Raw genomic sequence first — 72,089 nt, forward strand, 5'->3', positions numbered from 1 at the left:
GTTAAAGGTAACCCATGATGCGTACAATAGTTTAATAGAGCTTTCACTATACTAAGTGCTGTACCGTCTGGTAATCGATATGCCTGCGCATATTTAGTAAAAGAGTCTATTATTGTCAAGTATTTAGTATTTTCAACGGTCAAAGTGTCAGCATGTATGATTTCGAAAGGTTTACTTGCAGGCGGCACTACCTGGAATTGTGGATGAGTTGGATTACGTTCGTATTTTGCTTGTCCGCAAACAATACACTCATTTATGTACATGGAAATGCTGTCGCGCATTTTTGGCCAGAAATATTTATGTGACAATGCTAAGTATGATTCATTTATACCACGGTGGTTTGTTTTGCCTTCGTGGTAATTCCGAATTTTTTCTTGTTGTCTTTCGTAACCGTTGATGTTTTCTATTTCTGATTTTACTAATATTAATTTCATGGATGAATTTTGAAAAGTTTTTTGAATTATAGGAACTATAGAATACATTTTTTCTATAGGTTGAACTAATATTGCGGTGCGGTATTTAGGATTAACATGCTTAGTAATTAAGTTGACTAATTCCTGTTCCAAATTTCCTTCGTAGACCTCAATATATGTTCTTAAATGTGTCTCGAATGGTTTTGTTACAGTATCAGATATACGTGATTTACGATCGAGAATGCGGATAACTATTTGCCTAGTAAACTTATTTAGTGGCTCATCGGAAATTGGAATTTCTAAGATGGGACTCTCGTCACTAGTGTGGTTTGTTTCGGTCGGTCCGCTCTCTAATTCGTGGATATTAGGTATTTCGGGTGAATTTGCTATTATGGAGCTAACTTCGTTATGTATTTCTATACGTGATAAGGAGTCCGCGTTTGTATTTGATTTGCCTTTTTTGTATATTACTGTGAAATCATACTCTGAGAGTTGCAGACTCCATCGGGTTATTCTTGCATTTGGTTCTTTGAGATTCATCATCCATTGCAAAGGTTTGTGGTCTGTTACTATTTTGAACTTACGGCCAAATAAATAAGGGCGAAAATAGCGGGTTGCATATACGATTGCTAACAATTCCCGTTCGATTGTGCTGTAGTTTTGTTCGCTACTGTTTAGTGTGCGTGATGCATATGAAATAGGTTTATCCGAACCTAAAGGTCCTTGGGACAGTACGGCGCCAATAGCAACGTTAGAAGCGTCACTTCTAAGAATAAATTCCTTTGAAAAATCAGGATATATCAAAATAGGGTCATTCATGAGCAAAGTTTTACATTTTTCAAAGCATTCTACGTATTCTTGATTAATAGTTATACCTACACCTTTCTTCAAGCACTGCGTCAAGGGTTTCGTTATGCGAGCGAAATCTGGTATACATTTCCTATAATAGCCAAGCAAGCCTAGAAACTGTTTAATTTGTTTCGTTGTTTGTGGTAAGGGGTATTTTTCAATTGCTGAGATTTTATCAGGGTTAGGTTTAACGCCGTTGGGGGTAATTATGTGTCCTAGATAAGGGGTTTCCTGTTTCATGAACTCAGACTTATCCATTTGAATTTTGAAATTAGATTCGCGTAATCTTTGAAATATTTTTTCTAGGTTGTTAATATGTTCTTGAAGGGAAGTGGAAAAGACTAAAATGTCGTCTAAGTAAACTAGACATATGGAATTTTGTAGGCCTTGTAGTACGTTATCCATTACCCGCTGGAATGTCGACGGGGCATTTTTTGTTCCCATTGGCATTCGAAGAAATTCGAAGTGCCCGTTTTCTACATTAAACCCGGTTTTGTGAATGTCTGATGGATGCATCTCTACTTGGTAAAAACCGCTGGCCAAATCTAAAGTTGTAAAGTATTGGCATTTGCCCAATTTGTCCAATATATCATTAATGTTAGGAATAGGATACTTGTCGTCTATAGTTTTGGCATTTAGTTTCCGAAAATCTACAACTAATCTCCATTTAACTTTTCCAGAAGCGTCCGCTTTTTTCGGAACGACCCAGATGGGTGCACTCCAGGCTGATGTTGAAGGTCGAATTATTCCCTGTTCTAACATTTTTGTAATTTGAGATTTAACTTCCTCCCTATGAATTTGTGGGTATCTATACGTCTTCGAATAAATAGGTATTTCATCTGTCGTCTTTATGCGGTGCTTTATTTGATTAGTAAACGTGAGTGGTTCATCTTCAACATAAAATACGTCGGCATATTTAGTACAAAGTTGTTTTAAATTAGCTGTCTCTTCTGTGTTCAAATGATTTGTGCGCAATCGAGACAATACGTGATCGACACGTGAGAATTGTTGTGAGTCACCGCTATGGTAACACTCGGTCTCCGAATTAAATAACTCAACGCTAATCGGCTGAGTTAGCGTGAATATCATGTCGCGTGAGAAATTATTGCAAATTTCGACAGTGCTTTTGTTATTGTTTGCAGCACTTATGCAATTACTTACAATGCAATTGCAAAGTACCTGTTGTTCCACGAATATATCGCCACTTGGTATGTTTACTGGTACTTCAATTAATTGTGACGAATTTGCCGGTATTATTGTTTCGAGTAAGTTGACATTTCCGGAGGTATACATATATATGGGGTTGATAGACAATGGAGTTATCAACTGTCGGGTTCTGTAACTTATATCAGCTTGCCATAAATCAAGCAAATCGGACCCAATAAGGCCATCAAAATAATTGTGGAATTTGTACACGAATAACTTCAATGGTTCGCCATTGTTAAGTTCCGGGAAAGAAGGTATTGTTACCGAGTATTTGTTGATAGTTGAAGCATGTACGTTTGTAACAATAAATGGGTCGTATTGTAATGAGTATTGAGCGTAAAATTGCTTTACAGCTTTGGGGCTAAGAAAACTTTTATTTGCACCAGTGTCGATTAGTATTTTAAGAGGTGGGTTCCGTATTTGTATATAAGGTAATTGTTGCTGATTTTGAATGTTAATCTCTATCTTGGTGAGTTTTTCACAAGATCCTGGCAAAAAATCGAATCATTTATATTATCAGTATCGTAGTCAATTTGTTGTGGCTGTTCCGTAGTGTCAAAATTATCTACCGGTGGTAAAAATTGTTCTGGGGATTGGCACTCGTAGCTATTGTCATAATAATTGTTATAGTCATAGTCGCCGTCATAGTAAGATTGTGATTCGTGCATGTTCGCTTCGACTGTATTATTAGTATCATTACGTGAGGGCTGATTCCAGTTGTTTCTAGTTGGGGCTAGAGTACGGGCAACGGGGTGGCTTACACCGCTCATTGGTTGAGGATTATTTTGCTGCTGCTGGTGAGCTTGAGTTCTCTGCGGAATCCTAAATCCTGTGGACATATTCGAGCGAGGTAGCGCTCGGAGCATTTGCTGGGTCCTAGACGGGCCAGCTTGCTGCGGGTTATTATAGGGTCTAAATTGATAGGCGTTATTATTAGGTTGATGCTGCGGATTTTGCTGCTGCGGCTGGTGGTAGTTAATTGGGTAAGTATTAGAATTCGGTGAAAAGTTCTGCTTTTTGTTAGAAAAGTAAGGTTTCTGCGCAATTTCGTAGTTTTTATTTTTATTTTGCAAATACATGACGTTAAGTTCTTTTTGTGCGAATTCAAGGGCTTGTTCCATCGAGTCGGGTTTCATACATCTCATACGAGATCCAAGGGGTTCAGAAAGACCTCTCAAGTACGTTTCTAAAGCAAGTTTTTTATACAACTCTCTTTTTGCTGTGATAGTGGTCTCTACAGTTTCGTGCAATTGAACATAAGTTACTATCGTACAAAGCATGTGCTGACATTTCTCATAAAACACCTGTGGTGTGTCCCTACCTTGCGTCATCATAGATAAATCTGTGTATAGTGCCGTTTCATCTCTACGATCGGAAAAGTTATTTATTAGAGAATCTCTAATCCCTGCCCAGGTACTAGGAATTCCGTTATTTGTAAGGGTTCGCGCTGCGGAACCCGTAATTTTATTTAAGAGTCCATTTAAGACCGACAAATTATTTAATTCGTTCCCAGCCTCTGGTCTCACATATCTGGCAATTATTTGATCACATATATTTATAAATCTAACTAAAACATTAGGATTTCCATCGAATTCTGGAACAATCTTAAGGGCTTTAAAAATATCATTAAAATCATTGTTTGCCATTTCGTCTTCTTCGTCTACTTCAATAATATTATCTAAATTTCTAAGTAAATCAATGCGCTCGATGCGCCGAAACCTCCTATCCCTATCTCTAGACTGGGCGGAAAGTGGGTGAAAAATTTTTGGAAAAGGGGGAAATACACAGGAATGCAACCAAACCCTATGTGTACTCACCACCACATTTCACGTTTTCTTCTCTCTGTTCAAGCGCCAAGTAGATCTACTCGTCTGTGCTGCTCGGGTTCTTTGTAGAGTCGATACACACGTAGATTCGTGCTCAGGACGGGATATCGATGCTAGATTTCGCGTACCGAATCGACTCGACTCACGACTGCGCCAATTATATAGGGAGGCAGCAGTGGAGGAGATAAATTACAAGTGCGTACTTAGAATGCAAGAGATTTAATTAAAAGATTACATTTATATCTTAATCTAACGAGTTGTCCTAAGACCCGATGTTAGGTGTCAAAAAGGCCCGGAGTGAGCTTGCACTTCCGTTTTATTAACACGGTTGGGACGATTGCCCAATATCGATGATCCGCGGCGCGGCCGCGGGGTGGCTACAACGTAACGTGCTGACGTGGGCGCATACGCAGGCGTGATGCAGTGCAGGTGACGCGATGCTGTGACGTATATCGATGACGTAGCCGTGCCGTGGTGCAGTGTGCGAGGTGCGTGCGTAACAAACCCCATACAAACTTTCATCCCCTTTTTAACCCCCTTAACGGTAAAATTTCTCAAATTTTTATAGCCTATAACCTGGCCGTGGATTTTTTCGACAGATTAGTAAAGTTTGCATCAAAATCCGTTCAGCCGTTTTCATTAGTTGCGCGGTCAAATAAACAGACAAACAGATAAACAGATAAACAGACAAACAGATAAACAGATAAACAGACAAAAATTCTAAAAACTGTTGGAATATATTCTGTTATCGATTCTTAGTATCCCCAGCCAATTTTTTTTCGAATATCTTCCATGTACAGACTTTCGACCCTCTTCCGCTTTATTATATGTATAGATATGGCCATATACAAAGTTTTGTCCCGCATTTGTGAAAATTTTTGATCTCCATACAAACTTTCAACCCTTTTTCACCACCTTAGGGGATGAATTTTCAAAAACGCTGAAATAAGTTTTCTTGTTTTTTAATAATACATATATCTTTTACCCAAGGTTCGAATTCATAGCTTAAAATAAAACTTGAACCTCATACAAGCTTTGGTTTGGACCATCATTTCATCTCCTTAGGGGATGAATTTTGAAAAACCCCTTCTTAGTGGATACTAATGTTATAAAAACTACCTATTGTGAAAAATTCAGCTCTCTAGGTCCAACGGTTTGGGCTGGGCGTTGATTTAAGTGTCAGTCAGTCAGGACTTTCACGTTTATAATATAGATTCATGAATCATGAGTATAAAATTGGATTAGGCATTCGTGGGGGGATCTGTCACCAATCACCCAAACGTGAATACAAGCGTCACAAATTGGTTTTTTGCGATCGCACCTCCATTTTATCAGTAATGTAGGTCATAATCGGTGATCGAAATAGGCGAGCCAAATTGCATCCACACAAGTCCAGACAGGACAATTTCACGCACAATCTAGTTTGTCAAGGGACTGTCTCATTTCGGGCGTAGACGGAGAAAGTCATACTGTCTTTGTCTTGCACTGGTGCTGGCGCCCAGAATCAGGGGATTAGTGTAGTTTTTTTTGTTCTTACTTACTGACAATATTTGCTTGACCAACTTTACATTACTAATTTAATTGTGTGGTCTGGACTCTCCTATATATTATACTACTCTTTGGTCTGGACGCAAAAATGAAATTCAAGGACATTGGCTTGCCGATCTCTTGACGCTAGATGGCTATCAAACTGCCAATTTAATTTCTAATCTAATTGACAATTTGATCGTCCCATCTGGACCTTGTAAATAAAACATGACAATGACAACACTCTACGTCTCACGTTCTCACGTCACTGTGTATGGAGTGTCAAATCAAATTAAAGCCATTTCAACATTTCATAGGAGAATCATCTTTAAAAATAAACTATTTAAACTAAAATTGGGAAAAATATGTAAAACACAGTATAAATGCTTTTTATGAAGTACAATAATACTGGCATTTCTCGAATAAAATGAAAATAGTATTTAAAGGGTAACCTTATAGCTGAGAGTGGTGTTCTACTGCGTGTCCTCATGAAATGCAACGTCCATGAGCTCGCTCACTTGAGCGACCAGCCTTGTGTTATTGAGGGGAGACTGAACTACAAAAAAGTCTCAAATGGGGGTTATCGCAATCAAGCCGGTAAAGATGCTACTTATTTTAATAATATCTTCTCCTAGTACGCGAGGACAAAGTTCCGTTGTCAATCTTATAAAGTTATTTTGAAAGACTTAATCAACTTGCAATATGGATTTGCAAGCACAATCTCTTATTAACCATTTCTACGTGACATCGTAAATCAATTGTATTTGTTTGCATCTTCAAAATTATTATTATTATTTTTTATTATTAGAGCTTTTCATTATTCTACAGAGAATTATTATATGAATTTGATACATATATTTTAAGATTTTATTTTATTTTTCTGCTGTAGACCCCTTCTGGGTAAAAGCCTCCTCCAGCTGTTTCCATTTGGCTTTATCTAGTGCTACACTTTGCCATTTCTGGCCTCCAGTGGCAACAATTTCGTCCTGCCACCTGGCTAGTGGATGTCCTCTCTTTCTAGAGCCCAGGGGGCCCTTCCATTTGGTCACCTTTCCTGTCCACCTCCCGTCGTTAAGCCTTGCCACATGACCAGCCCATCTCCATTTCATGCTCTGAGCAAACTGTAAGGCATCAGTTACTTGTGTCCTTTTTATAATGTCGGAGCATCTTATTCTATCTTTTAGTTTTATGCCTAAACAGCTTCTTTCCATTGCTCTTATCTTATTATCTTCTCTAATCTTCAAAATATTAACCCAAAAATAATTTACAAAAAATATCCTTTTAGTAGTTAATAATATTATATTAGTAAGTATATATATATATAGTTTATATAGTTTTAGTAATTAGGCTCATTAATCAACCTTTCAGTGTTCAAGGAGAGGTGGTTTCGGCTCATCAACAATTACTTGTTCTACTTCAAAATAAGTGAGATGGGCAAGTTTGATACAAAGAATCCGGCTGGTGTCTTTGTTATGGAGAACTCGTCTATTCAGATGGAGCATGGGCCAAATATATCATTTTCTTTTTCTATATCTTTTATGTAAGTAAATTTAAATATTTAGCAATGTACAGTCAAGGGCATAAATATATATACATTCCCAAAGTTTCAAAAATATGTGTATGCTCTTACACCTTAGACAATAAAGTTGTGGTCACATATTTTTGAGCCATTTCTCTGTATCGATATTTTTGCCTTTGACTGTACAATAATTTTTCATATACATTGTTTTTAGGGTTCCATATCCGAAGGGTAAAAACGGGACCCTATTACTAAGACTCCACTGTCCGTCCGTCTGTCTGTCACCAGGCTGTATCTCATGAACCGTGATAGCTAGACAGTTGAAATTTTCACAGATGATGTATGTCTGTAGCCGCTATAACAACAAATACTAAAAAGTATGGAAGCCTCGGTGGGTGAGTCCGACTCGCACTTGTCTGGTGTTTTATTTATACATGTTGCTTATACACAAGAGATAGTATTTATCTTGAAGTTTCTTTAGTGTTATTAATTCTAGACCATTTTTTTGTATCTGTATGTTTGAATCTGTGGAAGAACTCTTTACATGCACATTATTTTTAGGGTTCCGTACCCAAAGGGTAAAAACGGGACTAAGACTCCGCTGTCCGTCTGTCTGTCCGTCTGTTACCAGGCTGTATCTCATGAACCGTGATAGCTAGACAGTTGAAATTTTCACAGATGGTGTATTTCTGTTGCCGCTATAACAACAAATACTAAAAAACTTGTGTATTTCCACTTGGAAAACATTATTTCTTTCATCAGATCATTGGAAGGTAGTCATGAAATTTTAAACTTTGTAGAAATTTAACCTATGCCAGGCACTCCACATTAAGTCTGATTATGTTGAATTAGAGATGGGCGGAATATTCTGTAAGCATTCAGTATTCTGCAAGTTTTTCATTGTTCATATTTGGCCAAATTATTCAGTTAAAGTGCTAAATATACAGTAAATATTTTTTATTGTTTTTCCTGTTGCAATACTGTATAATGTAATCTCCTCCAAAACTTTACAAGTACCATAGAGTAACTTATACTAGAGCGGTACTGTCATAGTAAATTTTGTAACCCTAGTAAATTCACTGCCATCTGTCGACACACTTTAAAACTAAAAATAAATATTTATAAAAATACGATAAAATGTATTTAAATATGGATAAATGATTTTTTTATTTGCATTAATTATTTTTATATGATTTTGACCCATGTTCTTTCACTGGTATGCGTTGAAATTATAAATAACAAACGAAACAGTCAACGCCCTCTATACGAGTGTAGGCCAAAACTAGTGGCGCCATCTGATCGAGAATCAAATTTTCGTGATTTTCGAGGCACGTTTTTTCCTTAGACTGTATCCATCTATTACGGAGTTATATCAATCTTTGCAAGTACTCTCTTCCATCCCAGCACATACATTTACCACGTTGTCATTAAAACACAATATGATGCGACATTCTTGAAAATTGAAATTTTTTATGCGAGTCCCTTACCTATTGAACAGTTTGTGTCTAGGGAATTGCCTAGGAAGCAATTCATCTTTGGCTGCTAATGTAATTGAAGCGTTTTCAAATGTTTATTACAATGATGTAGAATTGTAGATGAACCGAATAATTTGGCCGAATATTCGGTTCGGTAATACTTAACTAATATCTGAACCGAATATTCATATTCGGCAAACTTCATATTCGACCCATCTCTATGCTGAATCATTTGTTAATGTACTTACATTTCTTATTAGTATAAAATTATTGTATTGCAATATGGAGAGTAATATTCAAGGCAATAGCGATATTTTGTTCAACCAGAGATTGACATAGTTTGTGAACCACATTTGGCTCTTTGGAGATACAATAATTGCAGCTCTTCAAGCCTACCAAAAAATGAACAAGAGCTCTTTTACCACTAAACAAATTTGTGGCTCATTTTGATTTACAGAACCAATTTCTGACTGCTCTTCTCAAAAGTCTCGACCCCTGTGCTGTACAGTCACATATAGTCTGACAAAACCAATTTGACAGTAAATAAGAAGAAAATAACTATACTCATCCCTTTTTTGGGTGCTAGTACTAGCGTAAGACAAAGTTAGTATGATTCTCTCTATCTATGTATGAAATGGGACAGTCTCTGCCTAAACTCTGTAAAACCACTTTAAAACAAATTCTGTCCCAATTGAATTTGCAGCGACGAGCCAGAGAAGCGACACGTGTTTGCGGCGCGCGCTGAGGACAACGTCGTGCAGTGGGTCATCAAGCTGCGCGAGTGCTCCTACGAGTACCTGCGCGAGCGCCTGCACACGCTGCAATCCAAAATATACTCTATTACTGGCAAGGTTAGACTTTAAGATTAACCTCAAAATTCTTTAATAATCCTAAGCTTAAAAATCATTCAACACTTTAATTTCGGCAAGTCACTAAATTTTCGGTAAAAAATATGTGAATGAGTTTCATCTTTCATCACACTTAGCAGCGGTAGCGCGGCATCTATACATATAATAAAGCGGAAGAGGGTCGAAAGTCTGTACTTGGAAGATATTCGAAAAAAATTGGCTAGGGATACTTAGAATCGATAACAGAACACGTTCCAACAGTTTTTAGAACTTTTGTCTGTGTCTGTTTATCTGTTTGTCTGTTTATTTGACCGCGCATCACGTGAAAACGGCTAAACGGATTTTGATGCAAACTTTACTAATCTGTCGAAAAAATCCACGGCCAGGTTATAGGCTATGAAAATTTGAGAAATTTCACCCCTAACGGGGTTAAAAAGGGGATGAAAGTTTGTATGGGGTTCAAGATTTATTTTCAGCTAGCAATTTGAAACTTCGTAAAAACATACATTATTGAAATACAAGAAAACAAATTTCAGCGTTTTTGAAAATTCATCCCCTAAGGTGGTGAAAAAAAGGTTGAAAGTGAAAGTTTGTACGGAGATCAATTTTTTTTCGAGTGTGTTACTTGAAACTTAGTATATGGGCATATTATTATAATTCAGGAAAAGTAATTTCCCTAACGGGGTTAAAAGGGGGTTGAAATTTTGAATCCATTACAAATGCTTTGAAACTTCTTAGAAAAAGGCATAATAGATGATTACAAAAAAAAGTAACTTCAACGTTTTTGGAAATTTAACCCCTCTGGGGGTTGAAAAGGGGATGAAAGTTTGTCTTGAGGTGCACATTTCATTTTAAGCTAGGAACTTAAAACTTTGCGAAAAGGTATTATATTAAAAAGCAAGAAAACTACTTTCAGCGCTTTTGAAAATTGATCCCTGGTGGTAAAAAAAGGGGTTAAAAGTTTGTATGGAGGTCAAACATTTTTTGAGTGCGAAACTTGAATCTTTATATAAAGGCACCACGCCGACTGGTCACCACAAAAGTACCCAATACCCTACTCAGAAGCCGAAGGGCTTCTCGCTGCAGAGAAAATACTGGGGCCGCCTCAACAAAATCCGCACAGGTCATGGCAGGTGCAATTATATGCGACACAAATGGGGATGGAAAGAGAGCCCGTTGTGACTGCGGTCTTGAAGACCAAACTACCCAGCACATTGTTGAACGATGCCAAAATAGACGATTCCAAGGCAGCCCGGAGGACCTCTATACTTACCAATCTGACACCTGACAAAAAAATATAATACTCACTAGGAGAAGAACGATAACTCAAAAAAAATGACCCTTTCAAAAGTTATTTTGAGGGGGAGTTTGGTATCGGTTTCGTATAAATCAGGGATGCCGAATTCATTTATGATATCAAAATGATACCATTCCGAAGTAAAAACCCAAAAATATGAAAAAAATACTTTTTTTTAATTCCTCTTCAAGCTTAAACCGCTGAACTAATTTGATTTTGAATAAGGTCGAAAAAAAACTGTTGATTTTGGAGTGTAGTTTTATTTAGCGGTACCTAATTGTAAAATATTTTATCTGGACTACTTACAGTCCTCTAGCGTATCCATCTGTCAACTTTATTCAAGTTCCACCTCCAGGGAAAAGGGAGAGAAATTAGGGGTGAATTAGCCGCTTACTGGCACAGACCGAATTCTACGCGGGCGGAGCCGCGGGCACAGCTAGTATGTAATAATTGGGCAAGCTGGATTCATTTGGCTTGCTATTTTTTTAAGATCAGCTGGTGGAAATCAAGTTCTATGGAGTCTAAATTAAAAACTTGTTAAATTTGCTTCTTTGTTTTATGAAATCGGGTTTAGACAACCTGCGTTTGCATCAAATAAAGGTTTCCCAAATATTTTAGGACCCTCTACTACTAGTGCCGCGCAACGAGGGCGCGTGTCTCTGGGCGCCGGCCGTGCCCTTCTCCACGGCCCCCGCCTGCACCGTCAACAGCGGCTCCTTCAGCTGCCACCTGCACACCAGCAGCGCGTTCACGCTCGAGCGGAGCAAGTCCGACGCGAACGCGCATAGACATTTACGCACGAACAATTCGACTTTTTACACCGAACAAACTAGTGACGAACACAAAAGTGATACGAAAATTTTCTCCCTGGAAAGGAGCAAAACGTCCGCGATGTTTAAAAGTCACATCGAGTCTCTGGAGGGGTCGATATTCGACAGCGGTAAGTCGAGCGCGAGTTGCGCGCCTCGTCCTCCGGTGCGGAACCGGCTGTGCCCGTCGGGGTCGGGAGCCCCGCGGCGCGAGGTCGGCGCCGACGTGCAGGCGCTGGCGGCCAGCGGGCGGCGGCGGGGCACGGCGGGCATCCTCGGCGACGCGCCCGTGCCGCCGCGCCGCAAGGCCGAGCCCAAGCCACACCCACAGCCACATCTTACCAGCGACAGTAGGCGACCGCAGGAATCCGAAGATCTTATTCAATTTTAGTCTATTTGTAATACTAACGTCCCAAGTACCCCACCTAGTTAAGTTACGGCACGCAGGCTTTTGTTGGTGTAGAGATTATAGATAGGGTTTTTAATATAATACTAAGAAATTGTATTTTGCCAGATTTGTGATATTTGTATAGTAGAAGATTGTATGATAGAGCTTTGTTCGTATTCATCTAAAAAATGATTATTGGTATTTTTATATAAAATTTGTATCGTATTTTTGTAACATATAATATAGCAATATTACTGAGGGCCCATATAATCTTACATGTATTACCGAGAAACTTGTTAGGAACGTTTAGTTCAGCAAGGAAAGAGGAAAGTAGAAATGTTCAGTATTCTAGTCAATGTACCCAGAACACATTTGTCTATAACGTGCTGCCTGCTCTATTAATCAACATTAATTAATTGTAGAAAGTATTAAACACGAGGCATTTATCGAACACTTGTTATTCATACAAGTTGTATGTCAATTTTGTCGTAACCTAGCTTTATTTTGTTTCTACCTCTGTTATAACAATTTATCCTTATTCGTCATTAGATTACAATATTAATGTGTAAAGCTTAGAGCACATTTGCTTGTAAAAATACACGACTATATCACAGTTTACTTTAAGTTTTAGTTTGTATTGACTACTCAGTGCTCCTTAATTTATGATAAAACCACAATGCTTGTCAAGTTTAGTAAATAATCACTAATTGTGAAACCCTCATTCAAATAATCTGAAGTTGAAAACGATTCGTTACATTGTGCTGTAAAATCAAAATCACCATTATTATCTTATCATCATTCTGTCCATAATTCGCACTAATAATGTCATAATAGTTTGTCTGCAATTTAGACAATCTAAGACTTGCTTAGTTTGTTATTTAACTATACAAATCAACTTATCTTCCTTACAGTTTTTTTCCAAGTTACTTTTTCCTTGTATGTATTTTTGATATAACTCTGTCGAATCATGCCAGTTGAGGAAAATATATAGGTAACCAAAGCGCGTTTTTAGTAACTAGTAGCCATGGCCTAATCAGATACATTAAGAGGAAAGTGGACGACCGCCTCTCCATAAAAACGTAGGCCCCGTTTTCCTTTCTCGATATTTAATTTATGGTAAATATTTTTACACAATTTGATAACAATTTTAATGTATTGACTTGTAAAAGAGCCATTGAGGCCTACTGAATACATTTATGAATTTGAATTTGTTTAAATTTTAATATTATATTAACCATTTTTGATTATTACAAGAATTAGGAGCGAAAAATAAATTCCATGCAATTTTTTAAAGCTCTTCTCTTTAATAATTAGAAAAATGGGGACGTTAGTACGGAGAAGCAAGCGGTCGCGCGCGGTCGTTCATATTCGTCTTAATGGGAATTATGAGAGTTGAGTTTGCTTGCTTTGCGCCTACCAGGTAAAATGTTCAATCTAAATGAATGTCAACTAAATTTCATATTGTATTTATATCTGAAATCAATTAATGTTTATTTGATTACCAACGTTATTGCGTTCATATAACGTTTTTATAATAAGTAGGTAATTAATCATTGTGACGTGTGACGAGGAAACTGTAACTTTATTGGAAAAAATTACCTTATCTCGATGTTTCAAGGTTAAAAGATTGCCTATTTTGGTAGGCACCAGTTTAATATTGATTTACATGCAACAAACAATGTTATGTGTAGGTATTATTGTTCCGGCCAAATTTCGATTATAATATAAGCCTAGTATTAGCACAATGTCAAAACTTCAGCGTAGGAAGATGTTAATTAAAAATTGGAATTCTCTCAACTGACTCCACAAGACAGGCCTAGACTAGTGTGGAGATCATAGGTTAATAAAACAATGTATAATTTTTTTGGTAAATAAACTATTTTTTTTATTTTTTTAATATAAATCAAATTAAATTCTTCAATTATATCTGATTTTGTAATATTTATATTTTTTAAAGTGATTTTACCTTTGTAACGGAATAAGAATATATATTTATCAGATACCAAGTTTGTTTTATAATCATACTTTTATTAAGGTCTTATAACGTGTAAACAATCCAAACCACACTATTATAAGGTGTTAGACTAAATACCTATATCATAACTCCAATAATTGTGTGATGTGTAAAGACAAATTACTGCCTGTAATTTGGCAGGTGAAATATCTATATACAGGCAATTAATAGACATAGTATATACAGGCGCTCTCCGTGCATTATATACTATGTCTATGGTGCATTATTATCCGCGAACTGTCAAATCGTATGGGTTACCATGGCAACACACTAATTATAGGCCAGGATTACACTTGTAAGTTTTACTTACGTAAGTAGGGACAAAGCTATTTGCTAGAATGAGAACGATATTCATATCTCATTCTGTAGTATAGCTGTGGCCCTACTTACGTAAGTAAAACTTACAAGTGTAATCCTGGCCTTAGACTAATGGGCCCCAGGGGCCTATTTCTCGTAACTATTAGTAAAGGTACTAGTGTAAAAATTACAAGTATTAATATTTTCTGTTTCTCAAATAATTTTACTAGACTAGTCACTAATAGTAGCGGACTAATAATATTATTAGTGTTATTTGGGGGTCTCTATTGTTTGACATAATTATTCAGTCATAATGTACCTAATGATTGACATATTATCATTAGTCATAATTTGGTTTTTCTCAGAAACGCGTAACTTTTCAGCATTGCCATAAAACAAACCTAACCTAACCTAACCTATCTATAGGATAACCCGAGGAAAATCCTGAAAAGTTAACGGTTTCAGAATTATGACTAATGATAATATGACAATCATTACATTATGACTTTCAATAATTATGTCAAACAAAGGGACCCCGTTATTTGGCTTAGTGCACCACCACCCTTGCCATTTGTTTAATTAAAAAAAAAAACTTCCCGCGTATTGTTGCTGTGGTATTAGGTTCCAGTGTCCATCCAATTTGGCGAAACTCTTTGACTTGGACCACAAAACTTGATTTCTCTCTCTTAAGTCGTTCTAAACCACGCGCGATGGCTAAAACAAGCGGAACCTTTCTTTCAATTCAGGGGCCCCTTGAACTATCCCAGGTAGCAAAATGACGTCAAATGACGTCAGCGACGTCGTAATGACGTAATAATGCCATCATTATGACGTCGCTGACGTCATTTTACGTCATTTTGCTACCTGGGATGTAATTCGTAGTTATTTCTCGGAAGGAGAACTCTTCGGTGACGAATAATTATTAATTCATCGTCCAAACTCTCAGAATCTGAGTACATTTTCGCAAAGGCCATGCCAGGATAAGCTAAGTGAATCTGCCACCAGCGAGTTTTGGCTTATAATTATTTTAATGATGTGGCTTTCTATTAGTAACAAGTATGCAAAATTTCAGACCCCAAAGCTGTAGTTTTTTGTAAAAAAAAACGAAATCGAAACGAAAGGAATCTTTCTTCGTAATTTTTTTTTTCTAGCCAACCGATTTTGACGTGCGTCACGTATGTTGTGCTTATAGTAATGACAATTATATGACATGAATTATTGGATATATTGCTATACAAAAAAAAGTACTTTCAGGTCAGAGAGCGCTCCAAGTTTATCACCAAAGCTAGCCTCTTTAATGAGCTACAAAATGAATGTATTTACTTAATTTTATCTGTGGGAGAACAAGGTGTTTTTAGGGTTCCGTACCCAAAGGGTAAAAACGGGACCCTATTACTAAGACTCTTCTGTCCGTCTGTCACCAGGCTGTATCTCATGAACCGTGATAGCTAGACAGTTGAAATTTTCACAGATGATGTATTTCTGTTGCCGCTGTAACAACAAATACTAAAAACAGAATAATATAAATATTTAAATGGGGCTCCCATACAACAAACGTGATTTTTTTGCTGTTTTTTTCCGTAATGGTACGGAACCCTTCGTGCGCGAGTCCGACCTTTTTTTTTCAATTGAATACATCGCTGTCATAGACATTCATACTAATATTATAAATGCCAAAGTCTGTCTGTCTGTGTGTTACCTCTTCACGCTGATCCGATTTGGATGAAATTTGGCATAGAGATAGTTTGAGTCCCGGAGAAGGATATAGGATAGTTTTTATCCCGAAAATCATCCCTTATTAAGTGAAAAGCGGGATGGAATTGAGATAATTTATGAAGTGCCTACTAATTTGTGTGCATAATATTCTCAAATTAAATGATTGCCATGAGAATTTTTCCAGGCGCTATACTTTAACTGATTTTACTAAGTCCGCGCAGACGAAGTCGCGGGCAAAAGCTAGTAGTATATACAAGTAGCAAAGAGGATATAATATTATAGAGCGGTACTGTCATAGTAAATTTTGTAACCACAGTAAATTCACTGCCATCTATCGACAGTATCGACAGAGAAAAAATCCTATGCTGCCAAAATGTTATAAGAATATTCTTTCTCCGGTCGCTCGGTGGCGCGTCTATAACTACTTGCGATAGATGGATACAGTCTAAGGAAAAAACGTGCCTCGAAAATCACGAAAGTTTGACTCTCGATCAGATGGCGACAGTACCTTTGGCCTACTCTCGTATAGAGGGCGTTGATGGTTTCGTTTGTTATTTAACAATTTTAACGCATATGAGTGAAAGAACATGAGTCAAAATCATAAAAAAAACATTTATCCATATTTAAATACATTTTATCGTATTTTTATGAATCTTCATTTTTAGTTTTAAAGTGTATCGATAGATGGCAGTGAATTTTCTGTGGTTACAAAATTTACTATGACAGTACCGCTCTATCTTATTATATCCCTCTTTGTTTGAACGTTTGAATATACTTAACACATTCACCGCTGAGCTACGGTCGTTTACTACGTCGTAGCCGATAGCATGAGTTACCCGGTATGTAGCGAAAATGCTTCGTAGAGGCGAAACGACAACGTGTCGTGATTAGCGCTGAATAGGTTAGCTGATTGCACAGTCTCGACTGCCCATAAAAAGTTCAGTAGGTAAATCTACTTACAACCTTGTCGCTTTGAAATAAAAGCTCGTCAATGATACAAAGACGGCGCCATCAAAAACGTCAAAATTAATGTGGTAATGTTGCTGTCATACTTTGTCACTGATAAAGATTAAGATTAGTATTAGATTTAAGATTAGTTTTATTTAATTTTAGTTTTAGTTTTTAAGTTTTATAAGTTAGTTATTTCAGACCTAGATATACCTCATGTCATTTAAGTATTTTTATTAAGTTAATTAAATGTTCTTTGTCACTGCGAAGTCGGTAAAGTTAGCTTAGACAGGGTCTAGCTAGGTACTTATTGTGATAATTGCTTTAAATTAGAAGTCACTACTGGACGAAATTGTTTGCACAAATTTCAAAGGTAGGAAGGAATCATATCGTAACAAAAAAAAAAGGACATCCAGTTAAGTGTAACATATATATTTTTATTTTTTTGTAAATTACTTATTACAAGCATATCTCTGATTAGCAAGTCTAATGTAAACTCACTAGCGTCACAGTTAACATAACTGCGGCACATTTATCGAGGCACGGTTCTAGCATACCTACTACTATAGCTACACAATTACACATATAACAATTAATGCACGTATATATCACATACAAGATTGTAAAACTACTGCTAGCTCTGATACCTACATAAATATGGTTAACAGCGTTCAAAAATATGGACTAGTAGGCATATATAAAACAAGTACCTACTTCAAATTTGTATACAAAAATAACTTCATTAAAATTTGTAATTTTTTATTAAGTATTTGTATAACCATAAAGTTGTAAATTCTAGTAAAGTTGTAGGTTGTAGCTACCATATAACTACAATTATAGCCAATCAATCTAATGTAATGAAATGAGACTGTAACAGTCAATCTGACATTGCAAATCAAATCTCTAGTGTTCAGGTTAATAAAGTAGGTAACGATAACATTCTATACCTACTTTGAGAGTACTGGCAACTGGGGTAATTGGGGACCGAGAGGTTATTACCTCTCTATCAAACAGAAATATTTTACTATGAACTAATGTAGATAGTTGAAAGATTGACCATAATAGTAAATTACGATACAAGTGCGAAAAATAGGAAATTCGCAACGAGTGGCGATAAATTAAAACACGACCGTAGGGAGTGTTCTAAATCGACACGAGTTGCGAATTACCTATTTATCGTACAACGTTTTGCAGTACATATGCTACTTTAATTTTTTTGACATAGTTACTTATCGTTTTGCCCCTTTGTTACCCCTATTTGACTATACCTAAACCCTTACTTAGCTAAAGGGTAACATACTAAATAAATAAAATAATATAATTTATAGAATATACCGGTTAATTGCGCTAACTAAGCGTTTTCCTTCTAAGGAAGGTCAATTACAAACAAATTAATCTTACATAAAATGAGAATTCTAAAACATCTTACAATTATGTTGTTAAGATTACAACTGATAGCCTAAGGCACTTGAATGTTCATAATATGATTTCCACTTATCGTTTTAACCTTCGACCCGCTCATATAATCCGTCATCAGTCATCACCGAGCGGACAAAACACCCTGTAAGTACCTGAGGCGACTAATAATAATACAACGGTATAAAAAAATACTTGTGTGCAACTAGGAACTCTAGTGCATCCCGCGTCTCGCGTGCATGGCACCGCTGGTATCTACCAACCGCCGCGGTACTATATAGCTGCCGTTCGACGTTGTAAATTAATGTTCTTTCGCACTTGTACATGATAATCCAAGAGTGAAAGATGACATTATATCCGCGGTCGTCCGTTGGTACCGCAGCAACTATAGGCGAAGCTCGTGAGTTGCAGCGCTAGCTGTCAGTGCGGACGGTGGGCAGCTTGGGGCCCGGTGCTAGTTGCCGCCGTAGTCGCGCAGCTCGCGGTTGCCCAGCGGCAGCGTCGGCCTGAAGTTGTGGAGTAACTCCATGGATTCTTCTCCGCAAGAGGCCTCGCCGCACCGTAATTTCCGCATCAGAGCCAACTGAAACCAAAAATTTTTTTAATAATTCCGTCTAACGCAAAAGAAATAAGTTTTTGGTAGTTTTAGCTTTGATCTTTAGGAAGAGATAAATAGGTACAGTCGACATGAGATATATCGGAGCGACGGAGGTCCTCAAAAATATCTGAACACGCACTCTAACCCCTTGACCACAGAGATATTTGTGAGCACCTTAGCCGCTCGATATATCTGTTTAAGGCGACTTCCTGAATAAAATAAAAAAATAAAATAAAATTCGTTTAATTCAGACTTCATAATGGTCCATACATGCTAGTACTTAATACTATCTTAAGGAACTAGACATAAATTATTATTACTATTAGTGTATTTCTATTTTGGCAGGAGCCAGGGTACACTCATTTGTAAATGCAAAAATCTTAAAAGTTATCATACCTATGGCCCTATGCCTATTGAATGTTGACATTGAGTTGATCGAGCGTGCTGTCAAAACAGATTTGTCGGAAGGTCGGAAGGCTTGGAAGAGTTTAAAGCGTCACATTTACGTGTTATGTGATAAGAGGCTACGCCACGCTTATCTTAACGATTTTGAAAGTGAAGAATGTAGGCCGTGAACATCGGTAGGTAAACAGGTAAACAAACACACGGGGACCGGTAGTTGCCGCAAGCGGCGCGACTGCTGACTGAATTTATCCAAGGAACTGGTTTGACTAAACTAAACACTACCGTTTAATGTAAAAGTTGATTTTCCAACTGGAGCATTTATAGCATCTAATAAAGTGCGCAATGTAATGCGTAATTGCGTTGCGTGTAGTCACTGTGCTTTTTAGGGTTCCGTACACAAAGGGTAAAAACGGGACCCTATTACTAAGACTCCGCTGCCTGTCCGTCTGTCGCCAGGCTGTATCTTATGAAATTTTCAAAAATTCTATCACTGGATAGAAAATTCTATCACAGTTGAAATTTTCACAGATGATGTAGGTATTTCTGTTGCCGCTATTACAACAAATAAGTACTAAAAACAATAAAATAAATATTTAAGTGGGGCTCCCATACAACAAACCTGATTTTCTTGCCGTTTTTTGCGTAATGGTACGGAACCCTTCGTGCGCGAGTCCGACTCGCACTTGGCCGGTTTTTTCATTCGAAGACAATGTTACTTATTCCAGAAACTAACTTAAGTAGTAGTTTTTTTTAAATTAACAAATAGATCATTTAATAAATAAATAATTAAAGGTACTTCTCCTCTACTTAAAGAAAATGTACGACGGATTAAGATGTTCCTACTTATAGTTTGTCAAAGGATCTCATTTCAAACATAGACGGAGAGAATCATACTATCTTTGTCTTACACTAGTACTAGCACCCAAAAGAAAAGGATGTATAGTTTTTTTTGTTCTTATTTACTGCCAATTTAGTTTGACCAACTATATATACAGTTATTCATAGGAAATATCTATATTTATGCCTAGAGGTACACCTACACCGCATAAAGGATGACTCACGCCACTCACGGTCCGGGCCGAAGCTTCCGGCGCTTACTTTTCTATGACATGACAGGTGATCACGTGATGCTTTCCATAGAAAACGAAGCTCCGACCCGGACACGGCCCGGTCTAACGTAAGTCATCCTTAACTCAATTATTTATAATGACTGTACCTACGTGATCTCGATAGCTTAATATTAATACTAAGTACCTGTTTCTGTCATAGCTATAATTCTAAAATAAACGGCCAAGTGCGACTCGGACTCGCGCACGAAGGGTTCCGTACCATTACGCAAAAAACGGCAAAGCAAATCACGTTTGTTGTATGGGAGCCCCACTTAAGTATTTATTTTATTCTGTTTTTAGTATTTGTTGTTTAGCGACAACAGAAATAAATCATCTGTGAAAATTTCAACTGTCTAGCTATTACGGTTTATGAGATACAGCCTGGTGACAGACGGACAGACAGACAGCGGAGTCTTAGTAATAGGGTCCCGTTTTTACCCTTCGGGGAAGGACCCTAATTATACGTTTAAAGTCACATTACTTCATGTAACTTTTGAGATTTGTACGGTAGTTTTTTTAGGATTTATATATCGCCTTAGATATCGGACGAAAAACGGGAGAAAGCACGCAAATTGCTTATTTACCGTTTAATCTGTTTGTTTTGACGTCCAGACCCACCATCCAGGCGGTTAAATGCGCTAAGCAGGCTACAAGGTTTTATAACTACTTCGAATGTTGTCAACAATACAGCAGGAGAAAATAAATGGGTTTACCTGTTCAGCTGAGACCTCAACAGGCTCCTTAAACAGGATCCACGTGACGCACTCAGTGCACGGAGGCGTGGTGAGCGAGCCGGGGTACGTCCAGTAGGCGGCGCGCGGCGGCAGCAGCTGCGCCGGGTCCAGCGGGTCCGACATCGTCACCTTGTCCCCCTTGTGTCGGATGAAGGGTAGGAGGCGCACCACCTTGTCTAGTTCGGGGTGCTTTCTGCCGACCTGCAAAGGATTAATAGGTACGTGTTACATTAGGTAAAAGTGTAATTTATTGATAAGAGTAGGTATCTATGGATCTTTTAAGCTGACTTGCTACGCACAAGCTGACGTTTTTGACCTATTTGACCAAGTTTGTACACAGAGATTTAGTGTTTGTCCATAAACTTGTTTTTTGTGCATCGAGCCGTAGCATTAGGATAATCAACAATTTCCAATTCGAAGCTCTTAAGATTATGAAAGTGCTCGGCTTACCTAATAGTGCAAATAGTATGAATATCAAGGAGGAACGTCGGAGTTTCGAGTTGATTTTCTTAAGCAAGGCTTAACTGCTATTTTATTTGGAGAGTCAGTCAGTTGAGCCGGGTTTGGTGAAGTCGTCTACTAACACGAGAAAGTGCCAGAAAATGGTGAAGATAAATCTCTATTGGTGCAACAGGTTTTTTTTTATATTTGATTGGTCCTTAAATAAATTAAAATGAATCGAATTACAGTTGCATGTCCGACCAATTGTATTTAAGTAAGTAGGTACTTTCATTTACATACGCCTTGTCTTCACAATTTTTACCTTGTACCTTACTAAGATCGTGCTATAAATAGAAAATGGATAAATCCAGTATTGTGACTCCATCCATCATGATCATGACGTGTATTTCAAAGAACATTCGGTTAACGTATAAACTCACATCGGTTATACGATTACTTACCCACACTACACGTGATATCTATCAAAATACCTTGTTTGAGGCTTTTTTCGTAAAGCGTCGGCTAAATGCGAAGTAACAATATGAAATATAAAAAAGTCGGCAAAACGATAACTAAAAGAATTAAAAAAAATTAAATAGTCGGCAAAGAGCGAAAGTTGGCGAATAGCGATCATATCTTGTGTTCATCTTTTCATATTTATTTAAGGGCACTTATTCATACACACGTATGTACGTATTGTGATGCAAATCTTATTCAGATATGTAATTCCTTTGTATTCAGATTTCGACCTAGAGCCGCCGGAGTTTGTTATTCATTATTGGGTATTATAACGTAAAGGAGAGTATTTACATGACACCGACGCAGCAATCCCAAGTGATAAGAAACAGTTTCTTAGATATGTGGGACTTTAGATCTTGATCTTGTATTCTAGCAGGTAACTGCACAGAACGAATAATGCTCAGTGTAGGGTTCCGTAGTTGCCCGTTTTTTACAAAACGACAAGTGACGATTGCCATCGGAAACTGGTGGTATCGGAGGCCTTTCGTTTTTATTTCTTAGGTTGTAAGTAAATAAATCTTCAGTGTAAACATGCCCTTCTAACTTACGACCAAATCGATATCATGTGATTCAGCTCTAAGTTCGAATTCTGCTCTAGGCTCTAGGCAATACTATTCATTTAAACTGGGTACCTACTTAACTAGACATGCCAATTATAAAAGGCCAGACGACCTAATTCTATGCGTTATTCACTCTCAGCAAAGTCACGAAAATTTCATTCTCGATCAGATGGCGCCACTACCTTTGGCCTACTCTCGTATAGAGGGCGTTGACGGTTTCGTTTGTTATTTAACAATTTTAACGCATATCAGTGAAAGGACATGGGTCAAATCATATAAAAATAATTAATGCAAATAAAAAAATCATTTATCAATATTTAAATACATTTTATCGTATTTTTATAAATCTTCATTTTTAGTTTTAAAGTGTATCGATAGATGGCAGTGAATTTTCTGTGGTTACAAAATTTACTATGACAGTACCGCTCTATGTTATTATATCCCTCTTTGCTCTCAGGCAGTAAATAATGAAGTTGCGTGTCACCAAAGAGAATAGATATTATAGATGGTTATTGTCATTGAAAACAAAAAATGAAAATGTGTATGTGTGTATGTATACTGCATATATACATTTATATAATTTTTTTGATATATATATATATATATATCAAAAATATCCCTACCTATATATATATATATATATATATATATATATATATATATATATATATATATATATATATATATATATATATATAGGTATATATATATATATATATATATAGGTAGGGATATTTTTTAAGAACGCCATATGACTGACCCATGTTATTTTATTGATATGTGTCAACGCCATGTACCCGAGTATTGGCCAAAGGTGTGGCGCCATCTATTCGAGTATAACTTTTTCTTGATATTCCGAGGCACTTATACGGAATTACATAAGTATATATCTTTGGTGTCACTATAAAACACAGACCACTTTTCTGTGCTATGCTATAAAAGGATTGCCTGAAAGGCTTCAGTGCCGTATCTAATCTATTTACGTTTTTCTGTTCATTTGCACAACGCTAAAGGCTTAGTTCTCGAGTAGATGGAAGCCTGTTGTATAACAAGATCAATGTAACATAATAATGCGTATGAAGATTTTCTAACATAGTATAAAGTGAATAAGTAGGTAGATAGGGCACAACGGAACGTTATTTAGCTCATGTCGTCATGACTATAATAATAAATGGATCAGCCTAACTGATGGGAGAGTAGGTATCTGGTAATTCTGGTAACTACCGAAGCTCTACAGAAGACCAATGCAGAACCATATTAATCATAGGGTGGGGCGGTGCGCTGATGCAAGCGCCTAGGAGAAGGTTGCTATCATTGGACCACTTAATTTCGCTGCCTTATAATTTAAACAATTCATGTATGAAATTAAATCAAGTTTGATAATTTTGAACTATTGAAATATATGTATTCGTTACCTTACAGACAAATGAATACAGTTAAATAATCTAGGAGAAAAAACGTGAAAAGGATTTTTCATTTCTCATGCTCTGAAAAAGGATCATATTTGTTCTAAAAGGTGCGCAGAAAATGATACGTGTCTGCACTAGAGCATTTTACGTTCGAAGTACGATTTTTAATTTTTTTTTACGATAAGCAATTGAAATTTGAGTTCAAATGGATTTGTTATACAATTTTCATTTTGATATTTGACTCTCTATTCCATAAATTACGACACTTTAGGCTAAATTGTTAACTGAAAATACACTTAAAAAGTACTATGAAAGTTTATACTTGGTCATGTTTAAAAAAAATGCATTTTACTTTCCTCGTATTCGAAATGAAAAGTAGAGTGTTTAACTCGGGTGAAACGCATCATTTCAGCCTCGGACTATTGGCGCTCTCACTGCGTTCGAGCGCCAAAATACCTCGGCAGGAATGAGTGCCTTTCATCCCTTGGTTAACAATCTACTATTTCGCACTGTTGCCTTGTTTGGACCAGGGTCACCTTGATTGGACCACGGAGTCACCATCAATGGACTTAGGATTTTTTTTGCTGATGGTCCAATCAAGGAGACTTATAGAAATTGACATTTTTATTTCTTTTAATATATTTTTTCTTTGTTATTTGCGTGGAAACAATTATAAGTAAATAAAAATAAATATATAAATGGAAGTTAAGTACATGACGTATGGCAGCCTTCTTAAGATGACATTTTAAAAACTGAAAAAAAAAGTTGCCATGATTGGACCGGTCCGATGATAGGACATAATGCGGTCCATTGATAGCAACTAGGTATCAAATAACAAAAATATAAAAATAACTGGCCAGAAACTATTATTATAAATTTAGTGATTAATAGATTTCTAACCATCATCCGTCAATACACTCAAACAAATGCAAATATAATGACACTTATTTGCGTTTCTCTTTCGCGTAATTATTAACATCGCCATCGCTCGAAACACACGTCACTCGTCGCCGAGAAGCGCGGCGCGAGTCAGCGCAACTGAGGAAGCGGTGGGGATGGGGCTGCTTGGATCGCTCAAGGACACTTTGTACCTTGTCTATCTCTTAAGTCTTAACTAACTTAGCGGTTACACTCACGTGTTTTTAGTCACTCGCTAAGTTAGTTAAGTTAATATGTCTCACGATAGTTTAAATTCGATTCTTGTCTATCTCTGTCTAGCATGCGTAGGTTTTAAAATATGTGGTATTTTCTATAAAAAGGGACCTTATTGTCGATGGCGCTTACGCCATTATTTTTTATTATTTTTTATTTTTATTTTTTTTTAATTTATTGAGAAACAAACAGTCTTAAAGTAAACATAAGCAACTTAGCTAATAGCTACAAATTGATTTTTTATAGACCTATAGTTTCCTAATTCACATATCGAGGTACAATTAAAAAGTAATGATAAATAGTGCAAACTTGTAGTACCTAGTAGTTGTACATAATCAAAACAATACTATACCAACTAATACAATAGCATATAAATGTATAAACAAGAGAAAAGACTTATACTTACACTTTTCACTTACTTAGACTTAAATTACTAAGATTAAAAGTACTTACTATCGAGTTGCTTGCAACATTTCACCCTTATTTTTATAAAGAATATACAGTTCTTTTAAACAAGCCTAATGATTATAAACGATGTTCCGATATAAATACAATGCCGCGCGACGCTGTGCGGCGTAAGCGCCATCGACAATAAGATCCCTTTTTATAGAAAATGCCCCATATTTAGATGGTAGCAACCTTCCCCTAAATTGTATGATCGGATACCATACATTATTAGTTCGTAATTAGTTTAAAAATAAGTATACTGCTACGCATTTTTGCAATAGAGCACAGTATAGTCCAACGACGCGACGCGAACTGGTGAAAGTTTTGAACGGAAGCGGCGCGCCATTCTCCGAGTTGTTAGTTGCTCACTTCTCTTTCTAAACTGTACTCATTATTTAAAAAGTACGAGTAAGGTATTAAAAATGCGTACAGATAATTCTGAAGAATGAGTAATTTTAATGTAAACAATACGATAACGCGTCTTATGGTAGTTACTTAATATTAAAACGGAGAGTGCGCGAATGATCAAGTGTCAGTAGATACCACTCGCTGTGGTTATAGCTGAATAAATTATACAATTTAATTTATTATATAGTATAAGTAGAATACTTTTTTTTCAGCAAACAGCTAAAATGAAATCGACAGAACTAACCGCTGCACTTTTTACGGGATATAAGTGTAAATGTGTAGAATTGTAGATATAGGTAACGGAAATTTCAATCAACGCAGCGTTCGGTTCACGTAATGTGGCCAATCAACGACTTAGCGTAATAGGTGTAGGTGGAAAAAAATATTTACAACTCGTGGGTCTGTGAGCTGTAGACGTTAGGTAAGCTTAGAAAATGTTAAACAAAGATACTTAGGTCGTTGATCCGTTATCACCGTGAACTCACAATAGTCTTAAGCGCCATAGAAAACTGGATTGACAAAAAAAAACTATTTAATTATAAAATATTGTCACAAAATTTCACGAGAATCGGTTAAGAATTGCGACCTGTAGAAGAGAACATTCGGACATACGAAAGCAAAATGCCCGAGTTAATAAACGGAGACCTTCGCTAACGCTTCGGTCAATAAATATGTTAGGACATATTTTGTAACAAATATCCAACTCTTCAAATACAAAAACTGGTAATTCGATATGCACGCCAAATCGCTCAAATCATATTACTGGACAAATAAAAACGCCGCCGAAAATTATAATCCGTGTCGTTGCGGATCGTGATTTTTGTGGCCTCGGGCGATATTTCATAGGTAGGTATATCTCGTCCTCATCATAGCCTTTTCCGGTTGCATCCTAAAGAAGCCCAAGAGATCTAATAAGTATTAGGTACTTAGGTAAAGATCCATCCCGATAGTATAAATTAATATTCAAATAACATACAGTAAAGCCGGGAGAAGCTCATACCTACATATTTATAAACTTAATTCTTGAAAATGTGATTAGGTATAGTGGTATAGTATAGGTTTTTAAATATAACAACTTGAAAGAAATCCATCAACATTTCTCTATTCACTTCACGATTTCTATTGACCCCGTTTTACGGCAGCATTCTGGTAGTTGCATGCAGCAGACCAACTTTGGTTGCTTCAATACAAAATTAAGTACACCTTTGATTACTTACATATATCGCGCTCTACAGTTAACTGTGTGGTAAATTTTGCCAGGCAAATTTTCCATTCAAGAAAGAAATCCAATATGTACCATCAAGAGCACGCCAAGCACAGCGAGCCCGTCAGCCTGCCCAGCGGCCTCGGTGAAGCTGTTGTATTTGGTGGTGTTCCAGTGCACGAGGTGCAGCTCGCCGGAGAAGGAGCGGCCGTCCACCGTGTGCTCCGAGCCCACGCCGTTCTTGGCGCCCCAGTGGCAGTGCCACTGCTCCAACTTGTAAACGTCGTAGCCGAGCGGGCCGCCGCGGAGTTCTGGAATAATGCATGATAGCCATAATCAGAATCTGCCGTGGATCGTTACAATAAGTAATTTGTTTTCGACATCATCTGACGAACATACTGTTACATCGGCGACATTCAGTAGACCTTAGACAATGTTATCTTATAAACTAATAAAATGTGGTATTTTCTATAAAAAGGGACCTTCTTGTCGATGGCGCTTACGCTATTATTAATGATGCTCCGATATAAATACAATGCCGCGCGACGCTGTGCGGCGTAAGCGCCATCGACAATAAGGTCCCTTTTGATAGGAAATGCCCCAAATAGATGTAATTAATTGTACCATTCGAACAGCTTAAGGAAGTTGGAATACCTACCAAACTAATTATTAATTGTAACCGACAATAATCCAAAGAAGGCATCAGTTTCTCTTTGTTGCAATGATTATTATGTAAAGTAACATTATTTGTACAAATGTTAAAGCGACTATCCAGCAAGTAGCTACGAGCTACGTAGATAGGTGAGTCACCATTCCTGCGACTTTGGGGAAATGGAAAATGCGATGAAACTGCAAATTACCTGCGTTTAATGCACCTGACTTATTTACAATTCAAAGTACAACAGTACGAAACCATTATGATAAGTTTTAGTTATGCACAGGTGATAATCATTTGTATAAGTACTTGGCTTTGAAGATCAAGATTCACCATAACGTCCATAACAAACGCAAGTAACTAATTTACCTACTTTACGATCGAATTGAGCAAGTAAGTAGTAAAAACTACCTAAATATTTACAAACATTTAAAAATACCACCTTTTAATAGTTTGTATTTGTAGGTATCTTACGCGCGTGCGTAAGATCTTTGTGAGTAAATATAGATGTTGGTAAAAAAAAGATTCTTAGAATTTCATTAGTAACTGGGTAAACTAAGCTTGAAAATGTGATAAATGATAATGTCGACTAAGTGAGGACTCGAAGCAAGATTTCTCAGAGCTATGGATATATATATTTTTTTTAAATAATATTTTTCTTCATTTATTTTTTATGGATATTATTGTTATTGAAATAACTGTACATCACCATGCAAGTATATGCATACCTAGCTACTACATACCTACTACCATTGCAACCTATTGGTATGCCGAGATAATTTATATTGGGAAAACTTAACCACAGATACTTACTTGGTCCGTCCTAATGGAAAGCAAGAAAGTAAACTATGCAATCTGACGTTCTCTACGAAATAGGTTTTCATGGATTCTATAGAGATGGGTAGGGATGAGTAAATACTGAGTACTTACTCGGTATTTACTCAAGGCACCCAGTAAATACTCGTATTTACTCATTTCGGCGAGTAAAAACTATTATTTATAAAATGGTGAGATTTAGGAACTAAATTTTTATTGGATACTTATTAGATAAGGATACAAGAAATTACAACTCAAACATTACATTAAATTAAATCATGAAACCACATTAAACATTATCTTATTTAATAACTAATAAAATAAACTAACTAAAACTAAAAAAACCTAACTTAAAAATAAATACTAAAAACTTATCACTAAACCGGGACCCTTGGGCAGGGTTCCCAACACGCAGGCAGCATTCCCGCGCTGTATTGCAATGGCAATCCTTTGTGCGAGAAAGCTGCCCGCGCTTATCTTATTGTCTTATTAGATTATAATTATTAATCTTGTGAAGAAATGTCAGTAAGTATAACAATAAAAACAATTCAGACTAAACTTAAGCCTAGTCAAAAAGTTCCCCCCGAGTTGTCACTGGCGCAAAGGTCCCCATCACACTAGCCGCGTACCCACGTTGAATTGCGATGGACAACCTTTGCACCAGGTACGAACCCGCGCGGGCGTCAGACCCCTTCTCCCTAATGCGACGTGCCTCTGACCCCCAGCATACAGCAGTCTCAAACGCGAGGGGTAAAAAATAATAATTACCTGCCAGGCTAGCGTACTTATCCGGATGGCAAGGGGGGCGCCAAAATGGCAAGTGAGAAAAAAAAGTTTTAAAAGACTCGAGTGTGACGCGGGCCCAAAATACGGTTCGTTTTGCTTTTGGGTAAGAAGCTTCAACGAAGGGCGCCAAAACCCAATTTGGCTCTACCCTGATCAAGGACTCGGGCCGGCACTGGCTCCAGGACACAGGGGATATTGGCGGATATTAAGGCCCTCCTTACGATGTCATTGAGAGCGTGGTGATGCGGAAACCTCCCCGAACAAGGACAACAACTCAAAGCGTGATGGCCATTCGCCTCCACCATGGAGCCGCAGATGCATTTATGAGGTACACAAACATCGCAGCCCAGGCGGAGAGTTACTGCCACCCGCAATGAGTCATTCTAGGAGTGTTCCCAGATTAGGAGCAGGCAAAGCTTGCAACCACGCTCCGGCCTTGACTCTTGACACCGACTTCAACCTAGCCAAATTCACCCCCGTGAACCCAGAACTAAATTCGTTTTTATTTAATAGTGTTAACGTGTATTAATGATGTTTATGTTATAAGAAGATTATTACGCTTAATTTGGAATTAAGCTGATATAGACGTGATAAATCATAGTAAACAATTTTTTTTAAATAAGGGAATTTACTTTTAAAATATGGAACTTAATTTGTCTCTACGCTCTAGATAAGTGCATGTTGCAAGCTGATTCACATATATACAGTTGTTATAATAAACAAGTTGTTTAAGAAAATAAAACTGTCACAAAAATACTTTACAATATAATATTATAGCTCTTATCAGATAGCGCGGCGATTGTTATATAGGTATTATAGTTGTTCTTACAGCTAACTCTTTGTCTATTGTAAATAAAACCGCACGTGCTACTACCTACCTGCAAAATAGGTTCGGTCATTAGCATATTTTATTCTAATTGGCTTATCAATATTCGGGCGTCTAAAATATTAATCAGGAACTTTCATTGGGCATATAATAATATAATTTGGCTGTGTATTAATATTTTAGCGCCAATAAATTTATACCTCAGATATACATATAGCCGTTTTCTTTTTAAAATGTGGTCTCCAACATAATAATTCAGTTGCCAAATAAATACTTGGTACCTGCCTAAAAATAATCAAATGCTATAACGGCATAAAAATACAACTCATATTGATTAATTTTAAGGCTTCATTTCTTTTTTTTTTTAACTTTTCTATTTGTTTAAATACGTGCCAATTACAATAGAAGTCCGTTAATAACGTCCCACGTTTAGAGGGAGGGAACTGGTCAAACTTTTTGTCACTTTAACTTCACTTGTAGCCGAAAACTGTTTTGTTTTTTTTTTTTGGATTCGAGATACAACTAAATAGGCTAGTTTTTGAAACGATATATCGTATCGATTAGGAATAAAATTTCTAATATTTAAAAAATTTAATATAGTCTTCGGTTACCGCGATAGTTACTCATGAAATAAAACTATGAAAACGGATTATATCGCGTATATTGAATTTATAATACATCCCGACGTTACGCGTCAATATACGCCATATAATCCGTTTTCATAGTTTTATTTTAAAATATTATTTTATTTAAATAATAATTATCCACGTAGTTAGCCGCGTTAGCGTAATTTTATTTCAGTCGATTTGCTAATTTCGTTGAAAATTAAAATTGCCAAATATGTGACGTCACACCAGGGGGAGGGGGTTGCCAAATGTGATCAAGTGTGACAAGGAGGGGGGAGGAATCAAAAAATTACGAAATTCGTGCTGTTGAGGATGGAGCCTGCGGTGGTTGTTGAAAAGAAACGTCCGGACCTTGGTTATAAAAATGTTTATTGTCCGTATTATAAAGTTAGATAAGTTACAAAATGTTCGAATGTTAAATAATGTTCTTAAAAATAGTTAATGTTAATCGGTTTGAATGTACTCGGTAGCACCGATTCCGTAACGTACACTGACTCGGACAGACGGCCGCATCGCCAAATTAAACTGAGTCGCGGGCGCCTGTCAAGCGTTCACGTGTTCGGTGCATGTGCACGAACACGTGTGATGTAATTCATGGATGACCCCTAGGTCAACGCTCAAAAACCAGTGTAAGTGCGCTCTCCAATATACAGGGTGTCCATAGCCATTGGACACAGCCGAAATGTACATATGCATTAGGGTATTTAGAACCAGTATACAAAGTATCATAACAACCGGTGTAGCGGTTACGAAGAAATTGACAAATTACGATTTTTTTACTTTGGAGCAGCCTGTATGTGTTAGTAGCTCCTGAGGTAATAAATAGCATGAAACCTTCTTCGGCCTTTTTGTTTACCTTTCAATCATTCAAGCAATCTTTAAGTAGTATGGCTCCATCGATACTGTCGATGATTTCGCCAACGTCAAAGTGGGATCCACGTGGGATCGAATTAATATTTCTTGATTTTCTTCAGCCAGTGTACGGTAAATAAAATTATGGGCCTCTAGGGCTCTAGCCAGATACGGTTAGAGGTAGAAATACCAAATGCTCTTAGAGCACGACGTTGTTCGGTAGTTATTGTTGTTATTGTCTCGCAAAACCGATAGCTGGATTTTACGAGAAGCACGTGGACTACCGGCCGTTGACTCCAAAATGGTGGTTAAACACGCTTTGAGATTAATTCTCCATTCACTGCACACTACCAAATTATATTACTGTATAATAAAGCTATCGATATTACACTTTAAACAATTTTAATGAGCAACAAACAAAGGAATTAATCACGAGGCTACTATCAAGATGGCGTTCGAACCGGAAGTCTTGTTTACCTTTTTTTATGTCACTAATAAGATTCTGACTTTTGACAAATGTCATCTTTGCCGCACATTTTCGAACAAATTGTCAAAACACTGCCAATGATTAATACAGTATGTTTCTTTTGGTTGTCTATTATTGGAAATAACTTTTGTTTGAAAATTAGTTTTTTTGTCTTTTGTTCTAATTAAAAAAAATATTAACGTTAGAGCATTCCTGAGAAGTAACCCTACGTGGGATTTCAGGGTTTATCCAATGGCTAAGGTCACCCTGTATATACATTTTATATCGGATAACGCGCCTTTGTTACGCGTCTCGTTGACACATTTTAGACTGGTTCTGTAGCGTTCGACTCGCCGAAACTCAGTAACCGTAGAGGGACCACACACAGTCTCGCAAGATTTTTTCCATTAGTTCATTTTGAATCTTATTGCAAGTTTCATAGAAGTTGTAATTCAATAACCGGTTAAATTGACCGAACCTTTTTTTATTAGGGTGAGTAGCACGTGCGGTTTTACTTACAATAGACAATGAGTTAGCCGAAAGGGCCAGCTTTAAAATTAACGACTATACTTTATAGTATTCTATTTTATTTTAATTTTTTATTTTATTAATTTTAGGCACAGTAACAACATACAAATTACAATAGAAAAAAAAAACAAGAATCACATGGTTATCGTGGTAAATTTGTACATCGATAACAACCGTGCACAACATTTAAATGTACTCATCAACTTTACTTAACTAATTATTGTAAGACAGATTTAACTCTTATGCTTAACAAGGCTGTAGTGGATAATGTCGAGATCTTTGTTGATTTCGTGGTAGAGAGCGCACATTCGCGGTATCGGGCTATGTTGTGATACATTGTTTATAGTTGGGGATACACTGAATAAATGTTGCTTGCGGCTGGACCTGGTTTGTGGTTTAAAGGAAATATGAGTTAATAAAGTCGTGTCTACTGTAGAATTGACAATTTTATACAATGTGCAAAGGTAGCTTATCTTTCGTCTCACTTGTAGTGTAGCGTGTCAAGGTTGAATTTCTTAAGTCTGTCTTCATACTCTGTGTAGCCGTATAGTATATTTATTTTGCAGGTATTTACTTACAATAGACAAAGAGTTAGCCGAAAGGGCCAGCTCGAAAACTAACCACTATAATTAAATCATATTTTAACCACACTAAATACATATAGGTAGTTATAAACACATCAATTTGGGTGTATACGGGTGTTTTAGGTTAGTATTAGGTGGGGTTTTAGGTACAAACTACCCATCTCTAGTTGCGGTCAACTGCTGCTTAGAAAGCGTCGTTCCACGCTGTGTTCCACTCTCCCACTAAAATAAGTGGCTCTGAGGACTGGAATAGAATCCACAGGTCCGCCTTTTAGAATTCTGAATCCCCGCCGTAGACGCAAAAGTACTTACGTGTTTACGCGGCACTTACGTCCTTTTATGAAGAGTTTTTTTAAAGAAAACTCAAAAATGGCCCAACTGATCATGTTCAAAGTATGTTATTCTCAAAGTATTTTCTAGGCTCTATTCTCCCGATATTTTTTATATTTTATTGAACTTTGTTTCGAAAGTTATAGAGGGATGACCATTATTTTGGCCTTTGGAAACGGTTTTTTCCCAAAAGTATTAAATTTATCGAAAAAAGTGCACAATATCAGTTACGTTATTTGTAAAGACTAATTTAATGATGTGCCACACGTTGGTGGTTTCTGATTTTTAGGGTTCCGTAACTCAAAAGGAAAAACGGAACCCTTATAGGAACTCTCGTGCGTCTGTCAGTCTGTCACAGTCTATTTTCTCCGAAACTACTGGACCAATTAAGTTGAAATTTGGTACACATATGTAAGTTTGTGACCAAAAGACGGACATGTAACGTAAACAAATGAATTTTAAACATGGGGGCCACTTATTAGGGGGGTAAATCAGAAAATTTAAAAATAAAGTTTTTCAAACTAAATGTTCATTGTGAGCATCTCAATTTTTTTTTGTAATTTTAAAATAAATAGGTTAGAAGTTATTCAAGAAAATAGCCAAAAAATGACCCCCCCCCGCCCTTTATCTCCGAAACTACTGGGCCTAAAATTATGAAAACAATACACAAAATAGTTCTTTTCCTATAGATGACAGGAATGTATGTAGTTAAGCGTGAGTCGGACTTAATTACTTAGTTTTGATCCTACCCCTACGGGTTTTTAAAGACATTTCATTCACGTTTCAGATAAAAAAATACGGCATTGTTGCTTTGCCACGTGCTAAAGTTGGAAGCTTAGAGCCCGTCACAATCACAATAGAGACAATGGCTTTTGTTTGACATATTACTGTCTTAGGCGAAAAAATCATTTGAGAAGATGAAGACTATATTTACTCACTACCCATCTCTAATTCTATACAATGCCAATTTTCCATAAGCGCCATATGGAAAATTGTCTGCACACTAAGATCCCTCGTGCAATCTGAACATTACAACGTCACAAGTGACGCTCAGTGTTTGTTTATAAAACTAAGACCCGATTTGATTTAAGACATAAATTTGACATACAATAACCAGAATCTAAAAAATATTCACGTTTCAAAAGTAGTCTGGAAATCTGGAATACATGGGAATTAAAATTTATAATTTTTTAAACGAGGACATTAGGCAATGTAATAATATTGTTGACTTTTCCAAAAAATTAAAATCATTTCTACTAATAAGACCATTTTATAATCTGAATGAATATTTTGATAACGATATTTTAATTGTAATTAGATTATTTAGATTATTATTTTAAGTTAGTCTAAGTTTTGCATGCCATATTGTGGTAGACCATACATGCATGTACCTACACTTAATAGCTACAATATGTAGGTACCTAACATTCCAATGACATGTAACCATGACAACTGTGTATGTTAAGGCAAAATAAATAAATTGAATTGAGTCTCTTACCTGACTCGAATCCATTCTCATCCACCCTCCAGCAGTATCCCGGATTCAGGACGGAGCGCGTATGGTTGACGGAGTACCGCCAGGCCAGGGGCGGAGCGCTGCCGCCACTGCTGGCCAGCGAGGTGTCGATGTCCACGGGGCTCTGTCGCGCGCCCCGCGCCTCCGGGAACTTGTCTGTCCAGGTCGAGGGCCCTGGGGACAGGATGCATCAGTTAGATCAATATCGCCGTGTGAAACGGGATGGGCGTAGGAGCCCATCATTGAGATATGACTCCCCTAGCAAGGGACGCCTTTGAAATTGGCACATTTAAACACATACTTTTATGAGTTTTACACACACATACATTAAACTGTTTATACATTAAACTGTTTTGTTTGGCCTTCGTAATTTTGAAGTTATCTAAAGGCTGTCTCTGTTTGATAGATTTTAGATGTTCCTTTGGGTGTATGTAAATTAACATGATTATGTACCTAGTTTAATCAACTCGTACCCAACTAGCAAATTTACTCTCATTCAGCAGTTTACATACACAAGCGCATGTTATACGAGTGGAGAGATAAAATGTTCTGAGTAGGTGAAGGACGTGAAGGGTAAATGCGATCAGCCATTAGCATTTTATCGATTTATTGCAAACTACATTAAAATATTTGTATTAATAGTAGTGAAGTGATTTTTGTATCATTAACTACTTGTAATTGTAGCGGTAATGCAATTGCAAAAACAGGTGGTTCGTAAAATTAGTTCAACAAAGAGTATTCCTTTTTGTTACTGTAAGTAGAATGGAATGGTTATCAAAATCTTCCAAATATACGTCCGTTTCTCAGTAGCTCAGGTGATACTTATGGCGAGCTGGTATATTGCAGTTACGAGTTCGACTGTCGCCCAAGACAGGGAATTTTTAAAATGGAGAAATAGTACATTGTACAACAAGGGCATAAAGCGATCTATTTTTATCCGAGGCAATTTATAGGTCCGAGCGCCGCGAGGACAAATATAGTCGAGGATAAAAACAGACATTGATACCTGAGTTATACCACAGAATAACTAATAAAATATACAAAATTATCCAATATTGTAGGTTATTTTACCGTATTTATTCAAGACAAAAGAAAATTGTACAAGGGCCGGTCGGGGGCGCGGGGCACGCCGGTCGGGAGCGCGCCGGTCGGGAGCGCGCCGGTCGGATAGGCGCGCCGGCAGGACTGTCGGTTTGTATAGCAGATTTTGGACTTTATAGCTAAGTCAATAAGGGTCGTAATAGATGATTTTACTTCTATTGTATACATTGTTTGGTGTATTTATGACTATCTAATACCTATTACGAGAAACTTCTGATGCTTCTGATGTTTCTGACGTTGATTCAAAAGTTTCTAGGTTATCCAACCTCATCAAATGTAACACTAACAGAGGAATTAAGATTATATAACGTTAAAGTATCAATCAAAAGACATCGCAAGAATAGAGTCGGAGTAGCTCGAAACTCTCAGCATAGCTCGTGCTAATGGACTCTATTTAGACGCGGGCAGGTTAAGTAACTTTGTAGTTTGACTTGATTTGGACACTTTGGACTCGGAAGCCGAATGGTAAATCGCGTGTGAAGGCCTCTGTCGCCAAACTGTGACCGTTTTCACTCGAGTGGCTGCCGGCGCGGCGGCGCGGCGTGACACTGACGTGGCATGCGTCCGCGTCCGCGCCTTATCTTATCGGCGCCCGCAGCTTGGAGAGATGAGACAGCGAGGAGAAACATTTTTATAATGATAACTCATAAATTACACCTTCCTGATTACCGACAATTTCGGGCAAAAGTTGACTGACTTGACTGTAAACAGAGCGCAAGTGTGAACAAAAATAAATAGAGCGTCAAAATAATATATTAAACTCACGAGAGTGCTGTTATTTGTCATAAAATTAAAGTCTTAAAATAAGGCTATTCGCTTTATTTTCATTAGTCTGCAACTCTCCATTGTTCGCCAGATGGGTGCCAGTTGGTAGAGCAAGAAGATTAAAGCGGAGCTCGGCGTTATGGAGGTACCTACAAACGACGCTTTTACTAAAAGCTCGAAATGTTAGATGCTCTATAAAATGCTATTCTTGAACTTTATTCGCAGCATGATATAAAATCTAGACACGTTATTGTCTGTTCAACAAACACTGAAAAGCAAAAACGTTGGCTAATCGCTGGATAAGTCGTCAACAAGAAAAATGTGATTACGGCTCTACATTTTTAACTAACGGTTTTCTACGAATAACAAACTGTTTATCTACCCTAAGTAGGAACTTAATATTGATACCTGCTAACCAACCGTTTAAGTCACATTACCGTGTTACAAAACAATCCAATTAGTTAAAGTTAATTTATTTGGTACTAAATTGTATTATAAATAGGTTATAGATTCCACGAACAATGTACGTCCACGAAAATCTATTCTGCAATCTGCATAATAATGCAAAGCTAAGTATTAGTATCTGAACGGCTAGTATTAGTATAATGTATAATTAAAGTAGGTCCTTTCCATCGCTTACTTACCGTGAAAAACTAAATCCCCCTCACAGAACTCCAGAAAGTGTTTTAACATTGAAAATGTTCATCATTTCGTTTCCGTGTCATTCGGCTATATTTCCAAAAGTTATAAAGATCTAGACGAAAGGCATTGGTAATAATTCGTATTAAAAGATGTAGTAAGAGCTTGCGGAGCAGGGACTACTCGTAAGTTTTCGAAAATCGGTCCGTAACTTTTATAGCAATTATTCAATTTGAGCATATTTTGCACACAAATTAGCAGACAATTCATTAATTATCTCAATTCCACCCCGCTTTTTACTTTCTTAAGGGATGATTTTCGGGATAAAAACTATCCTATGTCCTTCTCAGGGACTCAACCTATCTCTATGCCAAATTTCATCTAAATCGATTCAGCGGTTTAAGGGTGAAGAGGGAACACACAGACAGACAGACAGACAGACCGACAGACAGACTTTCGCATTTATAATATTAGTATGGATAGGGTCCCACTTTACCTTTTGGGTACGGAACCCTAAAAAACGATAATGTTTGCTGTTTTTTCGAACAAGGTAGATTATTCTGAAAACAAAAGCATATATCGAAAAAATTAAAAAAAAGCCCGAGGTGGATATCTTATCGTTCTAAAAAAATTGATCATGATATTCCACACGCTGTCATGAATCAGCAGGCAGCGAATATTTTTTCAAGCCTACGCACTTGTGTATCTGAATACTTATCATTATGTCAAATCATTACCTATTTTGAACAACTTTAAATTGCGCCTTATTACTGTTCCAGGAGCAAAAACGAGGACAAGGGGTCAAATCAAATATATTATTTATTAAAAGTAGTGACATGTACGTTTGCAAATATGTTTGGAGTACTTACCCACCTACAAGTATATATATAATGATATTAATGATGTGCTGATTTTAAGGCGATAAAAAAGAACACACGCCATTAACTCTTTGTTTATCTAAATATCAGTCGACCGCTGAAAATCGGGAAAATAGCAGAAGTGTGAATTATTGGTTTGAACTTCATCATAAATCTTTTGATAGACACATTAACGTCATATCGATGGCAAAAAGCGGAAAAGTAGTAACCGCCAAAATGCAAACTTTACACCGCCAAAAAGCATGAGTGAAATTAAATCGCTTAAGTAGGTGTACATTGCTGCCGAGGCATTTGCCAATTGGTCTACGGTTTGTCAGGTTACTGAACCGCTAAGCAATCCTACCATTCAAAGAGGTTGGGACGACAACGTTTGTACGAAGGTGGTTGCAGATCTGCTGAGAGAAGCAGTCGGATCAGATTTAGTACACCTCAAGGCTACATCTAAGTGCGGGTCAGGAGCATGGCTTCATGATTTACCTTCCCCCCAGTTAGGCACGCTGCTGGATAACGACTCCTTGAAAGTCGCGGCTGATTTACGATTGGGTTCGAAGGTTTGCGAGGTGCATCGGTGTACGTGTGGAGCTATGGTTTATGAAGACGGTCAACATGGCCTTAGTTATCAGAGGCGCGCTGGGCATTTCTCGCGTCACCACGCGATGAACGAAAGGCACACCATGGACCATGGACTTATTATCTACACTGACACCTTACGTAACCCATGATGACAAAATAAATGAATCTTTGAAACGATTCGCAGTGCAATGGTCTCTGCCAATATTTCCTGTGTCCTGAAGCCTCCGAGAGTGGGCGTTTGGCTGGTAAAAGTCCGGACGGTCTTACATTGGTTCCTTGGCAGAAGGGTCAGTGTCTCTAATGGGACGCATCTGAGTCTGAGTCAAACCATTAGTGCTGCTGGTTCGGCTGAGGAGTGTGCGGCTAAATAGCACACGAAGTTCTCTGCCTTGGAACCAGTTGCATTGTTGTTGATTTCATACCAGTTGCGGTGGAGACTGCAGAGTCTTGGGGTAGGAATGCTAAGGAGTTTGCTTGGGAATTGGGTGGCAAGATAGGGGGTGAGATCCTCGCTCCGGATCGTACCTGGTCTAACAGATCTCCTTGGCAACTCAACGGGGCATCGTTGCCATGTCACGGGGGCGTTTGCCACCTTAGTCTTACACCTGTGGCACCTTAGCCTAGTTTAATTTAGTGGTTAAGATTGACAAAACCTGTTGCAGATTACATCATTTGTTAGTAGGTGACGAAACCTGTAGCTGATTTGTTTTTTGTCCACTTGACGAAGCCTGCGTTGCTGATGAAGAATTATGAATTTACGACATGTTTCTTTTTTAAAATCTATTCATACCTTATTGCCTAAATTGTAAAATATTAATAAGGTGCTTTATTTTGTTAAAATGAACGGAAGACGGGTAGAAAAATTGTAAATTTTGAATATAATGACATACCATAAACGCGTAGTTAAACACAAACTAACTTCTTGCAATTAACATAAAATATTGGTTTATCGTATCTAACATCGTGCTTGTCGAGTTAGAGAACATTTTAAACTAGACATATAACTATAATGTAATCAAATCTTAACTTATCTTTACAAAAACACTTTAACGGCTAAATAGTAATTCACACTCCGCACGCAAAAACTCACACTACGCATTTTCACTCACTCCGGCGATCGCCAGCCGACTAATTTGTGCGTATAGTAACCGGCTAGCGAGACCGAAACTCGCGCATGTTTAAATTGGCGTAAACTGCGCAAAGGGTTGGTAATTTCTAAAATCATTAACGAATGAAATGTCATTATCACCGTTCATAAATTATATATTTTGTAATAAATACTGTAAGTGCAAACATAATTTTATTGCTACCTATATGCAGAAATGCAGTAACCGCCACAGAACACCGTTTCATGAACGATGTAACTACCAATAGTCATTTAGTTTTTCAAAACCGTAATTGGCGTAAGTAGACTTAGTCAAAAATTTGATATTTTTGTCGCTTTTACATCATTTTGAATTTAGGAATGATAAAAAAATGCATTCATTTTCCTACGCTGTCCAGTTTTTTCTAATCATCGCAGAGCCATGGGACTCAGACCATTCGACGAAAAAAAATTCGCTGATTCCGAATATGCAATAAAATATTTTTTGGTCAGATGGCGGTTACTACGTTTCCGCTTTTTGCCATCGATATCATCAATGAGCGCGATACCTAGGTACCTATTTAGCAGAGAAAACAGGAGACATTTATCGATTCTGATTTAGCACTTCAATGAATTGTGGGTGTTGATGAAAATACATATATGCGGTAATTTATCAATTGAGCCACTTTGGTACCGGATGTTCGCAATAATCGCAATACAAATAGCAGAAGCTAAAAACAGTATTGAACCAATATTGCCAAGCTTGTTGGGAACCATCAGTAATTTAGTCAATTGAAGGTTCAGTGTACTGCAAGTGCAACTACGCCAACCAGTAACTGGCGCTGTGGACCGACCTGCTATATAAACCACACGTGGGCACTCTACTTTATTCAAATCATACTCAAACTAGTTTATCATCCATTGACTACAAATTGATGTAGGTAGTTCATTTAAACCTTGGTTGTTGTACCTATGAATATCAACATTGTGCACGTGTTCAATTTGATAAATGTGTTGATTAAAATTTGATCAAAAAATTATCCTTCCCGTTTATATTTGCACAAGGCGAGTTGCGTTTATATTCGGATTAAGTTCATCATGCGTCCTTTATTTTTGGTTCCTAGGTACTGAGTTGATCCCCACTCGGATGTCATGCCCTTCTGTATTGTCGACTGTTAATTTGAAACAGGAGAACAATTTAATCATCCTATAATGACTGTACTAATTTTATGGTGTTACTGATATTAAGAAGTAATTGATAATTTTGATAAACAATACTAATGGCTACAGCTACAGTAGTAGTCAACAAATAGCATCTACAGCGGACGTAAGCCGTGCGGCTGCATTGCTGTGCGACCTTGGCCTTGCTTTTATCTCGCCCAGATTTTATTTATCCAATATTTCTTTAAGTCCTCGAATACAGCTTCAAGGCGCGGTTGTCCTTTACTCTTGCGTCCTTTATTTTTGGTTCCCCGTACTTAGTTGTTGTTTATATTATACAAATGAGTTTATCCCCACTCGGATATCATTGCCCTTCTGTATTATCGACTGTTAATTTAAAACAGAAGAAATAATTTAATCATTCTACAATGACTGTACTCATTTTATGGTGTTACTGATATTAAGTAGTAATTGATAATTTTGATAAACAACTACTAATGGCTACAGTCAGATTCAGATTCAGATATTTATTAATAAAATTTAGTATTTTACATGTCATTTTCAGTATAATAAATAATTATATTAAATTATCACGAATTAATTTACATTTTTAGTATTCATTTTACAAATATACATATAAAATATAAATATATATATTTTGTCGTCAACAAATAGCGCCTACAGCGGACGACGTAAGCCGGCTGCATTGCTGTGCGAGTTGTGCGACCTCGGCCTTGTTTATCTCGCCCAGATTTTATTTATCCAGTATTTCTTCAAGTCCTCGAATGTTGTCCTTTTAGGGAACCAGTTTTTGCTTATCCATTTTAAAATTGCGTCTATACAGCTCAAACCTAAAAGCTGCGCTAATCTGACACAATTTTGTACATTTTAATTAGCCGTATTGCAGAAGTTCAAAATATGCTAGTAGGCGCCTGGCGCCTAAATACATTTGAATATAGCACAGAAACATGAAATTACATATTTAAGCAGTTTATTTGCCCTAAAATCATACGAGTATGTACTGAGATAGTGTAAAACTTATTTAGAGTTAGACCTAGCTAAGTTGGCAGCGATTTTGATAGCCCTACACAAACATATATGAAATACTTAGGTATAAACATCGTTGACAGATTTTCTGTTGTTTGACTAGTCAGATAATAAAGGGAAATTAACTATGATCTAGGCACCTCGAACACCTCTTTAAATACGCGTGTTAATATTATTTATATTAGTACTGCAAAGTAACATTCAAGTCTGCATTGAGCGGGTACGCCGCCGGCGTTGTCGGGGGCGAGGTCGACTCCTCAACGAGTTCTACGACACGCAGGTGATCCTGCGCGAAAGCGATGGTTAACTATTACTAAGTACATTTACTACACTCTTGTACCGTATGTATTTAACTATTGTCATATTTATTTACGAATTCGATACCATTAAAATGATTTCAATTTAAAAGCAACAAAATTAAGCATTTACCTTTCAACATTTACTAATACCGGAAACATTTACAATTTTAATTTACTTCCTATTCAAAGTGGAGATATATTTATAACTGTGTTTTTCTCATTGTCATGCACTCGGTGTGTCGTTGAACATAGCGGGTATGTAATTTTATAGTAAACAGTGTTGAACACGATCAGCAAGTAAGGTCGTCTCATGTAATCGCACTGTGAGGAAGCATTCTCGTAGAGCCCGGGTGCAAAGCGGAGTCGCTACTCACGTTAGAGATGTCATTACCGTGCCCAATAGACTACTCGACTTAATAACCCTTTATTATCTGCACGCAAACAATACGTAGGTAGCTAACCCTATTGACATCGAAACACACTCGACAATCTCTGCCTACTTAATATGCAAGATTACAGAAACGTTAGTGGTTATATTCTCTTAGGATTACTGCAGATGCATTCTTGACGTCACTTTTGCTTAACCAACTGTAGTAAGACATGGCACCCGCCGTCGTTAAGCAAGTGGTACAATTGGAGGAGTTAACTTCAATAATTTTGCTTCTAAGAACCAAATAACTAATGCTCAAAATGGAGAGAGGCAATAGGCGGGGATACAGGCCAAAATTAGGTACCTACTTAATGTACTTAATAGTTAGATACATCTAAATATATTTAGGTTCGAAAGCAGAAATCGGAAAAGCTATGCGGGTACTTATTAAATCTCACTTATTTTGTTTAAAAAAAAATAGTACATTTCGATGCTAGTGCGGAAAGTATGTCATTACTTCACTCATGACATTTCTGCACGTGTATCGAACGACGTTTTTTAATACAGTTGCGAAAAAATAAGAAAAGCAACAAGTAAGGAATGGAATTCGAAACTTTTATATTATTAATTCTGTGACATCATTGACATTGACATTATGAAGAGGTGTTTTTCTAGCTTTTATTCAACTAGACTAGATTTTTATTGAACCCATTTCAATTAAAGTTTTTTTTTCAAATGCATGAAAACAATGTACTATTATTACCTAAATATAGTTATTTACGATTATTTGTGTATCGTATATTTATTAAAACAATATTGAATGTTGCCTTTGGATACTTAAAACATTCTTGCAGTAAGAAAATACGCCTCTTCTTTGACAGAGGTTCCGTTCCATTCAGACAACTTATTAAGAACGGTTTTTCAACATTAAAAAATAAACGTGTTATAATACTTATAATGATGAAGAGGTAAGTAATAAAATATGAAATATGCATATTTTTCGTATTCTTACATTAATAGTAGGTTTTTATGGTTGATTACAACATTAAAAAAAACTAATATTAACACTCATCAATAAGTAGTCATGAATTGGAACAAGTAAAAATTTCTCCGAGACCACGGGGACAACGCCGTCCTCGAAACGTCGGAGGTGGGTTTAATACTTATTACGCGATTAAGTCCCGTCGTTGTAAATAATAATAAGTAAAAATTTAAAAAAATTGGAAAAGTAAAAAGCACTAGTTCGCGAAAACCAACTTTCCGCACGCTAAACAGCCACAAAAAGTAGCACTTTTTGAGCAACTGTATTAAAAAAGTCAGTTTTTATCGATTTTTCATTAAAAAACAAAACTCCCTCATCGAAGCCATCATATGCCGAAAGTTACAGCGGAAGCGTATTTGGCCCTGACTAACCTTTGCATTCTTACCTATTTCCCGTCAGTCTTATTATTCCGAAACGCGTCTAATCATCGACACTAAAACAAGAACAATTGATTGTCTAATAATTCCTAATACTAATACATTTCGGTCTCCTCCAGACGATCGAAATATTACTTATTTATATTTATGTTATTCCATTGAACACGTTAAGGTACAGACCCTACAAGCAGGGTACAGGCACTTAGGAAGTGGCGTTTTATTAATATGAAGCTATGATTAGATAAGAATTACGATGGATTAGAAAAGGCATGCTTTCTTTGTTAGCAAATAGTCACGAGTTTGGCGGAGCGGCGACTAGGTAGGTACCTGTAATAAATAATTGTACAATTTAGCTGAAGTACAGGTACAGATTCTCAGGGCTTCTTATTTGTACAACGATAAATAGTAACATAATACGATCTACAGCTTATTTAGTTGACTGTACGAAAAACTATTAAAACAATCCTCACTACACAAGTACACATATAGTTGTAACGCAAGTACTAAGTGATAGGCTACCTATTTGATGAAAAACTGTGCCTAACAAATCGGTACCTATCCATTTTTATCATTCATTATTACATTAACTTTACCAATGTTTTGCGTTCGAGATGATGTTTAAATATAATGTAAACTATACAGGCAACAATAGATTAATAGGTTGGACAGCGGAGATACACGCTCTACAATACTGAAACGATTATTTTCAGCTTTAGTCGTATATTCTATCTCAATAATTATGAGGAGAACAACATTTCTTAATAACAATATTAAAGGGTTGTATTTTTGCACAATTGCTTATTATTACGAATAGCTTAATGTTCTAAGATTCCTCTAACTATATTTATTGACTGGTAATTATTGCTAATAACTATAATTAAGTCTATAAGGCAGTGTTTTATTTAGTAATGTAATAGTTTTGTAATATGACATGTGTATTATATAGTTTTATTTTAAAACACGCACAGTGCCTTTAGTTTGTTAATTGACGAACACACAGCACAAATTCACACATCACTGTCCAAATTTTATTGAGCTCGATCCCGATTAATTAGAAAATAACTGGGGCCTATTGCATAATAAAATACCATTAGAATCCAAGCTAATACTGTCAAGTGATTTTGTGTGTAGGTACAATTACTAAAAGCATTTTAGCTTGTATTTTATTATGCAATAGGCCCTTGGTCCCCTAAAAAAAGCGAATATTATTTAATAGAACATTAAGCACAATAAATGCCTATATTTTGTTTTATAATTACCTCAGATATTTATTGTAAATATAATGATTTTTATTTGACCAATCTGGCGCCTCAACTGTCATTTTAGCACAGAACCAGACAGATTGATAGTAGATTAGGCAATCAAACTCAATTCGAAGCAGGGAACTAAAAACTGACCTTAGACGAAGACGTGGACGTATAAAATAAACCGTGTGTGAGGGTGCGGAAATTAATATTCCCGACTCTCCCAAGTATAGCACAGTAAATGAGAATTTCATAACAATCATAATGCTATTCCGGCGATCGGCGTAATTGCAATAAACACCCGGTTATCGGCGTTGTAATAATTCCTCATTGACGTCTATGAGACAATTGTTACGGAGCCGTCTTCATCATTTTTGTTAATATAGATACAACTTATCGACCCTATGAAGGGCCCAATCAGTGATGAAATTTCTTGCGAAGGTGTTATCAATGTTATCATTGTGTGTGACAATTTGAAGTTTTTATAGTTAGTTAGAGTATGAAAAATATACAGTGAGGTCGTGCAATGTCCAGGCAAATGATCATGGTGCAATAAATGATATTATGATTATGATAGGTACTTCATTGTAACTTAATTAAATTAAATATTCGTTTATTTCAGGCCTGGGGCCCATAAAAATGTTGTTAGTAACAATGCCTAACAAACAACATTTTTATAATATTTTTTTTTAATATTTCTGTAATCTGTAAAAAACACAGTATCATCACTAACTTTGTAAATCATCAAGTTATTATAATTTAGGCTCAGTACAGTACTACATACTGTATTAACACGTTGGCTGCCATGAGCATCAACGGTAGGATCACGTATAGTGATAGCGGTTCGCCAAAAAACAAGTGTAAACTGGGGATTTAAGCGCAATGCGCATCCTTAATGCATTTATTTCATTGGATTAAAATTTTAGCTAGCTATTTTATAAAGGCGTCATTTTCCTGGGCAAATTATTTCAAACTCTATTGATAATAGATTATTAACTTTTAGCTGATGCCTTTTATACTCTTCAACGTCTATCTCAAATTTATTTAATAACTGGTGGTTATTTTCTCCAAATAACAAAAAAATAGCAATGCTGGCGTCATTTTCCTGGTACGGGCGTCATATTCCTGGTCCAATTTATTTCAATTAATTATTGCCTCTATTTACTTAAAAACTAACATATATTTTTATTTACAAGATATATACTTACAGTGGTTCTACGTAAACGAAATTAATAACTAGCTTAAATCTAAAATAGGCCCTTGAGGCATTGTACCGAGGATGCTGGCGGCATTTCCTGGCTGTATCGCAATGCTGATACGTTGTGCGAGGAAGCCGCCAGCTCTTCGGTCACCAGTTACGTCAACCAGACGCTTCGCGATTTCTGCAAACAACTTGTGCGCGCTGGGATCCCATGGACCTAGAGTTTCAATAAAAGTTTTACTTAAAATATGTACCTTATGTATCATTCAAAAATCAAATTCTATTTCGAAGGTGTTTCTTATGTCATAGTTATTTTTGTCAAAATTGAAATAAAAAACATGACCAGGAAAATGACGCAAATATTTCATTTTAAAAATACACCCAGCTAAGATTTAAGTTGACGTGATGACGTTATTATTATTACAGTCTTTGGAAGAATAAAAATTAACATAAATTTCAAGGTTGTTGACAATTGGTGTATTTTTCAGACATCATTATTAGACACGCGTTCGACGTCTGCATAACTTGTATTATTTTATTTATCTTGTAATTATACTTAGTGTGTCTAAGTATTAAAACTGGAGTTAGAGTCTGACGCGTAACGCTGCGTCTTACGTAAGGGAACAACTCGCGAACGCGAAGCGAAGCTGCCCGGCGGCGTATTTACAAAAGCTAAACTATTTCAGTCACGCCTCAGATTATAATCGGGGAGCTTTTGTTTATGCATATTAGTTAACAATATCTATACCATTTCGGTAAAAAGTAGTCACTCAAATGGATTAGCTTTTTACTTACATATTTTCAAATATTATTCACGACAAAACCTAGTCGAGTTTAGTAACTTCAGTTATTATATGATATCTAAATTTTAATAATACTTATTTACTCAAATGGATTATTCCTAGCCACGGTTGGCAAATGTTTTGTACCTAACTGTCTACAAAATGGGAATCCAAAATTACACTAAATCAGTAGGTAGGTTAGGTTCGTTAGGTAGCTTTAAATGCCCGAAGGGCAAACCGCCCAGAAATAGGAGCCCCGCGAAGCGGGGCTCCGTCTAGTTAGCTGGAGTTCGTCGGACTGTTTCTTTAAAAAAAAAATTACTTCACAACGTAACTATTTGAAGCTACCTAACGAACCTAACCTACCTACCTATTGATTTAATGTAATTTTGGATTCCCATTTTGTAGCCAGTTACAAAACTTATTTACCAAACAATTCCACTCTGGCCCAATTCGTAACTGGCTACATACAAGGAATTTTAAATACCTGTTTTGTAGCTAGTTACCAAATTTAGTTATCAAGCGGTAACACGCTGGCCCAATACGTAACCGTCTTCAAATTAACTGGGAATGTTGATTCCCATTCTGTAGCTGGTTACGAAATTTTGGTTGCCAAACGGTACTAAAGGGAGTACACGTACCTATGAACTGAAATAATTCTAAAACTAAAAAAAAATCTGAGGCATTGTTAAGTAATTTGCATGAACGGTAATTTATTTAATACAATCAGAGTCGTTACTAAAATATGATTCAAATTTTAGATCGCAACAGACTAGCATTTGTAGTAACAATATCCGTATGAATTTAGTTAATAAAGTCTATACGATTTCAGTAAATTTCTATACTATAATAGATTAGGGTTTTGTTAAGTTTTGTCCAAACAAAAGCTAATCTAGTTCAGTTCGCATCTGAACCATATCAGTATAGCCTTTGTAAATACGCTGCCCGGCGCGGCGCGGCAGGCCCACGGCGCGGCGTTTGCGTTTGCAACGAGATCGCCCACGTAGGACACGGACACTTCCATAGGTATCAAAGGAATCAAAGGATTGATTTACCCCGCGCCGCTTCGCTTTGCGTTCGCGTGTTGTTCGCCTACGTAATACGCTGCGTAACACACTACCCATACAGTGTTTGATTTTCCATTTGTTGCAGATGTTAAATTAGTAAAAAATGCTTACATATGTGTTACAACTTAAATATACTCATACTTCTACACTGCGTTTGGATGTTTAACCTTATATTTATTTTTTATTTCTTTCGCAACTTATCATTTGAGAAGAGAGGATGTTGATTTATAATTTTATCTTTTTATCTATAAGTAGTTCGTGGTAAAGATGTATGATGCATTTAATAATGCAATCAAACGCAACTGAATTCTTCAGCGGTGATGTGCTTGGGTGATTAAACTTTCCTTGTGTGATGTTGATAAATTTTAGGAGATAAAGGGTTTCAAGTGAGCACTTATTGTTTATCTCATCGATCAGTGCTTAGAACTTTCTTATCTGTATTGAATATCTTAGCTTCGTATCAGAGAGCAGTGTTTCTAAGATTTGACTCAGGAAAACTTCGTATGTATCTAAATAGATACATACGAGGTTCTTGCAAACTAATAGGCTAGTTGTATTTTGTAAAGATCAGCTATTATCTTTAAGAATCTACCCGATCCCAGACAACTTTCTAAAATCTAATGTGCGGTAGTTTCTAATTCTCATAAGCGTACCTACGCTTATGACGTTAAGCGTCGCAAAAGAATTAGATTAATGTAGGAAAAGGTAGAGAAACAAGCCGGGTTAAATTGACATATGTAAAAAAAATATATATATATAGACAAATAAGTAGTAAACAATGAAATAAAACTATGAAAACGGACAATATCGCGTATATAGAATTTATAATACATCCCGACGTTTCGAACCCGTTTACAGCGTTCGTGGTCAACGGGTGACTGAGGAAAAACTACAAAGTGCAAAAATACCCACATACTAAAAATAATGAACCGTCATCTATATATATAAACGTAAAAGTCCTGACTAACTGACTGACTGACTGACTCAGCCCAAACCGTTGGACCTAGAGAGCTGAATTTTTCACAATAGATATACAAAATGGTCTCAATACAAACTTTCAACCCCTTTTTCACCACCTTAGCTATAGCTTTTATGACGTTAGTATCCACTAAGAACGGGTTTTTCAAAATTCATCCCCTAAGGTGGTGAAAAAGGGGTTGAAAGTTTGTATGGAGATCATAAATTTTTTTTAGTGCGGGACTTGAAACTTTGTATAAAGGCATATTATTAAAATACTAGAAAAGTAATTTCAGCGTTTTTGAAAATTCATCGCTTAAGATGGTGAAAAAGGGGTAGAAAGTTTGTATGGAGGTCAAACATTTTTTTAAGTGCGCGACTTGAATCTTTGCATAAAGGCATGTTATTAGAATACAAGAAAAGTGATTTCAGCGTGTTTAAAAATTCATCCCCTAAAGTGGTTAAAAAGGGGTTGAAATTTTGTCGTGGTCCTCTTGAAACTTCATAGAAATATATATAACTAGCTGTTGCCCGCGACTTCGTACGCGTGGATTTGTATGTTGGTGGTTATATATTCTACATGAGCATAATATAAAACATTATGCAGCAAAATATATCAGTAGGGACGGTTAATCATTTGTAAATAATTATACAACGCATGAAATTTGTCTTTCACAAACTACGAAGTTTCAAGACCCTAACTGAAAAAAAATTGTTCCCGATATAATCCCTCTCGACCCTCTTAAAAGATTTACAAGACCACTATTTAAAAAAATATTCGCTCCCGAAAGTATTAATACAAACTTTTCAAAAACGGTGTAAGTAATCAATTTTCGTCTATTTTAATATAATGCCCTTTTTACCAAGTTTCAAGTTCCTAGCTTAAAAGAAAATTTGTACCACATATAAACTTACATCCCCTTTTTAACCCCTTTAGGGGTTTAATTTTTAAGAACGTTGAAATAACTTTATTGGAATCCTATACAATGCCTTTCTAAGAAGTTTCAAAGCATTTGTAATAGATTCACTTTGAACCCCTTTTTAACCCTTTTAGGGGATGAATATTTAAAAACGTTTAAATTACTTTTCTTGTATTCTAATAATGCCTTTATACAAAAATTCAATTCCCGCACTCAAAAAAATATTTGATCTCCATACAAACTTTCAACCCCATTTTTACCACCTTGGGGGATGAATTTTCAATAAGGCTGAAATAAGTTTTTTTCTCTTTTATTTGCTGATATATATATACCACGACAAGGTGAGCAACCCGCGGGGGGTATATGCTACAACCCGACCCGGCTTCGCACGGGTAGTTCCAACCCTTCCAACTAATTTACTTACACAAAACCTTTACATATTATACATATAAACTTCTTGAATCACTATCTATTACAAAAACCGCATCAAAATCCATTGCGTAGTTTTAAAAATCTAAGCATACATACATAGGGACAGAGTGAGGACAGACGGATGGACAGACAGCGGAAAGAGTCTTTGTTTTATACTATGTAGTGAAGTAAGAGTTCAAGCAAACCGTTTAAGCACGATTTTTCAATTTATTATAGTTACAGCGATTGGGGCCTACCAGTTCGAGCCCGCGCGTAGTGTGAAAATATGAAGAATTAGCGGTAGAAAAAGTGTTCGATGGAAGAAGTTTCGTTAGTAAGGTGAAGGCGTACCGAACTGATCTAGGCCAACGCTCGCCGCACGCAATCTCTACCACTTAATTTGGCACTAATTTTGATGTGTTCGCAATTTACTAATCACTCAATTATAAACTCGTATCGCGAGTATTAGGTATCATTTAATAACACCCTTCACAATAATAGGGATAGCTATTAAATTTATTGTGAGTAGAATGTTTACTCATAGAGTGACAGGAGACAATATGTCATAATAAATCAAATGATGATGTCCTAAATTAGCATATCCTTAAATAAATTGGAAACAAAATAGCAGCATTCATTTTTAATAATCGAGTATTCATTTTTAATAATCGAGAAAAAATCCTAGGCAAATCGCTTTTCTTAACCTACCCTGATCGGCAATCGAGCGCAGAATCACAGTAAGCCGTAATTTATTTATTTGTCAGATAAAAACACTTAAAAACTTATAAATGAAAAAATTGGCCTAAGTCGTAGTCACTCGGTAGGGTGTCCAGAAGGCTGGCCGCATTGTCACAGATTGTAATTTGCAATAGAAATTATCTTGATAATAGGATATTTATATAAATACGAGTATGTACAGCGTGTAAATTTTATACGGGCGTGTATTTTAATGACGTTTACTATCAGACCTAAGGAACTTATTTACATACATTTCTTAACGAAAGAGATTTTTTTTCATACAAAATAATTGAGCACGCAATGTAAGGCAAATAAAATTATAAATAATGTATACCTAATGAAGTAAATGAGGAGGGCATTTAGTGGTATAATGCAAAATGCACTGGGGCCAGAGGGCCTACCGCGAACCACGTTCGACGTGTTGCCTCTCTGTCGCACTTTTAATTCGTACGTAAGTGTGACAGGGAGGCAACACGTCGAACGTGGTTTGCGGTAGGTCCACTGGTGCAGGTTCAAGTGTTTCCTTACAGAGATCGATGAGAGGGATGATGGGTCATAACACATTTTACAGTATGTTGTTAAGGGAATCTAAAGCCTATTTATACGCTTAATACGCTACACTCTTAGGGGTCATCCATAAATTACATAACACGATTTTCAGGTTTTTTTTACCCCTCCCTCCTTGTCACACCTGGTCACATTTGGAAACACCCCCACCCCCCGGTGTGACGTCACATATTGACGGCAATTTAGTTTTTAAGGAAATCAGCAATTCGAATTAAGTACCTATTATTATTGAGATAAAAAAAAATGTAAATTTTATGACCTTAAATTTCATTTCATGCATACCTATTACCTACATAATAAATTATTGCATATGCATACCTATATCATTGCAAAAACTAGTTATTTATCTGTACAGCGAATACGGTGACGTGGTGTTACAGGTGAAGTTAAAGTGACGTCACAAAGTTTGTGACTTCTCCCTTCCCCTGTGTCACAACATGTCACATTTTCTTGACCCCCTCCCTCCCCTAGCGGAATATACAGTGTTTCAGTACTTCAGACTGAAATAAGAAAAACGGGATACATATGTACTAGTCGTTAACTTTTATGATATTGTCCAGAGAAGTGACCTTTTCCTAAAATGTGTTTAACCCATAATTATAATGCTATTGAATTATATGATCAATGCACAAACTAACTACGTTTCATTTTCTGGGCAATTACTGAAAGTAATACCTACTATGCGTGTGTACAATGTTGTTTTTAATTTTCACATATTCTTTATTTCAAAAAGATAACTAAACCACAGAATGAGTAACAGTATTTATTAACTAAACAATAATGTAAACAATAGCTTTACGTTGTAGCCTTGTGTGTTATTTTATGTAAATAAGCAGGTGTATCATAAACGGAACGAAATTGATAACTCATTCATAAACCGCAGAAACATGTTAGTTTTATGTTACTTAATTATTCATTTAAATATCTTTTAAAATTTTGTCTTAAATGTAAAAGTATCAGAAGTTTACAGAAATGCTTCAGACCCATAGGAAAATAAAAACTATACGTTTTGTTTATATAAGGGTCACGTGCGGCGATGTAAACAAACCGGTTGCGAAAACCTGTTCGTCCGTAAACAGTCAAAACTCACCATTCTCGCCTGTGTATCCCCATTCCTGTTCTGCCATTGTCACTGTAGTCACTATATCGTACTAAGTAAGGATAGATATGCACGTGCGGAGGTCGGAGTGCACAGAGCGTGGTCGGGTCGTGACTGCGCGCGGGCGGCGCGGGCCTCCGCTTTATACGAGGGAGCCGGCTGCAATGAGGTGCGGCGCTCGGTGTCGAGCCCAAGCCGGCACACGAGCACTCCCGCGCTGAAGCGGCGCGCGGGCGCGGGTGCTGCGTCACTGCCTCACCGCCGGCGCCGTCGCCGCGCCGCTCGCCACTGCTCGCTGCGCCGGCGACGATGCCTCTCCGCCCCTCTACACTCTCTCTCTACACTGCTTTCTGATTACTGTAATATTTACAGTTTAATCGTAATTGTCACATGTCAATGTCATGAAAATGTATTTCCCTTTGAAATGGTTTGTTCATTTTATGTTAGTTAGTGATAAGAGAAAACCGTTTGATATAATGCGTTTATTTTATAATTATAGTCATAAATTGATAATTATGTAATTTCAAGTGTTTTCATATTATCATTTGCGTGTTATTCATTATTATTGTAACTACTAACTACGTAACGTATATGCGAAAATTGCGAAGTCGTACTACCCGGACTATATCTACTGTAGCGAAGCTGCTGCTGGTGTGACTTGAGTGTAGTGTGTGTTGTGTGTGATAGTTAAAATATTTTATTTTATATATTCAGATAAGTAAGTATCTCAGCTATTAAAAATCTGAATAAATATGTAAGTTTAAAGTAAACTTACATATTTAGAAAATATTATAATTCATCATCAACGCGATACCTCCCTTCTGCAAGGCACGCTGATATTTTAAGAAACAGGAAAAAAAGTTAACATTGTTTTTAGTAAAATTATACCGTTCATTAAACAATAGCTCGATCAGTTAGATCGCTTTTTGCGCTCTCCGACTCCGAGCAAACAAATTAACACTGACCTTCGTTGTACTTTGTAAAAACAAATTTACATTAAGTATCTGTAATTTAACCGGTAGCTTTAGTCAGATTTAATTTAATATAACAGAAAATAGAGGATATATATTGAATGATGGTTTTTACTATGGAAGTTCATCCTAAAGAGAGGCAATCTCAAAAAGAGTCACGTGTCAGCATTAAATAGATAGTGACGGACATGCCTAGTGGCTAAAAATAACGTAACAGACCTTTGTTATCATAGAAATAAGAATTGCTTTTCAAACGGGCTTGTCCCCGTTCTGTTAGTAGCAGTACGGTACGGGTAGCAGAAGGGGTTTATAGTTTTCAAGCTGGCCCTAAGAGGCCACACAGCGCTTTTTCAACGCGCGTTAAAAAAGCGCTTGAATCCGCCTGCATGCTAAATTTGATTTAACGGCGAACGCTTAAAGTCGAAAATCCAACAACGCTTGATAAAAAGCGCCTGTGAATAAATACACATGTATCCATTTGTGTCATTTTAACGCGCGTCGAAAAAGCGCTCGTGCTTATGAGGCCTTACGGCTAAATTCATTTTCTATAGGTTTAGTCACTTTAACCGGTTATTGAATTACAACTCCTATAGAAATTGCAATAAGATTCAAAACGAACAAGTGGAAAAATAATTTGCGATTTCTTGTGTGGTCGCTCTATGGTTACTGAGTGCCGGCGAGTCGAACGCTACAGAACCAGTCTAAAATGTGTCATCGATATGCGTAACAAAGGCGCATTATCGGAGACCGCACTTACACTGGTTTTTGAGCGATGGACTAGCCCGCGCTCAGGTGCCCATTAGAATTATACGCCAATGAGTGACCCTTTTTGCAGCTAGGTAGTAGCACGTGCGGCTTTACTTAACAATAGACAAAGGATTAGCTGTTCGGGGCCAGCTACAAAACGAACGACTATACCCGCTTATAATCGCTGCATAAAAGAAACAATATTTTTTATTTAAGAGATTAGGTTTTTAAGCAAAAAAATCACCTCACCTCGCCTCAGAAAATTCCAAATATAGCTACGCTACGTGTACCTATCCTTTTTACGTGAGGTGTAGTAGATTGTATCAAAATATTTAACTAGCTGCATTATTAAGTCTACAGTTATATGTGGTATTTTATATAAAATGGGACCTTATTGTCGATGGCGCATACGCCATTATTAACGACGCTCCGATATAAATACAATGCCGTGCGACGCTGTGCGGCGTAAGCGCCATCGACAATAATCCTTTTCATAGACAACGCCCCATCCATTTTTTTTTTACCCAGGGGAAATCCGTTAGGGATCCCACCCGGCCCGGGAGAGGCCGAGTGGGTATATCCGACTCGCACGGACTAAAACCCCTGGGGTGTTCCGACGTTCGCTTTTGGGCGGGGTTACGGGAACAACTTTGCAGACCTCCGAGACCCCGCCGGCGTTGCCCTTGCGGGCCCATCAATTTAGGGCTGCTCCAGCAGCCTACTCCGCTGATGGCACCTCGGAACACTTGAGGGCCTTCCAGCTCGGAAATCTCTCCCGACCCATCACTCGCAGGTTCTGTCACTCGCAGATTCTGTCACGCAGTTTCTGTTAGGGCGGCAGCATTCGGGCTGCGAAGGCTCTTCGCCGCCTGCCTGGCCTCCTTCGGCGCTAAGGGAGCGAGTTGGCGTCTTCATCACGCATTCGTTCAGCGGCCTCCTTTTGCGTCAGGACGGTGACGCTAAAGGTGGCCACTGCCGCCCATGCCTCTTCACTGCCGATCATACGGCGTATCAGCGCCGGCAGTGAGCGGTCTCTTCCTACAGCCATGGAGAGGACAGCGCGAGGCTCCGCCCACGCAGGGCACTCCTCGCGCGTGTGTTGGGCCGTGTCCACGGCTCCTCCGTCACAATGGTGGCACGCTGTCGTCGGCTCTCTTCCAACCCTCTCACCCAGGTACCAGCCGAAGCAGCCGTGCCCCGTCAGGAGCTGTGTGAGATGGAAGGAGGGTGTGCCGTGCTTTCGTTCCACCCATCCCCCAACGCCCACGCCCCATCCATATACCAACAACCAACCAACCAACAAACAACCAACATAATATAACATAATATATGCTCTCAGTAGCATATTAAGTGATATTTCGAGCAACCCATTATTATTACAACACATACTTACACATTGCCAGTTCCCGGAGACTTGGCTTAAGGCAAATTAATTCGCAAACTAATTTAAGAATAACATATACGGTTTCTAAACTCGTACATCACAGGAACTTGGCAAAATTTCAGTAACAATTCCCAAAATATCCTCAGAACGAGATTTTTACATTTTAACATCCTTAGTTGATTATGTTTGGTTTTGGCCTATGGAACTCTCCGCGCGAGCTCGGATGTATACCTACGACTCGCTTCCCGCCGGCGGGACTCAAGCTAGCCAGTTGGTTGCCACACGCGCTCACCCACGCACGATATGCCAAAGAAATTTCTTCGTCACGAACAAATAACACAGCTTGTAGTGTGGATGGATGCAGAAACAACAAAACAAATAAAAAATATAGTTTATTCCTCTTTCGACGGATGAGGATAAGTAAGTAGACATTCTCAATATAGTACTGTTATTATTTTTACGATAGTTACAAGCTACGTAGGTACTATTAAATTGTTTTAAAGATGTAGGTAGTGTTTTTTACGACACATTTATAGCTAGATATCTACCTAAGACACCTAAGTATTTGAAAGAAGCGTCGGCAACCCTAGCGTTGTGCCGGTGCGCGCGGTGCGGGGAGCGGCGCCTTGAAGGTCACTCCATTGTATTTTTGTGTAGGTATCAAAACGGTAGGTATTTGCATTTTCTTTGAGAGATAAGTATCTGTTCGTAAGAACTATTATATAATCTGTGCTTGTGCTTTAATTATGCAGGTTATTGTCATTATGTATTATGTTCTTGTTTATTTATAAGGACACTAGCGACCCGCCCCGGCTTCGCACGGGTGCAATGCTGATGACGGGTGCATACATATAGGTATAAACCTTCCTCTTGAATCACTATTATTTAAATAAACCGCATCAAAATCCGTTGCGTACTTTTAAAGATCTAAGCATACATAGGGACAGACAGACAGCAGGAAGCGACTTTGTTTTATACTATGTATATAGTGATTACTTAATAAATTAGTTATCACATCCCACGCCCACAGTGGTCATTATAATAAGCTTACATAGCACTTCGTTACTGGACGACGTATGAATCTGACCTGACCACAAATTGCACATACAGGGTGAAATTTTAACCACAGTTCATACTCTACGTAGTGACTTTATTGGTCATACTGAACAACTTTTATTATGGGACCAATGCCGAAATCGCAAAAAAAAAATTGGCTGTTTCATACATTCCGGCTGATGTGATGCCGCTGATTTCCATGGGACAGCCGAATTTTTTTTCGCGATTTCGGCATTAATCCCATAATAAAAGGTATATTTTACAACTGGCCAACAACATTCGCTTTTACTTGTTTATGCACTAATAAAGAGCGCATCGCACTGTCTGGCCCACTATATAAATAAATAAATATTATATAGGGACATTCTTACACAAATTGGCTAAGTGCCACGGTAAGCTCAAGAAGGCTTGTGTGGTGGGTACTCAGACAACGATATATATATATAATACTTATACAAATACATAGAAAACATCCATGACTCAGGAACAAATATCTGTGTTCATCACACAAATAAATGCCCTCACCGGGATTCGAACCCAGGACCATCGGCTTCACACGCAGGGTCACTACCCACTAGGCCAGACCGGTCGTCAAATCGCTTAATAAGGAATAAGCTTAACTTACTGAGGACATTGCAGTTGCACTTTCCAATATCCAACTCGGATCACATGATCCGATGACGGTACATTAGGTACATACTCGTACCGTGGCGACATTAATGACAAGATAATATTTAACATTTGAAACTTTCGCGTTTTGAACACATATTAAATCATATTTACAGCCGGGCCTATCGCGAATTTATTTTGTTACCTGTTGTTGTTGTGTCGAAACGTCGGTAAATAAAGGTAACAAAATAAATTCGCGATAGACCCGATTGTAAATGTGATTCAATAAGATAATATTTAATCTGCTTTTTTTCTAATGGTTTTTTCCAAGTTGACAATTGCTTGCGCTACGATAACGAAATCTCTCTATATATTAGTCTCTATCACTCTTCCATATTAGTGCGACAGTGACAATTAGCCTCATGCATGAAGTTTATATTTGAACGAAATATGTTTTATTCGGATGTTTGTTACCGTTATATCATGTTACAAATGCATTTCCGTTTTTAAATTACCATTTAATTACTTAAAATTATAAATAAAAAGTACAAAAATTTGCCCGCGAAAAGCTAGTGAGCGAAACGCTCGAAACGCCACGTGACGTCACGCGTTCGACAGATTAGTGTCATTAGTAGCAAACGTCAGTTGGGCCGCCCAACGTGTGACGTCATCACGCTCTGTCGAATTCGCGCCAAAAATTATGAGCGTTTCAACCGCTCAAAAACTTTCAACATTTTAATATTTTTTAATAAAATAATGTTAAGGTTTACAAAAGTATTTTTATCATTTCCGGTGTTCCAACGATATAAATTATGAATCCAAAAATAAAAATAAATTCATGCATGGAGCTAATTGCCTTTCGTACGCGTATTGCGTTTCGAGCGTAAACGATTGGCACGTTGGCTACGCACCCTGATCTTAGTAGAGTGGCTGTACCTGTAGTTGATGTAGTGGCCGCTAATGGCATTAATATGACGAATATTTGTAACCTATACTGAGATTAGCACCGGCACCGGCGAAATAATACATTTGGAGATGAAACATCACACACATCACAGTAATAAGCTAATTGCACTGCAATGTTAATACGAGCTGTAGCGGAAGCCGCTCGACCCCAATTTCAAAGGAATACCGCAAATCGATGTACGGGTTAGCCGTTTGGCACACACATACTAGAGGCCAAAACAAAATTTTTGACCCGCAGTTCCTAAAAAAATTTCGCTGCGGGGGGAGTGGTAAAACATTATTTTTTTTTATGGAAAAAAATAATAATTTCCAAAACCTATCGAGTGTGGTATAATACGAAAGGGCTTTTTGAGGTGATTCTAAAAATATATCACATCATTACATTTCGGGCATTTTTTTAAATTAAAACAAAAAGAATTTTCGAAACATACCAAGTTTGGGCTCCTCCAGACACGATATGGCAGATTTTTTTTTGTACAATATACCACAAATGATACGTGACAAGAAAGCAATTTTGAAAATAGTATCATTAGCAATTTTTTTTTAATTTTTCAATTTTACAAAGTGACACAGTTCTACTTCAATACCTATTTCACGAGACTTATGGAACTATACTGCAGATACGGTACATATTAATCATAAAATGTTACGTAATATCCATATATCCAACGGGAAATACCTCTTTAACCCTTTAACTGCGCCTTTTCATCAGTTGGTATAATTTGTTTAGTTATTGACACAAAATATCAAGGTTGTATCCTCCAGCTACGATATACCTTACTGATTTTTTTTGTACAATATACCACAAATGATACGTAATATCTTGATATCGAACCCCAAGAAAGCAATTTTGAAAATAATATCATTAACAATTTTTTTTAAATTTTTCAATTTTACAAAGTGACACAGTATTACTTCAATACCTATTTCACTAGACTTATGGAACTGTACTGCAGATACGGTACATAAAATAAAATAAAATAAAAAAATAAAAAAGCCCTTTGTTCGATGTAAAAAACGGTTACATATAAATTTGAAAAAATAAAACAATCTTAAAATTAGTGTTTAATTACATGAATCCCTAGTGGGTAAAGGCCTCCTCCAGTGCTGCCCATTTGTCCCTGTCCTGTGCTAATGACATCCTGTCTGTGCCGGCTGTTCCTTTTATGTCATCTTCCCAACGTGTAAGTGGTCTGCCTTGGCCCCTTCTGCCAAGTGGGCCTCTCCATTTAGTGACTTTCGATGTCCATCTCTTGTCTGTTAGTCTTGCTGTATGGTCTGCCCACTTCCACTTAAGTTTCTTTGCATAACTCAAGGCATCTGTTGCTCTTGTTTTTTCTCTTATTTTAGAGTGTCTTATTTTGTCTATTTTTCTTATATTGAGCATGCTTCTTTCTAACGCGCGTTGACAAGTGATAATTTTCTTTTGAGCGTTTGCTGTGAATTTCCATGTTTGGCTTCTATATGTCATACATGGCAAGACGCTTGAGTTCAGGACTTTAGTTTTAATGGCTATTGGCATGTTGCTTTTAAATATGTCTTTAAGGCTCCAGTATTTGTTCCATGTTTGTTTTATTCGCCTTTCTATTTCCAATTCATTATTAAATTTATTAAAACTAATGTTTTTCCTAGGTAGGTATATTTTTCTACATATTCTAGTGTGTTGCCATCTATGCCTATTGGTCTTTTCCAGCTATTGGTCATTGCCTTTGTCTTGCTTAGGTTCATTTCTAATCCTACTTTGACACTCTCTAGGTGTAGGGATTCAGTCATGTGCTGTAGTTGCGTACATGTTTCTGCTATCAGCACTAGGTCATCCGCAAATCTCAAGTGATTTAGATAAGTACCTTGCATATATATTCCTAGTTTGCTCCATTTTAACTTGCTGAAGATGGTTTCTAGGATGGCGATGAATATCTTAGGAGACAGTGGGTCGCCTTGCCTTACTCCTCTTTCTATGGGGAAGCTTTGGCCGAGTGACTCTAGCTTGATTCTTCCTGAGTTTCTTCTGTATATACTTTTGATGGCCTCTATGTATGCATCATCCACTCCTTGTTCTTTCAAGCTTTCCCATATACTTGTGTGGGTTACAGTATCGAAGGCTTTTCGGTAATCTATGAAAGCGAGATACAGGGGTCTTCTCTGCTCTTGATATTTTTCTATTATTAATTCAAGTGTGTGGATGTGGTCTATGGTCGAGTATCCTTTCCTAAAACCTGCTTGCTCTACCGGTTGTTTGGCTTCTAGTACTGTACTTATTCTTGAGTTAATTAATGATGAAAACAGCTTGTACAGGCTCGGTAGCAGGCTTATGGGTCGATAGTTGTTGATATCCTTTGGGTCTCCTTTTTTATAAATTAGTATTATGTTTGATTTAGACCAGTCTGAGGGAGTCTCTGAACTTTGTAGTATATACGGTACATATTAATCATAAAATGATACGTAATATCCATATATCGAACGGGAAATACCTCTTCAACCCTTTAACTGCGCCTTTTCATCGGTTGGTATAGTTTGTTTTGTTTTTGACACAAAATATCAAGATTGTATCCTTCAGATACGATATATGTACCTTACTGATTTTTTTGTACAATATACCATAAATAACACGTAATATCTTGATATCTAACCGCAAGACAGCAATTTTGAAAATAATTTCTTTAAGAATTTTTTTTAAATATTTTTCATGTGTATAATTTTTCAATATTACAATATTGAGAAATTTCAAAAAAATCTAAATGAAATTATTTTCAAAATTGCTTTCTTGGGGTTAGATAATAAGATATTACGTATCATTTGTGGTATATTGTACAAAGAAAAATCGATAGGGTATATCGTATCTGAAGGATACAATCCTTATATTTTGTGTCAAAAACTAAACAAACTATACCAACTGATGAAAGGCGCAGTTAAAGGGTTAAAGAGGTATTTCCCGTTCGATATATGGATATTACGTATCATTTTATGATTAATATGTACCGTATCTGCAGTATAGTTCCATAAGTCTCGTGAAATAGGTATTGAAGTAGAACTGTGTCACTTTGTAAAATTGAAAAATTAAAAAAAAATTGTTAATGATATTATTTTCAAAATTGCTTTCTTGGAGTTAGACATGAGGATATCACGTATCATTTGTGGTATATTGTACAAAAAAAAATCACCCATATCGTGTCTGGAGGAGCCCAAACTTGGTATGTTTCGAAAATTATTTTTGTTTTAATTTAAAAAAATGCCCGAAACGTAATGATGTGATAAATTTTTTGAATCGCCTCAAAAAGCCCTTTCGTATGATACCACACTCGGTAGGTTTTGGAACAAAAAAATTTTATTTTTATACAAAAAAATAACAATGTTTTACCACTCCCCCCGCAGCAAAATTTTTTTAGGAACTGCGGGTCAAAAAATTTGGTTTGGCCTCTAGTATGTGTGTGCCAAACGGCTAACCTGTACATCGATTTGCGGTATTTTTATACGAACGGGTTAAACTACTGCTAAGAAACAAAGTCGAGACGGTTCAAGAACTTGCATGCGATTTTCGTTACATTGCGGTATTTGGTCGATAGACTAAATTCATCTCATCATCCAAAATAAATAATAACAAAAATTTGACAGCGGTTCAGAGTCGAATCATGCTGTCCCTTTTTAATATATGGCACTATCCCTTTCGGCTATTTAGGGTTGTCAAAATTCAAGTAATTATCTTATCTGTGGTCGTGCACGCAAAGGGACGTCAAGTTGTGCCAACCCTAATAATTGCTGGGAGCTATGCTAAGCCGAACGGAGCCGAGTTTGCCCGAAGCGAGGAGTTTCGCACCTGCACGAAGTTATCCATGTATCGAATATTGCATCAATTGCATGCAAGTTATTGAACCGTCTAAACGGCGCTTTAGTAAAAGAATTTCTTTGAATATGGAGTTCATTGCGCAAAAATACACGGTAAAACAATTGAATGAATTTTCATAAGTATGTAACACAAATAAAACCGCAATTTTTATTTATTTAATGAATGGATTATTGATTTTTTGTAATAAAATAAGAACTTATATTTACAGTAAATGTTCTATTGATTATCTTCAAAACGGAGAATTTACTTAATACCGCGGTGTCTTTGAGAAAATAATTTAATTTAGGCTCAGGAATAATTCTACCCTTAAAATTAACGGAGTTAATAAAACACGGAGTAGGTACGAGTATATTGTTTATACCAACGAGAACGAACTTGATTGGAATAGTTATTTGTTATACAAGGGTGCAAAGTTGTATTTTACCCGCGAGTGTTTCAACACACGAGAAGTAAAATACATTTGCACACGTGTGTAACACAAAACTTTTCCCCTCACTATAGCGAGGAAATTGCAACATCCACAGGCGTTAGATCATCTTCATCAGTGGAATCACTTATTTTTGTACGATATTATAACAGAAAACACTGGAAATTCTGATTTTTACGTGAGTCGATGAGAAGTGTTTTTAAGTAAAAATTTTGTTGACAATGTTGACATTTCTGTTCTGACGTATGAAATGTCAACGATGCGTTTTGAAATTGCATCGACTCAACTTGTGCGTTCAGAATTATATTTAACATCACTATAAAAAATCTAACGTTTCTTATGGAATTTTAAGGTTTATGACTTAAAATTATTAACTTCGGTTACCGCGATAGTTACTAAATTATTAAATAAAGCTAAATTTGGTATTTTTTATTAGATTCTCAAACCAATTATTTAATGATAATTAATATCGAACGAACCATTATTATGAGCGTTTTACGTTTTGTTATCTGTCAAGCTACTTAAACACGCTCCATTCAAGGTCAAATTACTTTCCCCACTAGTGGATAAAATGCGTTTTTCCCCGCTTGTTTTAAAGGATAAAAGACGGCTTTCCAAACTAGTGAGGGGAAAACTAAATTATTACCTATGTGCATTTAATTGCCTTTGAGGTGTGTGGAGGAAGGGCAAAAAATAAGACAATTATATGACAAATTTTCTTAATTCTCTTAAGCATCATAATCTTGTTGATTATTATTTTTTTCATTCGAAGTATGTATGTATAGTGAAGTTACAGGGCGGGTTAATATTATTTTAAACTTTATTGCACATAAAAAGTGTACAACAGGCGGACTTAATGCCATTATAGGCATTCTCTACCAGTCAACCATAGGGCTAAACAGAAAGGCGTCAAGGTGGGTGCACTGAGAGAAAAAAAACAATAAAGAAACGTAACTTTTGAGCGAAGTAAAACTTCTACATGCATAATAAAATAATATGCTTAATTATACCTTATGACTATGAGTACACTAAATATATATATATATTTATATATAATTAAATATATGAATAAGCAAGGATAAATACATATACATACAATTGCACGTTACCTACCGACTAATACCTACTATGCCTGCCTTAGCAGGTGTGGTTATAAAGCAAACGTTTGAAAGTTAACTTGCTTGGAGCCTGTCTGATCGTCAGAGGGAGCGAATTCCAGAGACGGATTGCTTGCACGGTGAAGGAAGAAGAGAGAAAACCACTATGGTGAGGAAATACCGAGTTTCGAATATCGTCTTATGCCAATATCGTCTTATGCCAATTGATATGAATAGTAGTAATAGTGGTTGGTACCTGTACCAGTGTACCTACACCCCGAAATTCAGTAAAATGCTGCAAATGGTGTTAAAAGTATCAAAATCGGTACGATTGATCTTTAGGCCATTTGAATAAATTTGAAAAAAAAAAATGGAGGAGGAAATGGAAACGTGATCTGTATCTGTTGTTGTGACGTGAACTTTATATTCTCATTAAATTTTATATTTTTATTGACAAAAAACCGCACTTTTTCAACGTATGCAACATAATCTCCTTGCTTTAGAGTTGGAATTATTGGACTAATAAGTCCGATCTTAGTCCGAGAAGGTTTTTCGGTTTGGTGTCATAAAAAAATATAATTCAACTTTAAGCATAGATTACTCCTAAACTATTTTATTAAGAAGCATTGAGTACATTAATTATAGAAGCTGGTTTTTTTTTATCATTTGCATTACTTAAATATTTGCAGGTAAAAGTTAGTGAGAATTGCGTAATCTATACATATAATAAAGCGGAAGAGGGTCGAAAGTCTGTACATGGAAGATATTCGAAAAAAAATTGGCTGTGGATACTTATAATCGATAACAGAACACGTTCCAACAGTTTTTAAATTTTTTGTCTGTTTGTCTGTTTATTTGACCGCGTATCAAATAAAAACGGCTGAACGCATTTTGATGCAAACTTTACTAATCTGTCAAAAAACCACGGCCAGGTTATAGGCTATAAAAACTTGAGAAATTTTACCCCTAAGGGGGTTAAAAAAGGGATGGAATTTTGTATGGGGTTCAAGATTTATTTTAAGCTAGCAATTTGAAACTTCGTAAAAAGATATATTATTGAAGTACAAGAAAACTAATTTCAGCGTTTTTGAAAATTCATCCCCTAAGGAGGTGAAAAAGAGGTTGAAAGTTTGTATGGAGATCAATTTTTTTTTCGAGTGCGTACTTGAAACTTTGTATATGAGTATATTATTATAATACAGGAAAAGTTATTTCAGCGTTATCAAAAATTCTTCGATTAACGGGGTTAAAAGGGGGTTGAAAGTTTGAATCCATTACAAATGCTTTGAAACTTCTTAGAAAGGTATAATAGACGATTACAAAAAAAGTAATTTCGACGTTTTTGGAAATTTAACGCCTCAGGGGGTTGAAAAGGGGATGAAAGTTTGTCTTGAAGTGCAAATTTTATTTTAAGCTAGGAACTTGAAACTTTGCAAAAAGGTATTATATTAAAAAAGCAAGAAAATTACTTTCAGCGTTTTTAAAAATTCATCCCCCATGGTGGTGAAAATGGGGTTAAAAACTTTATCTTGGTAACTATATCATTTAAGTTACTAGGCCAAGTTAGGTATCGTTTTTGTATAAATCGGGTATGCCGAATTCATTTATGATATCATAATGACACCATTCCGGAGTGAAAACAAAAAATATGAAAAAATTATACTTTTTTTTAAATTACGCTTAAACCGTTCAACCAATCTAGTTTAAATTTGGTATAGAGATAGTTTGAGTCCTAGGAAAGAGCGTAGGATACTTTTAATCTCAAACAACATCCCTTAAGGGTGTGAAAAGGGAGGTGGAAATTCGTATGGGATTTAATAACCGCTGAACCGATTTAGATAAAATTTGGTATAGAGTCCCAGAGAAGAACATAGGGTAGTTTTTATCCAAAAAAATGACCTTAACTGAAAAGGAAGGTGTAATATTGTAGGGGGAATCAATGACCGCCTGAACTGATTTACGTGAAATCTACGTATACGTCTTTTGATTTAGTTGAAAATGATACTTAACGACTTAGAACCTAATCTTAAACATCCCCACCCCCTACATCAAAAATCTGGGTAGCTCCACTTCTTAAATACATCTTAGGAACACCAAGATTAATTCTGCCTAATCTAACATAATCGTAATTATATCGCATCCATATTCATACGTATAGCATCCTTTAAGCACTAAGAAGAAAGTGGAGGACCCGCGTGAAATCTCCTTTTCGTACAACTGTTAGTCCTCATTCTCCTCTCTTGATATTAACATTATTCAAAATATTTTGACAATTAGTTGTGTATCAACCACAGCTATGTCCCGTGTACGTTTATGTTTTTGAAATTTTTAATTACTTATTATAAAAGTTAGAAGCATTAAAAATTTGCCTGAAATCAGTTTTTTGTTCCTAATTTTTACAATAATCAAAAAATCTAAAAAAGTCAAACGTAGAAAACGTAGCATTTAGCTATGGTAAATATACATCAAATTATGTACCTAAAAATATTTTTATAATGATAGAGGAAAATGGAGACTGCGTTTGTATGGAGAAGCGGCCGTGCCCTTTCCTCTTAATAATTGTCACGAAGGTGGGTACTAAAAAAAAAAAAAACATTTTTCTATGTCGTTTGCGGAGTAATTGTCAAACGATTTGGGACTTATACGCGTTACCATGCCTTCCCGAAAAAAATCGAATCTTTCGCAAAAGTCTCGCAACGCATTGAGGCTACAAGGGGCACGGTCTCAGGAGTCTGAAAAAAGACCACGGTGAGAGACTCAGTGGCGCTCTAGCCAGGCAGGTCGCTTCGCTTTCGGCTGAAACGGCAAGCCAGCGCGAGTCTCGATTGTGATCCTAGACATCGTACGCAATATACATATGTAGGCGCAGATTCTGACGGAGTGTGGCGCCGGAGAAGCCGTGTTCATCCCGCGCATCCCCCTCATCCCGAGCAACTTCCCGTTCCGCTTCAAGCGCCTATAGGTTCCCGTGAGCGTCTGCTTCGCCATGACCATCAACAAGTCGTAGGGGCAGACGCTGCGCGCCGCCGGCGTCATGCTTAGACTGATTTGACTGGAGGACCGATTTGGATGATATTTGCCATGGACATGATTTGGATAGGTACAGTCAAGGACGTAAAAATACAAAAATGGTACTGTATCGTTCAATATACACCTACTACTCTATGTCGTTTAAATCACGTCAAAAATTTGAATAAGGGCGAAAAAAAAATTGATTTTGGAGTGTAGTCTTATTTAGTGGTACCTAATTGTAAAATATTCTATCTGGACTACAGTCCTCTAGCGTATCCATCTGTCAACTTTACTTCAAGTTCCGGCTCCAGGGGGGAGGGAGATAAATTAGGGGTGAATTAGCCGCTTACTGACACAGACCGAATTCCACGCAGGCGAAGCCGCGGGCACAGCTAGTATGTAATATTTTATTCTTGGGACATCCCTCCAACTCGCCGAAAAATAGTATATCTTACCCGGGTATACCTTACCTGACTTGTTTTTAATAAGTGCTAATAAAACAATAGTTGCGGCAGATTCAGGGAAGTCCTCGTCGGCCCTAACTTTCCACGGAACGCTACGTAAGTCTGTAGCGGTTTAACTGGTCTTATGAAGGGTTTTCACACTTTTTCCTCAAGTGAATAATTATTAGAATCAGTAGGTATCAGTATCAGAATAAGTTAAAAGCGACCAACAGCTTATACTTTATTGCCTGAGTAATTAGCCACGATATGAGTTCGATGTATGTATAGAGAGTGTTACAATATATATTATGCACTACTTCCCACCTTTTTTAGTGCTACACCAGATAGGTATAGTGGTATTATAGTAGATAGTTAGATACGATGTTCGTAGGTAGTCATACTAAACACAAAGTGAACACTAAATTGCATATTTTTAGCATTTAACATTTTGCTTTTATTTTTAAATCACGGAACGCTATACAAAATAAAAGAGTCTTCGTGCAAACCAAACAATCGAACAATCGATGAACAATAAGAACGTCCGGCGCGGCGATTCGCTAACTAAATATGGTTCTATGACCTGTTGCTATTATTTCCTATAAGGCTGAGCTTTGTAACAGTCTGCATTATTCACATAGCATAGGTACCTAAGTTATTAATTTTATTTTATCAAATATTTAAGAATTTCAGAATTATTATAAGCACATTTGCCAAATACACCTCCCGTCCTGACTACCACGGGGCACAAGTTTAAACCACAATTATTCGTCACTAGCTGTGCCCGCGGCTTCGCCTGCGTTGAATTCGGTCTATGTCAGTAAGCGGCTAATTCACCCCTAATTTATCTCCCTGTCCCCTGGAGGCGGAACTTAAAGTAAAGTTGACAGATGGATACGCTAGAGGACTGTAGTCCGGATAAAATATTTTACAATTAGGTACCTACCACCAAAGATAGACATAACTCCGTAATAGATGGATACAGTCTAAGGAAAAAACGTGCCTCGAAAATCACGAAAATTTAATTCTCGATCTACTACCTTTTGCCTACTCTCGTATAGAGGGCGTTGACGGTTTCATTTGTTATTTAACAATTTTAACGCATATCAGTGAAAGAACATGGGTCAAAATAATAAAAATAATTAATGCAAATAAAAAAAATCATTTATCCATATTTAAATACATTTTATCGTATTTTTATAAATCTTCATTTTTAGTTTTAAAGTGTGTCGATAGATGGCAGTGAATTTACTGTGGTTACAAAATTTACTATGACAGTACCGCTCTATAATATTATATCCTCTTTGCTACCACCAAATAAAACTACACTCCAAAATCAATATTTTTTTTGCCCTTATTCAAATTTTTTACGTGATTTAAACGTAGTAAGTAGTAGGTGTATATCGAACGATACAGTACCATTTTTGTATTTTTACGTCGTTGACTGTACCTATCGAAATCGGGTACACGGTACACTACATAATTCCGAAAAAAATTATTCCGAATTTTAGAATGTCGAATTTTATCATTCCGATTTTTAAATGCGCGGCCCATCAATATTCCGACTGTCATAATTACGAATGATGAAAATCACGAAGATTTATATTTCCGAAAACCCAAAAAGCTGAATTTTGTAAATTCCGACAGTGACAAACGCCGGATTTAACATTTACGATTTTCAAAATCACGAATTCGGAATTGCCCTTATTTCGAATTAACGTGATTCCTATTTTAAATATCCCAATTTTTAAATTTCCACTTTTCTGGCAACAGTTCGTTTTCTTGGGGGTCGCAGTTCTAACCTAACCAAACCCACTTTTCTGGCAACAGTTCGTTTTCTTGGGGATCGCAATTCTAACCTAACCTAACCCACTTCTAACAACAGTTCGGTTTCGCAGGTTCGCAGTTCTGTCTAATTTATTTATGCCGAATTTTTATGCCGAATTTAACATGACGCGGCACGACAGGTACCCGTAATAATTACTAAAACGTGAGTCTTCATTTGAATATCACGGATTTCATTTTTCTAATCTTGTAAAAAACCGAATTTCTGAATACCGAATTATTTTATTTCCGATCGGACAATGATTTTTCGGAATTTAGGAATTAGGAAAAAAAAAATTTTCGGACAAGTGTAAAATCGGAACTTTAAGCTTTCTGTCAAGTGACAATCGGATTTTAAGTTTTCGGAAATAGCACATTCGTGATTTTATTCCATCGTGTTTTAAAAATCGTAATTTTGATATTTCGGACTTATAAATAATCGGGATTATGAAAATCGTGGTTATAAAAATAGGAAAAACATATTTCGGAATATTTGGGTGTGCCCATCCAAATCATGTCATCCAAATCGGTCCTCTAGTCAAATCAGTCTAAGCATGACGCCGGCGGCGCGCAGCGTCTGCCCCGTTTTTTTTTTGTTTACGGAGTGGGAAATGCATCTGCGTAGCGTCTGCCCCTACGACTTGTTGATGGTCATAGCGAAGCAGACGCTCACGGGGACCTGTAGGCGCTTGAAGCGGAACGGGAAGTTGCTCGGAATGAGGGGGATGCGCAGGATGAACACGGCTTCTTCGGCGCCACACTCCGTCAGGATCTGCGCATACATATGTATTGCGTACGATGTCTTTGGGAACACAATCGAGACTCGCGCTGGCTTGCCGTTTCAGCCGAAAGCGAAGCGACCTGCCTGGCTAGAGCGCCACTGAGTCTCTCACCGTGGTTTTTCTCAAACTCCTGAGACAGTGCCCCTTGTGGCCGCAATGCATTGCGAGACTTTCGCGAAAGATTCGATTTTTTTCGGGAAGGCATGGTAACGAAGTCCCAAATCGTTTGACATTTACTGAAAAATGTTTTTTTTTTAAAGTACCCACCTTCGTGACCATTAATTATTAAGAGGAAAGAAAGGACACGGCCGCTTCTCCATGCAAACGCAGTCTCCATTTTTTGGATAAAAACTACCCTATGTTCTTCCACGGGACTCAAACTATCTCTATGCCAAATTTTATCTAAATCGGTTTAGCGGTTTAAGCGTGAAGAGAAATTAAAAAAAGTTTTTTTTCATATTTTTTGTGTTTTCACTCGGGAATGGTGTCATTTTGATATCATAAATGAATTCGGCATACCCGATTTATACAAAAACGATACCTAACTTGGCCTAGTAGCTATCAAGATAAAGTTTTTGACCCCTTCATATAGTTATCAAGATAAAGTTTTTAACCCCTTTTTCACCACCATGGGGAATGAATTTTTAAAAACGTCGAAAGTAATTGTCTTGCTTTTTAATATAATAACGTTTTGCAAAGTTTCAAGTAGCTAGCTTAAAATAAAATTTGCACCCCAAGACAAACTTTCATCACCTTTTCAACCCCCTGAGGGGTTAAATTTCCAAAAACGTCAAAATTAGTTTTTTTTTGTAATCGTCTATCATACCTTTTTAAGAAGTTTCAAAGCATTTGCATAGAGTAACTTATACTAGAGCGGTACTGTCATAGTAAATTTTGTAACCCCCGTAAATTCACTGCCATCTGTCGACACACTTGAAACTAAAAATGAAGATTTAGAAAAATACGATAAAATGTATTAAAATATGTTTCAATGTTTTTTTTTATTTGCATTAATTATTTTTATGATTTTGACCCATGTTCTTTCACTGATATGCGTTAAAATTGTTAAATAACAAACGAAACCGTCAA

The 72,089-nt window shown here is 36.9% G+C and overlaps 2 protein-coding genes across 2 annotated transcripts; one reads left to right on the top strand and one right to left on the bottom strand.

Annotated features, from left to right (window-relative positions):
* Positions 1-6,109: 6,109 nt before the first annotated feature.
* On the top strand, positions 6,110-13,997 carry LOC134755945 (uncharacterized). The gene is made up of 4 exons (XM_063692647.1): positions 6,110-6,418; positions 7,190-7,361; positions 9,519-9,666; positions 11,579-13,997. Exons 1-4 carry the CDS (start codon positions 6,310-6,312, stop codon positions 12,158-12,160), a joined length of 1,011 nt encoding a protein of 336 aa, XP_063548717.1. The 5' UTR covers positions 6,110-6,309; the 3' UTR covers positions 12,161-13,997.
* Positions 13,998-17,548: 3,551 nt separating this feature from the next.
* Positions 17,549-54,139, bottom strand: LOC134756014 (carbonic anhydrase 1). The gene is made up of 5 exons (XM_063692785.1): positions 53,833-54,139; positions 35,502-35,693; positions 27,628-27,845; positions 21,374-21,595; positions 17,549-19,131 (listed from the first exon to the last, which is right to left on the bottom strand). Exons 1-5 carry the CDS (start codon positions 53,867-53,869, stop codon positions 19,003-19,005), a joined length of 798 nt encoding a protein of 265 aa, XP_063548855.1. The 5' UTR covers positions 53,870-54,139; the 3' UTR covers positions 17,549-19,002.
* Positions 54,140-72,089: the final 17,950 nt, after the last annotated feature.

Source organism: Cydia strobilella, chromosome 3 (genome assembly GCF_947568885.1).
Source record: "Cydia strobilella chromosome 3, ilCydStro3.1, whole genome shotgun sequence".
NCBI classification, from domain to species: Eukaryota; Metazoa; Arthropoda; class Insecta; order Lepidoptera; family Tortricidae; genus Cydia; species Cydia strobilella.

What these genes read in the sequence shown, in the direction of transcription:
- LOC134755945 (XM_063692647.1), top strand. Translation starts at nt 6,310, where the DNA reads ATGAAATGCAACGTCCATGAGCTCGCTCACTTGAGCGACCAGCCTTGT. An exon ending in GGGTTATCGCAATCAAGCCG is followed by an intron (nt 6,419 to 7,189) that starts GTAAAGATGCTA and finishes TCAACCTTTCAG; the next exon opens with TGTTCAAGGAGAGGTGGTTT. An exon ending in TATACTCTATTACTGGCAAG is followed by an intron (nt 9,667 to 11,578) that starts GTTAGACTTTAA and finishes CAAATATTTTAG; the next exon opens with GACCCTCTACTACTAGTGCC.
- LOC134756014 (XM_063692785.1), bottom strand. Translation starts at nt 53,869, where the DNA reads ATGGCAGAACAGGAATGGGGATACACAGGCGAGAATG. An exon ending in GGGATACACAGGCGAGAATG is followed by an intron (nt 35,694 to 53,832) that starts GTGAGTTTTGAC and finishes TCCTGTCCCCAG; the next exon opens with GGCCCTCGACCTGGACAGAC. An exon ending in TGCTTGGCGTGCTCTTGATG is followed by an intron (nt 21,596 to 27,627) that starts GTACATATTGGA and finishes AATCCTTTGCAG; the next exon opens with GTCGGCAGAAAGCACCCCGA.